Source organism: Cantharellus anzutake, assembly GCF_015039405.1.
Source record: "Cantharellus anzutake strain C23 chromosome Unknown EI90scaffold_27, whole genome shotgun sequence".
In the NCBI taxonomy this organism is placed as follows: domain Eukaryota; kingdom Fungi; phylum Basidiomycota; class Agaricomycetes; order Cantharellales; family Hydnaceae; genus Cantharellus; species Cantharellus anzutake.
Genome location: NW_024066977.1, coordinates 384,735 through 456,823, shown reverse-complemented (window position 1 = coordinate 456,823; position 72,089 = coordinate 384,735). Strand labels below are relative to the sequence as shown.

Genomic DNA, 72,089 nt, shown 5'->3' with positions numbered 1-72,089 from the left:
TTGAACATGCGCGCGCGTGTGCGACACTTTGTTCCACATCCAACTCCTGTTTCCATCCCCACTTCAACTCCAATCCACTTCGGCTCAGATCACTTCGACAATTATGCAGAAACACCGGACCAATCTATGGCCGATAGGGGGAGCTAACACCTCCTTTTGAGGATGAAGATCTATTACACCGGTGATATTCTCAAGCGGGAGATCATGCAAACTACCATTCATATCCCATTGTCCCATTTCATTTCCACTTTCACGAAACCACTCAATGATCTCTTGGGCTGATCCTTTGGATCTTTATTCTATATTCCACATGAATGAGGGAGGACTGATTTGGACACGCGCGCGCGATTCTTGCGGCTTTTATGCATGCAATATACTCTCTTAACATCGCCTCAAGCAATTTTACTGTCGACTCCACACCCCTTGGGCTGGGGGCATGATGCAAATTCGACAGGGCCAGATTCAGCTTGGCTCCGGACCATGCTTTATAGAAATGCGCAACATTTCCACTTCCACCTCCCGTTTCTGTCCCCGCTGTCACTAACAATTGGCTCCGGCCTAAGTCCACCTCAATAAATCATCAGGCCTTTTGATGGCCAGTATGGGGGAGGGGGGAACCAAGATTCCCTTTGGAGGATAAGGACCGGTTAGAGCGGCGACATATTCAAGCGAAAACTCATGAGAAACTACCATTCATCTCCCATTTGCCCATTTTATGATTATTTTGGCATGTGCAATCCAATTACTTTTCCAATAATCACACTGTGACCCACGCTTCGCCCCAATCGGAACCACCATCAAACATGCCCCTTCCTCCAACACCTGAGGGGGAGCTGCCTAACTAAGGGCATTGATAATAAGGAGTGGGTCGTATAATGCGACCAAGAAGGACGCTGAGGGGGAGGTCATTGATTCAAGGGCACAACAAATGGAGGAATCATAAGACCCTCATTTCTTTATTGGCATAGTCTTTATGACAGCCAACACCTTCATTGCTCATCATATTGAATGTGGTAATGATTTCTAAATTCATTTTCGTCCTATGGAGCTGAGGTTCTCTGGCCACTTGATGTGCTGGTCCAGTGCTGGGCCCGGGTCTGTGCTCATTGTCTTTGTGCTGAATATGTTAATCAGCGGGAGAGAGACTAGAGCGCGATGTCTAGAGCGCGATGTCAAATGTGGTTGAGCATCGCACTCAGGTAATCCTCGCCCTTTTATGTCTATCTAACTATATAACAAAGCAGATAACAATGGTGAAACTAGCGCCTCTGATGCTTTGTGCGACTAAGGGTTTGCCACTCAGCAACACAGCTCTGCCTCCCCTTTGTCCTCATGTGGCCTTGGGCTGCCACGACAACAGAATATTGGTGGGACCCACCTCCATCTTCTGACCCTTGAGACCCGGGATGAGGTCTGTGTAGCTCACATCCTTCTTGGGGTTGCAAATCATGTTGGACTCGGATTGGTGGTCAGTGGTTGGCACCGAGGGTTGCTGTTGTGGGCCGCTATAAGCTGTGATGCCATGAACAAGGCCCAAGGGTAGGGCATTTGGCCTCAGCGACTCTAAAGGAGCACTGTGCCCCTAGCTGTCTCCTAGCCCTCATTTCACACTCCCTGGGGTTGCCTTGTTGGGGTCAGAACTTAGGGAGTTGTGATCAAGTCGATATTAGAAATAAAGTATCATACAGGATATATATAGAGAGAAAATGAATGGAAGCGGACCCGGGCCGAAGGCCGAAGGGTCCGGAAGCAAATATGAATAGGGAATGGAGTTGGCCACATAGCGGCCAGCAATGACCATGGGTCAAAACAAACAATAAAGATGAACAAGAAAGGGTGTAGGGCCATGGTAGTGGCAATGGTATTGTAGCGGCACCGGACTTGGAGTTGGGCACAGGAATGATAGTGGCCTGGTGAGGGCCAGGCAGGTGGGGTAGAAGGAGTTGTGCTGGGCACGGTGCCGGAGGCAGACTCAGGGTGGGAAGGCTGGTGTGGCTGGAGGGGAGTCAGCCAAGTGCAGGGGAGCCTAGGGGCAAGCAGGGGGGCAAGCAGGGGGTCCTCAAGGAGAATAGGGATGAGGGTCAGGGCTCATGCTCATGCTCACACAGTGGGACGGGCTTGGGCGGCATTGGGATGGGTGGCTAACAGGCCGGAATGCATGGCCGTGACACTGTGGCTACATTGATACAAGGCCTAGGTGCAGGGAGTTCTATTGGCACTTGCTGATGTTGGTACCCTTGGCTTGCACTGGTGGTCTAATTCCCAGCCCAACATGGTGCGAGTCAACTCTCACATAGGGTGGATCTTGACAGACCAGGCCCTTTCCACTGATTCCCAATCCATAAAGGTCATGGGTGCTGTGCTTGCTGGTCTGTGTCAGAGAGTGTGATTCAAGGGGACATTGGGACTCAATGTTCAGAAGGCTTCGGCCTCAGCAACTCTACCCAGGGGTGGAGCTGACATCACAGGGTCAAGGGTTAGTCAACTGAATATTACCAGTGACTCAGGTTACAGGGTTAACAGACAACAACCCAAAAGGAGAATGGGGAGGGAGGTCCAAAGGTGGACTTGCAGGGCAGGCGACTAAATGGCCCTACAGAGGTGGGAGTGCTCTTGCAGACATCAGAGCTGTCCGGAGGCCTTCAGGATTCTGTACTTAGGGAGGTGTAAGTAATATATGGAAATGGGGGGGGGGGGGTGACCATTGGGGACTTGGAGGAGAAGATGGAATTTGGGGGCTCTGAGGTTGGTGTGAGCGGAGCAGAGATAGTCAGGGATGGCTGGAGGTGATGGAAGGTGGTGGCAGAGGATGGATATGACAGTTTGATACCACCCAACCTGTCATATCCATACAATCCCGACCTCTGCTCCGGGCTCCCGGAACTCCGAACCTGACTTCCGGAGCCCTACTTCCCTTCTGTCACCTTCTCCTTGCCGACTCCCAAGAGGTTATCCCACCTCTGGCTCCAACACCACCTACAGTCCGACTCCGGAACATTCCGGGTCCGACCCCAACCTCGACACCTTCCAGATGAGTATGCAACACCTATGCTCCCGACTCCAGACCTCTGCTCCGGAATCCTGTTTGCATCTCCATCTCCGGAACCTCCGGTCTTAGCTCCGACCTCGGACTTTGACCCCACCTCCGCTTATACCCATTGTATTGGTTAGCTCATTCCATTTAATTACGTTTGCCAATATTCCGGAGTTTAACCTCCGAGTTCGGACTTTCCGGACTTACTCCGGACCTTGCAACTATTGCATTGTCCATTTCAATTCCGCTATTCTCCCTCATTCCTATTTGGGCTGCTGCTTCCTTTCTATTCAGTCAGCTAGCCATTCCCGACTCCCATCCTCCTTCCTTCCTCCTTGGGCCTTGGCCCTTCATTCCTCCTTTGGGGAACACCATTGAGTCAAACACTTGACCCTCGGTGTTGTTCCTCTTTCCATCTCCCTTTGTCTCCTTTCGTCTTACCCTTGTTCCTTTTGATTCCAGACCCCTCCTTATATACAATGTACCTAGTAACTTGTAACCCCAGTCCGAAATCGACCTGAATTCCCCCCAAGAGACTTTCCCTCTGCTAGATCCGAAATTAGGGACCCCCAGGACAACCAGCAATGGCACAGCGCTCTGCCTGAGTCGCTGAGGCCGAGGTCCTTCCACGCTAAGTCTCCGATTCCATTCCGGAGTCGTCCGAATCCGCAAGTTCTGACACAACCATGACTCATTGAATTCTCGGACAGCTCTCTTTATGGAATCAAAATGTTTCTCAAAGGCATTAAGCTGTTGGTTGTTAGATACGGTGGAAGGACCTTGGCCTCAGCGACTTAGGCGGAGCACTGTGCCATTGCTGGTTGTCCTGGGGGTCCCTAATTTTGGATCTAGCAAGGGGAAGTCTCTGTCAGGGCACACCCACCCCACCTGGCTCCACCCAGTTTCACTCCACCCACTACCCCCTTCTCCCCTCTTCCTACTTCCTCTTCCCCCTCTTTCCATTCTCCCTCTGTATCATTCTTTATTCTTTCTATTTCTATTTACATGGACGATGTAGGCAGGATAACCTACTATACCCTACACCGCCAGTATTTTTGTGGTTTTACGTTCCTTAAGGATTTCCCATATGCGATGATCACCTACCAATGCCAATGGTGCATAAGAATATTTTATTTCATTTAATACGGGGTACAATTGCGCATAATGCGCTGGTACTGAATTGGTTCAGCCCAAAAACTACGCTTGGCACTACTGGCCGCCAGAAGACGATCAAGGGCTCGGAAAATAGAAAAAAATCATAACTATGGATTCCCCGAATTTCGTCCAGATCGACCCAGCCGTTGTGGAACAATGGTGGTGATGATTTCTCATCTTACTGCGAGGTTCCACACAATGTCAAAAGGCATGTGAGGGTGGCAGTGTCGAAAGTCCCATGTGGCGGAGCTGAGATCTGTACTTTGGGAGATCGCGAAACTGGTTTTCGGCCCAATATGGAAATCACAAGCCATACCGAAGCAAACAAACAGCCAAAATGCACTCCGGAGTGCTCATAAAAACTCAGAAAAATCACAAAGGATGCGTATGAAGATCCAGTGACATGGGGACTCTCGCAAACACTTTTTGGGACGTCTAACCCTGTGCACAGGCCAATTTTACGATTCTCATGCCCACCACTCAGTCAAATCTCAACCATTTGGGACAAATTTAGTATCGAGAGAAAGCTGCGAACCTGGGGAATCGAATGGAGAGGTCAGGAAAGGATGCTACGGGTAGGAAGAGATGGATGAGTGTAGTGTGATGGTGGAAATTGGTGGAGAATGGCAATTATTAGCAGATATGGCCCGCTTATCACTCCTGTTTCTTTTTATTGAACTTCCATGTCGGACTTATCGGCCATACTTAACGGTCCACATGGTGCCCGTAACAACAATCCTTTGTTTTATATTTTTTCTTTCATTTGTTTTTCCACATTATTGCCGTTCCATGTGTTTAAAAGCTTGTACACATAGGAATGGAAAAGAGACCTCCCTTTTTGACTACAAGAGACTGTAGCACTGAGAGATCCAAGAAAAAGAGAGAAATTCTAAGCTTGACTCTTTGAGTATTATAAGGAAATCCCTGACAATTGTCCAAGATGGACCAGGGGTACATAATTCTCAGTGAGTTTTGTGATTGTTTTTGTTTTGTTAGGACCCGGACCAAACCTAGGACGAGCTTAGGATAATCCCAGACTTCCTCCCCACGAATTTGCTTGCATTTAGGGGGTTAGATCTCTAGCCCACTTGCAACGACTTTCCTTTGATCAATGTACTACTGACCTGTCCACAATCCATGCACAACACACCCAGCCCTGGGTGCTCCGGACCACCCCCTGGTGCACCCAGTGTGCACGCCTGCAGCAGATCTCTTCGGGATCCCCCATGGGGATACCCGGATGGCTGGGGCTGTGCATGAGGACAACATGGCAACCCCCATGTGACCCAAGTGCCATGTATATAAACATACCTGGAGTGGGAACCAGAGAAGCAGTCTTCTTCTCACCATTCCCACTTCAGGTAAGTAGTTTAGTTTTCCTTCTAAAGATAATTCACACCATTCCCACTTCAGGGATGCCTGCCTGCACCGGGCCCATTGCCACATGTGCCCACTTCATACCCACCAGGCCCTCAGTGCCAGGCAATATACCCGGATGCTCTTGACCCCAGACCAGTCCCTGACAGTCTCTTAGGGGGGAATCAAGTCAATTTCGGACTGAGGTTACAAGTTACTAGGTACATTGTATATAAGGAGGAGTCCGGAATCAAAAGGAACAAGGGTAGTCTGAAAGGAGACAAAGGGAGCTGGAAGGAGGAACAACACCAAGGGTCAAGGGTTTGACTCCATGGTGTTTCCCAAAGGAGGAGTGAAGGGCCAAGGCCCAAGGAGGAAGGAAGGAGGATGGGAGTCGGGAATGGCTAGCTGACTGAATAGAAGGAAGCAGCAGCCCAAATAGGAATAAGGGAGAATAGCGGAATTGAAATGGACAATGCAATAGTTGCAAGGTCCAAAGTAAGTCTGGAAAGTCTGAACTTGGAAGTTAAACTCTGGAATATTGGCAAAGGTAAATAAATGGACTCGGCTAACCAATACAATGGGTATAAGCAGAGGTGGGGTCAAAGTCTGAGGTCAGAGCTAAGACCAGAGTTCCGAGATGGAGATGCGAACGGGATTCTGGAGCAGAGGTCCGGAGTCAGGAGCATAGTTGCATACTTGTCTGGAAGGTGTTGAGGTTGAGGTCAGACCTGGAATGGTCTGGAGTTGGACCGAAGGTGGTGTTGGAGCTGGAGGTGGGATAACCTCTTGGGAGTTGGCAAGGAGAAAGTTTCAGAGTTCCAGGAGCCCAGAGTGGAGGTCAGGATTGTATGGATATGACATTGGTTGAGAAAATGTCACACAATGTTGAATTCCTTTTGGGATGCCCAGCCCTTTTCAGCTAGCATGAGTGAGAAGTCACCTCAGGGGTCTACAATGAATTCACCTGTGGCATAACTGGTGGCAGCTGCCAATTGGGTGAACATTGTAACGGGTCTATCACCTAGACTCGAGACAGAGAGAAGGGGGAGGGTGGTAGTGTGCGCGGGTGTGGTTTGTGGGGCCGGGTTTTGGTCCGTGGGTGCTACTGAGTCTGCAAAAACCTCAAACAAACACTCACCTACATCTCTCTTGGACATCAAGGCTGAGAATTATGATGTGAGGGGTCTTAGACGTGAGCAACTAGCTCAGAGGGGGCGTTAGGGTCGTGGATGGCATCTTTGCCACTTGGATGCAACTTCTGCTTGTCCCTTTACGGGTCTATTCAATACTAACTTGTTATGTACAAGCTGTTATCTAGTTTATATATGTTTGAAATGGAATGAATGGCATGGGGGAATGTAAACGGGCCGTTAGGCAACCGTAAATGATGAATATCCAATTGGGAACAAAGAAACAATAAAAGAAAAATGAATGAATGGGGAATATGTGATAACGGGTCCGAAATGGAAATTGTGAAGGTTAACTCCGCAACACTTCGCCACAGCGCCCGCCTATCCTCCCGCCAGCAACCTCCTCGTCTCCAGCTTTCCAACGAGCCCCTATTCGTCCCATTTGGTTCAGTACTTCTTGAGATGTGGCCATTGACAGGTGCTGTCAAGGCCACATGAGAGTATACTCCATGCTGAACCATCCGGGTATGGGATTGCCATTCTGGGAAATGCTCCGGGGGTGAAGAAGGGTGGTAGAGCATCACTATCGGGTGGAAAAACGGCTGGGTTGTGAGTGTGGGTATGGAGGTCTGGAGAGGGGGTGAAATTGGCGGCATGGTTGGGCGTGGGAATTTTGCTTGGGGTTGTCGGGAATGATGGGGAAAATAAGGAAAAATATGGAGTGAGTGTATGGAGTGTTGGATAGTGATAGAATGAGTATCGGGAGCGTCAGCGGATATGTACTGTGTGTTGGTGACCAAATTCTGCAGAATCCGACTTTTTGCGGTACACGGAGTTGTCCCCACAACAATGTTGAGATCTTTGAGAACATATCAGTTAGCCTGAGACATTCTATGGGCCCAAGTCAGTATCAGAGCATCTGTTTCATATGATTGTCTGGGACAAGTTCCCTCTCAAGCCAGGCTGGCATGATACTGCACCAATCCTGGATTTTGGTCATGGGAGCGCCTGGATCATTGAACACTCCACCCTCAAATTCTCTGATTGCCTCCACTATGAGTGTGAGATTACGTTGTTTTTGAACAGCTTCAGGCAAAACCCCATCACCCCAGGGTGAGGACATCTCTGCCAAATTGGCCACTCTGTATGAGTGGGCATCTTGTAAGGACAACATCAGGGTACTGAGATTACATGAATGGGTGTCTTGTACAGAAGATGCAGCAGAGGTTGAGTGAAGGCAAGGTTGGTGTTCTTGGTGGCATGGTGTCAGGGACACATCCGGGGTCGAGGTGGTCTGGGCATAGCATCTGGTGCTGAGGACCTCACGGGGGGTGGATCAGGTGTGTGTACTGGTGGGCCTGATGTGGGGCAACTGTCCCTGGCCACTTAGACTGAAGTGGGAAGGATGAGTTGTTATTAAAAGGGGGAACTATACTACTTACCTGAAGTGGGAATGATGAGAAGAAGGTTACTTCTTTGGTTCCCACCCCAGGTGTGTTTATATACATGCGGCTTGGGTCACATTGTCATATCCATGCATACCCGACCCCGACCCGACTTCCGGACCTCCACCCTCTTCACCTCCGGAGTCATAACCTACCGCTGCCGTTCCGATACTCACCCTCGGTCCTGGCAACACACCTCCTCCTTACCTCTCCGACCCTATCTCCGTCCGCTCCGATACTCATCTCGGACCGAACACCGCCCCTCTCGCCACCCTCCTACTACTCCACTCCCCTTCACAACACCTCCACCCTCCCGTCATCCCCCTATGCTTCCCCCGTCCGTTCCGATACTCACCTTCGGACCTGACTACTCTCCTTTCCGCCACTCCTTCTCCCTTACCTTCTCCCTCTCTCCTCCCTCTGTTACTCCTCGCCACCCTTCCGCCAAGTTACGACCTTCCACCGCTGTTCCGTACTTCGCACTCGGACACCGCTCGTACCTTACTCCGAGCCTCCGTCTTAGTCCCTACCTCGGACTTTGACTCCACCTCGGTCTTAGTCCATTGCATTGGTGACCTCATACTACGTAAACACCATTGCCAATATTCCTCGGACTTTCAACCCCGCCTCCGTAACCTCCGTAAGCTCCGCAACCCCCGAGCTTCGCAGACTGCCTTCGGCACTCTCGCCGCTTGTAATGTATCTCTCGCGTTTTCCCTTCATCCCTATTTGGACTACTGCTTCTTTCTATTCTAGCCAGTTAGTCATCATCCCCACTTCCCCTCATCCTCCTGCCCCTCTGGGCCTCGCCCTCCCCACCTCCTTTCGGATGTATCACAGGTCTTGCCTTATGACCTTCGGTACCGCTCCGCTTCTTCTACCCTTTGTTCCCGTTCAGACGTCTTCGTTCCGATTCGGTTACCCTTTGTTCTCCTTGTGCTTTTGCCCCTTCCATTATATATATCGGCGCTTGTACATACTCGTTTTGGTTTAGTCCGAAATCGACCTGAAATGCCCCCTAGAGACTTCCTGCTCACCTACTGTGAAATTAAGGACCAAATGGACAAACAGCAATGGCACAGCGCTCCGCTTGAGTCGCTGAGGCCAAGGTCCCTCCACGCTAAGTCTCCGATTCCACTCCGGAGTCGTCTGTTCCTGCCTGGTTCTAACACACATGAGGTTTGCCACATCACCCTGCATACAGCCGCAGTCATCTGGGTGTCCCCATGGGGGATCCCGAGGGTGTATGCTGCATGCTGTAGGAGTGCATAACAGGAGTGCTCAATTTCATAGAACCTTACACAGCAAATCATCAAAATTGGGCTCCCACACTTGTACATTATTAGGAAAAAGGAATCGTAGGAGGGAGTAATAGAAGAGAAGAAAGAGCCTTTTCGCAAAGGAATTGGTTGAGATTTGGTGGAGAAATTCAACCTGAGATGTCCTCATGTGCGAAGTCCGTGCACTTGACCACAACCATGGGAACAAGGTCAAAAGTTGACGGAAGAGGACGATCTTGGGATCATTAAATTCAGAAAAATGCCCAAAAACTCAGTGTTAAATTTCACCCTAATCGGTTCAGTGGTTGTGGAGATATTCTGATTGTCAGGCATGACAGGAGTCATGGGATGATATGAACTGTTTGGATGCTCACATGCAAGCTAGTCTCAATGAAAATATGGGCTAGTCAAATGATATAAATGCTGAAGAAGTCATTGGAGGAGTCTTGGAATTATGGCATTTTATGTGGACCAAGTTTCCCTGTGCACAGATAATGAAGATATGTATACTGCATCTGAGAATTCCCGTTCTCAGTCAAATCTCCACCAAATTTCACAAAATCGGTATCGTTAGAAAGCTATGGATAAGGAGAGTCGGATGGAATAAAGGGACGGAGGTTTGACGCAGTGTTTGGAGTGCTATGAGGAAGTTTGTGTTTTTCCTTTTCAATTTCTTTTGTTGTTTGGAATTTTATTCTAAGCCAACAGCAGCTGAACCTTACCGCCATTGTTGGTGGAGGCTCAGCTCAGCCAAACCCATATATTTCGGACTCTTTTCACAAATTGTATGTTTGCTGTATGTGTATATGTACATAGCGAATGAAATGGAATAGGCAATTTCCCCCCCTCCCGCTACTTTTTGAAGTCCGTGTACTTGGGTGCTGTGAGTGGCCACACGATTGGTAAAGGGCTATTGTAACCTTTAGGGAAATCCACCATGGAAAGAAGATAAGCAAGAGTTTCCAGAGTTATATATATCCCTGAAATTCCCCCCCCCCTCCCCATTGGATATATGGACCTGTTCTTACCACAACACCCTCTCAGCCCCCTTTATCTTTCTCCCCTAGCTCTTGGGGAGTGAGCTGGAGTGCTACCCTCTGTTTTCTGGTCCTGTAGCCGATTTCCTGCTTGCAACCCACGTGTACTGGGTTGCACCCTGAGGCCGTCTGGGGCTGGGTCTGTCATGTGTGTGTCATGGGTGGGTCAATAGTACATGGATATAAAGGAAAGTCATCTGTGTAAGATAGAAATAGAAATAGGAACAGAGGAGGAGCAGGAAAGGAGAACATGAAATAAAGAAAGGGGGAAGAGGGGGCATTGGGTGGTACTGGGTGAGGCAGGTCTGGGTGGAGGCAGGTCAGGTGGGTGTGCCCTGACACATGGTGCAATCTAGTTGCACCAGGGTTGGGGCACCAATGTTACAGAGTTGGGTTTTGGAAGGCCCACTCTGACCAATTCTTATAGATGAGAGCTTGAGCTCATCAGCCTCAAGGGAGCAGGGCAGTGCAAGTGGGCTAGGGATCTAACCCCCAAATGTGAGCAAATTTGTGGGGAGGAAGTCTATGGGTGTTCTAAAGTTGTGCTGGGTTTGGTCCAGGTACTAACAAAAACAAAATAATCACAAAAACCCTTTAAGAATTATGTACCCCTGGTCCAAGCACATAGCATGTATTTACCCCTATTTACACTGAGAAAAGATCTATAGAGCCAACAGCCATCCTGACCGAGTTTCACCACTGAGCCCCCTTTCCAACAGGACAATTGTCAGGGATTCCATATAATACTCAAGGAGTTAAGCACAGGATATCTTTCTTAGTTGGATCTCTCAATGCTACAGTCACTTTGTAGTTGGGAGGTTGCTCTTTCCATTCCTATGTGTACAGGCTTATAGATGCATGGAACAGCAATAAAGTGGAAAAACAAATGAAAGGAAAATATAAAACAAAAGATTGTTGATAGAGAGACTGCATGGATAGTTATGTATGGCTGATAAGTTCAACAGCTGATGCAGAAGTTCAATAAAAAGAAAATAGGAGAGATAGGCGGGCCATATCTGCCAATAATTGCTATCTTCCACTAATTTCTATCCTCACACCCCCCTCCTACTCGTGGCATCCCTTCCCAACCTCTCCATTCGATTCCCCTGGTCCATAGGTTTCTGACAATATCAAATTTGTCCCAAATGGTTGAGATTTGACCAAGTGGTGGGCATGAGAATTGTGAAATCGGCCTGTGTGCAGGGTTAGATGTCCCAGAAAGTGACCATGAGAGTTCCTAGGTCAACTAAATCTGTGTATGTGGCTTTTGTGATTTTTCTGAAATTTTCAGAGCACTCCAGAGTTCATTTTGATAGTTTGTTTACTTCAGTTGTGAGGTCTCAGTGGGGTAACTCAGCACACAGAGCTGTAAGTGATACAATGGTGTGTATATTATGGTGTGTGTAAGCAGTTTACAGAAGTTACCGCTTACCCATGTGACTATATGTACCTCATAATTACATATGGCTTGGGGTTCGGAGGTACTATCAAAAAGTGTAATCCACTTCATGAACCTTCATGAACCTTTGTGCTTATATACAATATTTATATTGAAATCATTAATTTTCAACCCAAAAAGTCAATTTTTTTTGGCAAGTATGAAACTTCATGAAGGTTCATGACTGCTGACTTCATGAAGAGTCATGAAGCCATGCATCATGAATCTTCATGCAGAGCCATGAATGTCCATGCATGGTCATGCATGGTCATGACTCTTCACAGGAATTCATGAGCATGCCCAACAATTCCCATACCTGCACATGAATGCTCATGACCCTTCATGAATATTCCTGACTCTTCATGGAGAGTCATGACTGAGCAGCACATGGCTTGAGTGTGCAAGGTGCAACCAAATTTCCCCCCATTTGTCTCTCCTTCAATTCTCCATCAAATGTTATGTGGTAGGTACCATTTTTGTCACATGAATTAAGGCTTTTTTCTCTATCTCATTGTGATGCAATAGTCCCAGATTATATGAAGGAATTTGGATGAGCTGGTTCACTATATGTGCACTTATTCTGCTTACTGTGCTCTCAAAAAATATAGAAAATACTTTGGGTTACATGAAACACTTGATTTCTCTCAAATTATTGCCAGTTTTATTGCCAAAATCCATGAAGATTTGGTGTAGATATGGCCATGCACCCAGGGTGAGCACTTATTGTGACTGTGATTGTGGCTCTATTTGTTAGAAGGTGGCAGATTTGGATGGTTCCAGAAGTGGAATGGAGACTTAATACATGAGGACCTTGGCCTCAGCAACTCAGGTGGAGTGCTGTGCCACTACTGTTTTGTCATTAATTTTGGAGCTAACATATAAGGAGGGTCAGAGAAAACAAGGGGGGCTGAATTGGGACAAGGAGCCTGAATGGAGACAAAGGGGTCTAAGAAAAGGAACACCTTTCTCCCTTACTCCTATTTGGGCAACCACTTCTTTTCATTCAGCCAGTTAGAGCCATACACCCCACTCCCACCCCTCCTCCTGCTCCTCTGGGCCTGCACCCTCTTTACCCCCTCTCAGATGCACCATTGAGTCAAACCCTTGACCCTTGATGTGGGACTCTGGAGTTGGTGCAGGAGTTGGGTCAGGTCAGGTATGTATGGATATGACACTATTCTTCTTCATGGAAAGTCATGCACATTCATGAACATTCATAAGAAGGCATGGGGGTGCATAATGTGTCCTGTCAATTTCCAACTTGAACTGGTTATATTTGGTCATGAAGGTTCATGGAGGTTCATGAAAGTTCATGAAAACTTTCATGAGACCACATGACTGTGTATGCTCCTGCATGAACCCTCATGAATCCTCATGAATTTCTGTGCAGCTTCACGAAACTGCATGAATTCATGACCCTTCATGACTTGGGATTACACTTTTTTGGAGTAACATCTGAAAAGTGTAATATCTCCCATGGGCTCCATGGATATCCATGGGTTTCCATGGGTTTCCATGGGCTTCCATGGGCTTCCATGGGGGGCCATGAACACCCATGGGCACCCATGTACAACATTATCTTCCAATTTCCATGAAATTCCATGGGTACCATGAATGCCCATGGTGTCAGGGACAGCTCCGAAAGCAGCAAAGTCCCGGCACAAGGGACCTGATGGGACAGATGTTGACTGTGCGTAGTGGCGATCCCGTCATGGGGGAGCGTCCCCAACCACTTAGCCTGAAGTGGGAAGTTGAGAAGAAGGCTGCTTCTTCTGTTCCCACCCCAGGTGCTATTATATACATGTGGTCAGGGTCACGTGGGGGGAGCCATGTCATCTCCGCACACAGCTGGACCTCTCTGGGTGTCTCTGCAGGAGATCCCAAAGGTGTGCTGCTCTGTAGGCGGGGATGCATGTGGTGGGTGCGGCAATCGGGGGAGCGGTATTAAGTGTGTGATGATACATAGAGAAAAGGGAAATCAACCATGGAATAGAAATAGAGACAGAGAAGGAACGAGGTGTGGTAGCGGGGGGAGCGGAATAGGGCGGCGTGGCGCTGGGTCAGGTGGGGTGTGCCCTGACACATGGATACCCATGAATATCCATGGGAGCATTATTAGAAGGGTCCATGAATGTCCATGGATGTTCATGGATGTTTATGGAGGTCCACAGAAGTCCATGACAGTGCATGAACAACATAGTTGTCAGGACTCAGCCCTCATTCAGGGGCAGCCTGACCTCGGAGTTGGGTGTGTGCAGTGTTCTGGGCAGTGGAGCACTAGATCCTGCCTGTAGTTCCTCAAACTCACTGAGGGGGCTAAGTGGGGAGTGAGTTGAGAAGAAGGGTGAGTTTCCCTATCCCTGCTAAGCTACTATAAAAGGAAGTGGACTGTGCCAGTTTAGTGTGACTGCAGGCAGAAGCCAGGTGCATTCCTGAGGAAATTTGTATCCGGTGCGACTACTGGACTTATCCGGAGCTCCAAATTCTTATGATGTAAACCAGCGTGACTGGACAAATGACATAAAATGGACAAGCCTGGTATCGAACCCAGGACTTCTAGCATGCATCCATACACTACTCGCCCGTTATGCCAGGGGGGGGGTACCCCTTCCCTGATGGTTTGGGAGATCACTTGATCCCTTCCTCCAACAATTCCCACAGCTTGGAAAGGGTGTCACATGGGTCTGTATGTGGGCTCCTGGTTGTAAATACACATGGAAAAATAGGGAAAAATGGGGAGAGACTGGGGGGAGGGGTTTCAGGGTTGTATGTTCAGGTGAGGTGTCCTGACAATACTATAGCAAGTGAAAATATCAGTTGAAATTGCAAGACTCCATAAAATATAGAGACCCATGGGGACCCAACCAAAAGCCTTTATACATATGTCTTCACAGGTGTCATATCCATCCTCTGCCACCACCTTCTGTCACCTCCAGCCATCCCTGATTACCTCTGCTCCACCCATACCAACCTTGGAGACCCCAAATCCCATCTTCCCCTCAGAGCCCCCCATGGTCACCACCCCCCCATTTCCATATATTACTTACACCTCCCTAAGTACAGAACCCCAAAGGCCTCCAGACAGCTCCAATGTCTGCAAGCGCACCCCTGACTCCATTGGGCCATTTAGTTGCCTGCCCTGCAAGTCTGCCTTTGGACTGCCCTCTCCATTCTCCTTTTGGGTTGTTGTCTGTTAAACCTGTAACCCAAGTTGCCAGTAATATTCAGTTGACTAACCCTTGACCCTGTTATGTCAGCTCCACCTGGTTCCTGCCATTTATGGGCCCTCTGCCTAGACTTCCCATGTATCTGCGAATTAGGGCCCTGACATGCTACTGGGCACAGCCCTCCTGGCTTGAGTCGCTGAGGCCAAAGCCCTCTGAACACTGAGTCATACCTCCCTTTTGAATCCAGTCTTTGACAACAGGAGTCTGTATAAATGTTAGAACTGTGGGGCTGAATTGGTCCATTTCCATAGGTTTTGGGTGCAGCATAGGGGGGTCAGCATAGGGATGATTCTACAGATAATGTGGCAGAGGTTGTGAGAGCTGGGTTTACAATAACATGGTTGGGTCAGGTTTTGTGTGATGATAGTTGTTGGATACTAACTATTTACATGGCATGGGATACTGTACTCCACAGAGCCTGTAAGAGGCTAAAAATGGGAAAATCCCATTTCTATAATAATAAATATGAACTTTGATTTTTGTGCCACAACTGCGAGTGTCCACTGAATATGTTGGTGTGCTTGTTTAAGCACTGGTGTAGCCTCACACTCCCAGTCCATCAGTACATGCCATAATGAGGCTACATATATTATTAATGAGGGGATTAAGGTTAAGGGTGGGGAATACAATCCTTACAACCAATCACAGGTGCATCATACATGTGAGGAGCCCAGGGAAAAACATGCATACATCTCCATCAGTTTTGATCACAGCAAAATTTATGTAAATAGTATTGGTGAATATAGACATGTCAGTGCTGCCTGTCTTCAGTAACTTTCATCATCAATCATGGCAATATTTGCTTCACACTTGATTGAACAATGGAAACCCCCCCCCCCTCTGCTCTGACCATCTGCACATCACTGTGGCAGCATTGAGTGTCAAATCCTTGTAACAGAGCAAAATAACAAGCACATAGAAGCTGTTACATAAATGGCCTTTGGGAGTTCATGAGCATCCATGGGTGTCCATGAGCACCCATGGGCACCCATGAGAGTCCATGAATATCCATGGGATTCCATGAACACCCATGGGAGGCTGTAAAAGTCATGTAATTTGTCAGAAAATCCATGGAACTCCATGAAAATCCATGAAATTTCATGGAGCATCTATCACTTTTCACAAGTTACTGCTTTTTTGCAGTTACTGGGGGTTTGGGGCTATTGCCCTGACATTCTCCCCCCTTGTGTTGCATTTGCGATGCATACATGGTTAATGATGGAGAATAAAATTAAAAAAGGAAGTTACATTGAGCTTGGAAGTATCAATGATTGTTTTATTATCGCCACTTTAAAGTGGATGATTTGTACATGTCAGTGAGAGAAATTGAGGGAATGAATGGGTGTGGGGCTGTCACTTTGAAGTGAACAGCAATACATGGGTATCGCAAAGGAAAAAAATGATGAAGAGAAGAAGTTTTTCGAAAATAAATTTCGACCCAAAGATTATATATCTTTGGTATTCCTCCTCACTTGTTCCATGAGGATTTGTGTGTAAATGGTGTTTACACACAAGCGGTGGTGGATTTGGGTTGGACAAAGTAGAAATTTCCGCAATTGTTATTTGTGGTTCCTTGCATACAATATTGTGTGTGGGGCCTTGAGTTGGGGGAAGGTGTTTTCATGGGCGCCTCAATGGCATATTACCATGTCACTTTCCCTTTCCTCAAGGGTAGAGTTATTGCCCTGGAGGAGGGTTTTCCTCCAGGTTGTTCATCTGGACATCCAATTGCTGCATCGGATGTGATGATGTAGCCTGAGCTATGGTGTTGAGCTGTGGACTCAACAAGGTGGGTGCTTCCTGGGTGGAAGCGGGTTGTTGTGTTCCCGAGCCACTTGGCTTGGGTGTGAAATACAGTAAGTTTACCATTCTTCCTGTGGGGAAGGGTGGTTGCTGGCTCATTTGTCCAGCGCAGAGACTCACATCTCTTTCTCAGTACTTGGAAGCTTTTGCGGTGCGTTCCTCAGGAGTCCTGAGTGGTTTGAACTGGGACTTTACATAGGCAGCTTTGCCTAGGCTCTCCCAGGATATTCTTCCCCTGTTCTCTGGGGAATTGTACTCCTCCATGAGTTTTGTGATACTTGGGAGTCCCAAGAAATATTTCTTGGTTTCCTTCGCTTTTTCGCAAAGGATTTTGTGTACCTTGCCGCTTTTAAAGGCAGCTTTGGCCTGTTCATACCAGTATACAAATTCTTTTCCACTCAGGCTTGTCCACCAAGTGTATGCAGTGTCGTGCGCCACCTCTGACCCTGCTATTCTCCTCATGGGGAAGTTGGGGTCGATTGTTACGTCAATGGGGGCTTCAACTTTGCCAAACTTGTTGAGTTCGGCAGTCTTGTATAGCATGTGGACACTTCCCTGTGGGGTAGCTTGCCCATAGGGTGCTGAGGTACTCAGCAGCCTGCCACCTCTGGCAGTGGTCCCCACTTTGGGGTCTGCCGTCAGTTGCCCACCACTCTCCCTCTTCCCCTTGACCTGGATTTGCCCTTATGCAACCTGGACAGGGTCACCTCCCCACAGGGTGGCAGGATAGTCGATGCCCTGGCACCGTATCCCCTCCCCCTGACCTGGGAGGCCCCCATCATAATGGGTTTGGCAGCGAGGTCTGCCAGTGCATGTGCCTCTTTGAGCTTGCGTTTCAGTAACTCAATCTCCCTCTTTTGGAGATCGACTTCTCTCTTTGTGAGGTAAAGTTGCCCTTGGCATCTCTTCATGCTCTATTGTACTTGTGCCTCCAATGGGCACAATTGTTGCAGGCATCATCTGACACCCTTGAGTTGTCAGACCGTACCCATTTGGACGGCCTGGATGAGCTCCTGCTGTTGCTCCCTCATCTCTTTCAACTCCTGACAGAGTTGACCTGTCTGAGCAGCTACCACTGATGCTATGGCTGATTCCCAGCCTACATTTGGCTGGGGTGTTGTTGGACCTGGGCCAAATTGGCCAATCCAGGGTGTGATTTGGCCAGGGAAGTTCCCTGGGGAGTATGCCTGGGGCTGCAGCAGCAAATGCTGCCCCTGGAATGGCGCTTGTTGCACCATCGGTGCAGCCTGCACCACATATGGTTGGAAGCCCCTTTGTGGAGGCTGGGGGTATGTGGTGCCTGTTGGCATTGTGGATGGTTATTGGTTCGCAGCACTCATTTGTGCTGCATGCATTGTATAGTCCATGGCGCTTATCTGTGCCTGGTGTTGTTGTATCTCGATGTCCAGTGGCTTGTTTGGATTGAATCGAGGGTTGCCTCCCCCAGAGAACGACATTTCGTCATTTTGTTTCTTGTGGTGGTGGGAGGGGTTTAGGTTCTTGCATGCATGGGATTTGCCATGAGTGTGTGTGGTTTTACATGTGAGCCTGTGGTTCACGTGATCTAGGCAAGTTACTCCTAGCCCATGTGATGTCTAGCACATGGTGTGAGTTGCTTGCCCAGAATCTTCCCATGCTCTTGGCTGTGGGCAATTGCCCTTCAGCTTCACTTTTTCCACCTCCATTTTTGGGGGCATAGTGATGCCGAGAGTTCCTGTCATATCCATACAATCCCAACCTCTGCTCCGGGCTCCTGGAACTCCAAAACAAACTCCGGAGCCCTACTTCCCTTCCGTCACCTTCTCCTTGCCGACTCCCAAGAGGTTATCCCACCTCCAGCTCCAACACCACCTTCGGTCCGACTCTGGAACATTCCAGGTCCGACCCCAACCTCGACACCTTCCAGACAAGTACACAACACCTATGCTCCCGACTCCGGACCTCCGCTCCGGAATCCCGTTTGCGTCTCTGTCTCTGGAACCTCCGGTCTTAGCTCCGACCTTGGACTTTGACCCCACCTCCGCTTATACCCATTGTATTGGTTAGCTCATTCCATTTAATTACATTTGCCAATATTCTGGAGTTTAACTTCCGAGTTCGGACTTTCCGGACTTACCTCGGACCTTGCAACTATTGCATTGTCCCATTCAGTTCCACTATACTCCCTCATTCCTATTTGGGCTGCTGCTTCCTTTCTATTCAGTCAGCTGGCCATTCCCCACTCCCATCCTCCTTCCTTCCTCCTTGGGCCTTGGCCCTTCATTCCTCCTTTGGGAAACACCATTGAGTCAAACCCTTGACCCTCGGTGTTGTCCCTCCTTTCAGCTCCCTTTGTCTCCTTTCAGAGTACCCTCGCTCCTTTTGATTCCGGACCCCTCCTTATATACAATGTACATAGTAACTTGTAACCTCAGTCCGAAATCGACCTGAATTCCCCCCAAGAGACTTTCCCTCTGCTAGATCCGAAATTAGGGACCCCCAGGACAACCAGCAATGGCACAGCACTCTGCCTGAGTCGCTGAGGCCGAGGTCCTTCCACGCTAAGTCTCCGATTCCACTCCGGAGTCGTCTGAATCTGCCCAGTTCCAACAGTTCCCTATCTTCTTTGATAGGGAGATTTTCCGGTTCCCTCACATTTTGTAATGTGAGGTACTCATCCAGGTGGACGAGGTCATTGCAATTTCCTAGGGGTTCCCATGTGGTGTCCCCTAGCTCCCATTTGACCTTAAACCAGAGTTCATCATGAACCCATGCATGGTTTAAGATTTTGCAAACTACTGCTTTGCGATCAGGGTCTTCCCTGAAGTCGTAAAATATGTTTACTTCCTGTCAGGGCACGCCCGCCTGACCCCGCGCCGCACCCCATGCTGGACCGCACTACCCCGCTATCACTCCCCATCTCTCCTCCTCCACTTTCCCCTTCCTCTCTATCTCTATTTCTATTTCTATTCTACGGTCGATTTCCCTTTCTCTATGTACCACTACATACCTAACCCTGCCCCCCCGATCGCCGCACGTGCCGTGCACACTCCTGCCTACTGAGCGGCCACCTTCGGGATCTTCCACAGAGACACCCAGGGAGGTGCGGCTGTGTGTGGAGATGACGTGGCTTCCTCCACGTGACCCTAGCCGCATGTATATAATAGTGCCTGGGGTGGGAACAGAAGAAGCAGCCTTCTTCTCAACTTCCCACTTCAGACTAAGTGGTTGGGGACGCTCACCCTGCGACGGGATCACCGCTATGCACAGCCGCTTCTCATCCCACTGAGTCCCGTGTGCAGGGACCTTGCCGCTTTCGGAGCTGTCCCTGACACTTCCCTATTTGGGAAGATTTCTTGGTCATTTGGCTCGTGAGGTGCAAGCCAAGATACATGGAATCTTGGGTGGACTCCATGTTGTTCAAGTTGAGGACATAGTTTGACTTCTCTGGAAATATTTCCAGAATTTCATAAGGCCCTATATACAGGGGCTTTAGTTTGCCTGCCCTTCCTTTGGGTAGGTTCAACTTATCCATGGATAAGTATACGAGCTCACCTTTTCTCAAAGGCGGGTCCAGGTGTCTTTTCTTATTTGCCTGGATTGTTTGGGCAGCATGATTGTGTATTATTGTGTTGTGTGCTGCCATGAGGTTTTCCTTCGCCTTTTGGGCAAAGTCGTTCACTCCCGGGTAGTCTGAGGGTCATGCTGTTAGGCACATCTTTGGCATGTGGCCATAGATTAATTCGAATGGGGCAAATCCTGTCGATGTGTTTGAGCTCACATTAATTGCGAATTCTGCCATTGACAGCTTCGCTGCCCAGTTGTGTTGATCTGGTCTGACCATCATGCATAGTATCTGTACTACTTTTTGTATCATTCTTTCCACTTGGCCATCACCTTGCAGATGGAATGCAGTTGTGAATTTCAACTGCTGTAAGTGTAGTTAAGATTGTTGAGTTCGCGAGTGATCTCGCGATAGTCAGTTGGTTGTTGCCTCACACTCCCAGTCCGTTAAAGTATGCTGTATGAAGCTGTAATTATCAACAGGGGGGGGTAAAAGGCTGGGGAAGCCTTTACCCCCTCGCATGTAGGTTAAATACATTATGGTGTGTACATGTGATATTTGCAGCTTGGGACTGCATGGTAGAATGAAGGGTTCAGGAATAGAAGTGTCGCGTTGGGTACAAACCTGACATGATAGATAAAGAATGAATAGGGTAGGCCACGAGTATGTGGCCTATCTCCCTTACACTCTCCTCCCTTGCAATATTAATATTGCACAGGCAGGTATAACAAGAAAGTTGTCAAGAATTTAATATAGGGTGGTGTCAGAGACCAGATCGAGACGAAGGAATGTCTCCGTGGCGGAGGGCTTCAGCCTCAGTGACTTATGCCAGGAGCACTGTGCCAAGTTACATGTCCGTGCCCTAATTTTACTTACTGGCAACGAGAACTAAAGGGGGGGTCAACTCTAGTCGATTTTATTACTGAGGTGTAACCTATGTACAAGTTGAGTATATATAGTTACAACGAGGGCAGGCCCGTAAATGGTGGGGCCGAGTGGAGCAGAGCTAACAGTGTTAAACATTAGCCGATTGAATATTACTGACAAGTTGGGTTACAGGGTTAGTGGGATGGTAGACGATAACCCAGAAACGGAAAGGAGGGATAGGCCTGAAGGTGGGCTTGCAGGGCAAGCGAGTGAATTGCCCAGTAGAGGCAGGAGTGTGCTAGCGGACATCGGAGCTGTCCGGAAGTCTTCAGGGCTCCATACTTAGGGTGGCGTAGGTAATATATTGAAAGAGGGGGTGGTGACCATTGAGGGAAGCGGAGGTGATTGTGGAACATGGGAGCTCCAAGGTTAGTGAAGAAGGAGCGGAGGTAGTCTGGAGAGTTTGGAGGTAGTGGAAGTCGATGGCCGTGTATGGATATGACAGGTGGGGAATGGCGATTACGCCTTTCCCCTCAAAATTTTACAAGAAATAATCAAAAAAATTTTTCAGAGAAACAATAGCTGTTAGGCCATCCAGTAATTGCAAGGCTGTTAGCCTTGATGAAACCGTTATTATGACGGTTTCAGGATTAAGTGAAAGTAGAGGCTGTTAGGCCTCCAGATCTGTTGTTTCGACGGATCCAGAAATTAATACAAGGTAGAGGCTGTTAGGCCTCCACAGGTCTGTTGTTTTGACAGACCAAAGAAAAGATGTATAAAGTAGAGGCCGTTAGGCCTCCACTGACATGCTGTTTCAGCGGATCAGAGGAAATAAGGAAGTGAAGGCCGTTGCAAGAGGGCTAGTGGCTCTCTATGCCGACTAAGCTCGTGGGGCCAAACTCTCCTAAAACTTCACTTTCTCTCTAGACTTTGCTCGACTCTCGATCCTTAACTCCGTGGTGAGTTCTCCAGGATTTCCGCAAGGTCTGGGCTCAACAAATCCACTACCCACTCGTTGCAGGCCAGATTGTTGCCCTTATTCCTACTGTTGGAATTCCACACACTCACACCCACTCTAGCGTGTCCTAGCACCTTAGAGAAAATTGGGGGAGGGGAGGACTTCTTTTCCAAAATCCAGTATGTACAGGATATAAGGAACAATTATTTTTAGAATAATTGATGGGAAATATTGGTACCATATGGCACCTGCATACCTTATTAGGCGAAATAATAAAAAAGGGTAATAGTATTAATAAAAGAATTTTGATCAATAACTGAAATGATGCAAAAATATGAAAATATAAGAAAATAAGCGATATCTCAACGGATTTACGGAATTAAAGGCCAAAATTAGAAATGAAGCCGGAGATAACTCTCACGCAGCCAATGAGCATTTTTACCAATTTATTAGACGCCGTGGGAACGAGTGAGGCAGGAATTCTGGGTTGCCACTTGAGATTCCCATGCCCACACATGCCTGTGCCTAACTTGCCCAACATAGAACTCCGTCAATTCTCCACCGTTTGGGGTGTTCTTGGTACCGTCGGAATCGTAAGAATTAGGACTATTTTTAGATGTCGAATTTGTATCGGGTTGTTGTGTGAATGGAAGTGGTTTTATAGTCGTGAAATCGGGTATCCGAGCCGGCTCTGCGTGTGGGCGATTATCCTGCCTACACCATCAAGCCTTCACACAACCATTGTTATGACAGTCCAGAGAATAGGGTGGAGAACATAGTAAAGCAAAGGCTGTTAGGCCTTTGCAGAACCGTTGTTACGACGGTTCCAGAGCAGAAAACGAAAGAACAATGAATGAGGTGGTTAGGCCTCAGTAGTACAAATGACACACCTGTCATATCCATACAATCCCGACCTCCGCTCCGGGCTCCCGGAACTCCGAACCGACCTCCAGAGTCCTACCCTACTGCTGTCTGTTCCGATATTCACCTTCGGACCCGACACCACACCACCCCTCACCCCTCATGCCACCTCCACCCTCCCGTCCTTCTCCTACCCTATCTCCGTCCACTCCGATACTCATCTCGGACTGAACATCACCCCTTCCATCACCTCCTCCTTGCTGACTTCCAAGAGGTTATCCCACCTCCGGCTCCAACACCACCTTCGGTCCGACTCCGGAACATTCCGGGTCCGACCTCATCCTCGACACCTTCCAGACGAGCATGCAACACCTATGCTCCCAACTCCAGACCTCCGCTCCGGAATCCTGTTTGCATCTCCGTCTCCGGAACCTCCGGTCTTAGCTCCGACCTCGGACTTTGACCCCACCTCCGCTTATACCCATTGTATTGGTTAGCTCATTCCATTTAATTATGTTTGCCAATATTCCGGAGTTTAACTTCCGAGTTCAGACTTTCCAGACTTACTCCGGACCTTGCAACTATTGCATTGTCCATTTCAATTCCGCTATTCTCCCTCATTCCTATTTGGGCTGCTGCTTCCTTCTATTCAGTCAGCTAGCCATTCCTGACTCCCATCCTCCTTCCTTCCTCCTTGGGCCTTGGCCCTTCACTCCTCCTTTGAGAAACACCATTGAGTCAAACCCTTGACCCTCGGTGTTGTTCCTCTTTCCATCTCCCTTTGTCTCCTTTCGTCCTACCCTTGTTCCTTTTGATTCCGGACCCCTCCTTATATACAATGTACCTAGTAACTTGTAACCTCAGTCCGAAATCGACTTGAATTCCCCCAAGAGACTTCCCCTCTGCTAGATCCGAAATTAGGGACCCCTAGGACAACCAGCAATGGCACAGCGCTCCACCTGAGTCACTGAGGCCAAGGTCCTTCCATGCTAAGTCTCTGATTCCACTCCAGAGTCGTCCAAATCCGCCCGTTCTAACAGCACCAGAGCGGATGATAGAATGGGGGGTGATTAACCCCTCCATGTTAAATGAGGCACATATACCTCGATGAAGAGAAGGTGGTTAGACCTTCTTTGCCTTACCCTTCTTGGAGGAAGGGCCAGCAGCAGCCAATGCGGCAGCACTAGAAAGGTCCAAAGGACCAGCAACAGCGGCCTCAGTTTCAGACTGGATCATGGCAGGGAAACGACATTCAGGAAGAGGAGCAGCCTCATCAACTGACCCTGTAGTCGCCTCGCCATCACTCTTCATATCCTCGTCCTCATCGGGGATAGGCAGTGGGGTGGGAGGTCGCACGGTGGCAGGGAGATGGCCATAGTTACCATCCATTAGTTGAGAGAGAGAAACCCACATCTTTTGCGGAGGCACAGGTGGAGCTAGTTCAGGCACGAAGTGCCCTGACCATGATGGAGGGGGAGGAGGCATGGGGTAGTTGCCCACATGCAGTTTCGAGAATTTGAAGGCAGTCATATTGGCCACCCTACGGGCCCTTGCCTCGTTGGAGGGATGATGCCTCCACAACAACAGCAGGATGTACTTCATCCCTGCCTCGTTGAGAATTTCGGGAGTCCTTTGGACATACCCATACCTCTTGTCGAATTCATCTGCAGAAGGATTCCTTCCGCCCTTGAATTTCAGCTCGAAGTAATGAGTGTGAAGGTCGCAAACATTGCCTGGGGCATCATTGATAACCCCAGCCGCCCCAACCTGCTGGTCGATCCACTTGAGGTCGACCAAGAATTTAAACCCGTTCACTGTATTCAGGAATGGGAGTACGAAGTTGTCCCATCGCATTGACAATGACCTATTTCAGTGGTGATGAGCCACCTCTGGCCACTAATGGTAACTCCATGTACAAAGTCATTGGTGCGGAAGGAACCCGGGATGGGTATGTTTCTCCACATCCCAGGAGAAGGAGAGCGATTCTGGCTAGGTAGCCAGAACCACAAATATTTGAGTGGTAGGAGGGGGTGACACGGTGCCCACTCTTTTCCCGACTCAGGATTGGATGTATTGGGTTGGGCCCTACAGCCCACCATTGGGTCAGCAATGGATACTTGAGGACAGGCCAGTTTGACTGGTCCAGGGTGTGGACAAGGGTTGTCGTCTGCACGATGCACCCTCTCAACAGGGGCATTCTGGGTATGCATTTCTGTGTGAGGGATTTTTCGAGGGCATGATGCCTCGTCTTCCTTGCAACCTTTTTCATATGACTTGAGGTCCCTTTCCAGTGAGTCACACTTTCGTCAGAGGAAATCCCAGTGTAACGAGACTTCCCGCAACTCGCTGGTGAGAAGCTGGTTCTCGAGCTTGATGTTAAAGAGTTCCTCACGGAGCCCTATGTTTTCTTCTTGGATACATCGAGTCCCTTCTCGAGACTGTGACAGTTCGTCATCAAGATGTCAAACACAGGCATTTGCATCTGTAAGGAGTTCAGTCAGGAAAGACCCTGACATTGTAGCATGTGGCTGGTGAGCCGCTTCAGGAGTGGGTGCTCCACAAGGGAGGGAAGGGTGGTAACCCCAGAGATTGGGGTTAAAGTATGACAACAGCAGTGCTTGTCCTGGCGCCATCGAGTCTGCAAAGAATTGCAGGCCCATTGTCTGATGGTCGGACACAGTGTAAGCTGCAGTAGCTTGCACATCCATCACAGGGGAAGGACACCCTGATACTGTTAGGTATTGGGGTAGGATTAGGGATATTGGAGATGCTGGGGGCCTCAGCACCCGGCATTGAAGTATGTTGAACATTGTCTAAAGTGGGACCTGTTGTCATATCCATCCCTGGCCATCGACTTTGACTCCCTCCGATCCCTCCAGTCTACCTCCACTCCTTCTTCACTAACCTTGGAGCTCCCGTATTCCGTAATCATGTCATATCCGTGCATACCCGACCCCGACCCGACTTCCGGACCTCCACCCTCTTCACCTCCGGAGTCATAACCTACCGCTGCCGTTCCGATACTCACCTTCGGTTCTGGAAACACACCTCCTCCTTACCTCTCTGACCCTATCTCCGTCCGCTCCGATACTCATCTCGAACCATACACCACCCCTCTCGCCACCCTCCTACTACTCCGCTCCCCCTTCACAACACCTCCACCCTCCCATCATCCTCCTATGCTTCCCCCGTCCGCTCCGATACTCACCTTCGGACCTGACTACTCTCCTTTCCGCCACTCCTTCTCCCTTACCTTTCCCCTCTCTCCTCCCTCTGTTACTCCTCCGCCACCCTTCCGCCAAGTTACGACCTTCCACCGCTGTCCCGTACTTCGCACTCGGACACCGCTCGTACCTTGCTCCGAGCCTCCGTCATAGTCCCTACCTCGGACTTTGACTCCACCTCGGTCTTAGTCCATTGCATTGGTGACCTCATACTACGTAAACACCATTGCCAATATCCCTCAGACTTTCAACCCCGCCTCCATAACCTCCGTAACCTCCGCAACCCCCGAGCTTCGCGGATCGCCTTCGGCACTCTCGCCGCTTGTAATGTATCTCTCGCGTTTTCCCCTCATCCCTATTTGGACTACTGCTTCTTCCTATTCTAGCCAGTTAGTCATCATCCCCAATTCCCCTCATCCTCCTGCCCTTCTGGGCCTCGCCCTCCCTACCTCCTTTCGGATGTATCACAGGTCCTGCCTTATGACCTTCGGTACCGCTCCACTCCTTCTACCCTTTGTTCCCGTTCGGACATCTTCATTCCGATTCGGTTACCCTTTGTTCTCCTTGTGCTTTTGCCCCTTCCATTATATATATTGGCGCTTGTACATACTCGTTTTGGTTTAGTCCGAAATCGACCTGAAATGCCCCCTAGAGACTTCCTGCTCACCTACTGTGAAATTAAGGACCAAATGGACAAACAGCAATGGCACAGTGCTCCGCTTGAGTCGCTGAGGCCAAGGTCCCTCCACACTAAGTCTCCGATTCCACTCTGGAGTCATCTGTTTCCGCCCGGTTCTAACAAATCACCTCGGTACCTCTTGATGGTCACCACCCCCTCATTTCAATTTATTACCTACACCTCCCTAAGTACGGAGCCCCAAAGGCTTCCAGACAGCTCCGACGTCCGCTAGCACACTCCCGCCTCCGCTGGGCAATACACTCGCTTGCCCTGCAAGCCTACTTTCGGGCCTATCCCTCCTTTCTATTTCTGGGTTATCACCTACCATTCTGCTAACCCCGTAACCCGACTTGTCGGTAATATTCAATCAGCTAATTGTCTAACCCCATTAGCTCCGCTCCACTCGGCTCCGCCATTTGTGGGCCTGCTCTCGTTGTAACCATATATATACTCCACTTGTACATAGGTTACACCTCAGTAATAAAATCGACTAGAGTTTACCCCTTTCAGTTCTGGTTGCCAGTTTAGTAAGTTAGGGCACGGATGTGTTACTTGGCACAGTGCTCCTGGTACAAGTCGCTGAGGCCGAAGCCCTCCATCACAGAGACACTCCCTCGTCTCAACCTGGCCTCTGACACCTGTGGTCTCAGTGTCCATGGGGGTGGTGTTCGATCATGGGTTTTGCCCACAGTCATCGTCAGGCGGCATTTCTCTCCTGAAGTTATCTTGCACTTGCTCAGACATGATGGGGGAAAAGAAGAAGGATGAAGTTTTGTCCATGGGAACAATGTTCATACCCCGGAGGCAAAACCCAAATATGGCAACTAGTGCCATAATTGTCTTTCGTTAGGTTGTAGGACTATTCCCAAGTGGGTAGTCCGTCAGGAGCATGTAGGACAAGGCACTTTATTAGCCCCTCGTGTGGGAATAGAAGGAAATTTGCTTTCCTCATTCAAATTTTCTACTGCATCGACTCCATGTAACAATAGGTAGTCATCTAATGCACCAATTCATCGCAATGAGTGAGAGGCTCCCATGTGAGATCCCCAGGCCCCATTTGACACGGAACCACAGGCTACCGCCAGTGGAATGATCCAGGATTTCCTGGACCTGATATTCCTGTTCGGGATCTTCACCAAAGTTGTAGAAGACTTGGGTAGCCTGATCCGGGAATAGCAGTGAGTTGTTTGGCTCATGTGGGGCCAAGTGAGAAACATGAAACTTGGGGTGAATACCCCTATTGAGAAGCTCTGGAGGGAGCTTGAGTGTATAATTAGATGAATCCTCAAATGCTTCGAGGATCTCATAGAGAGGAAAGAGGAGAGGAGTGGAGGAGAGGAAAGGTGTCAGGTCCGAAGGTGAGTATCGGAGCGGACGGGAGAAGGGTAGGAGAGTGAGGGAAGGGTGGAGGTGTCGTGAGGAGGCAGAGGAGGAGTGGGAGGAGGGTGGCGAGAGGAGTGGTGTTCGGTCCGAGGTGAGTATCGGAGCAGATGGAGATAGGGCAGGAGAAGGACAGAAGAGTGGAGGTGGCATGAGGGGTGAGAGGTGTGGTGTCAGGTGTAGTGTCAGGACCAAAGGTGAATATCGGAACGGACGGCAGTAGGGTAGAACTCCGGAGGTGGTGAAGATGGAGGTCCAGGAGTCGGTTTGGGATCGGGTATGTACAGATATGACATGTTTGGCCAACACACAGAGCGGGCCCGCTTTGCTGTGGCAAACCTGGGGCAGCAATCCCTCATCATCGGGCATTCGTGGTTGCTGCACCACAACCCGGAGGTCGACTGGGCACAGCAGAAGGTCGTCATGTCCTGCTGCCCCTCCTCCTGCCAGTCACCACGAGTGGATGTCAGGCAAACCCTCGAAATAGAACCCGGAGATGGGATCTATGTTAGAACGGGGCGGAAACGGACGACTCCGGAGTGGAATCGGAGACTTAGCGTGGAGGGACCTTGGCCTCAGCGACTCAAGCGGAGCGCTGTGCCATTGCTGTTTGTCCATTTGGTCCTTAATTTCACAGTAGGTGAGCAGGAAGTCTCTTGGGGGCATTTCAGGTCGATTTCGGACTAAACCAAAACGAGTATGTACAAGCGCCGATATATATAATGGAAGGGGCAAAAGCACAAAGAGAACAAAGGGTGACCGAATCGGAACGAAGACGTCCGAACGGGAACAAAGGGTAGAGGGAGCGGAGCGGTACCGAAGGTCATAGGGCAAGACCTGTGATACGTCCGAAAGGAGGTAGAGAGGGCGAGGCCCAGAGGGGCAGGAGGATGAGGGGAAGTGGGGATGATGACTAACTGGCTAGAATAGAAAGAAGCAGTAGTCCAAATAGGGATGAAGGGAAAATGCGAGAAATACATTACAGGCGGCGAGAGCGCCAAAGGCGGTCCGCGAAGCTCGGGGGTTGCGGAGCTTACGGAGGTTACGGAGGCGGGGTTGGAAGTCCGAGGAATATTGGCAATGGTGTTTACGTAGTATGAGGTCACCAATGCAATGGACTAAGGCCGAGGTGGAGTCAAGGTCCGAGGTAGGGACTATGACGGAGGCTCGGAGTAAGGTACGAGCGGTGTCCGAGTGCGAAGTACGGAACAGCGGTGGAAGGTCGTAACTTGGCGGAAGGGTGGCGGAGGAGTAACGGAGGGAGGAGAGAGGGGACACGTAAGGGGAGAAGGAGTGGCGGAAAGGAGAGTAGTCAGGTCCGAAGGTGAGTATTGGAGCGGACGGAGATAGGGTCGGAGAGGTAAGGGGGAGGTGTGTTTGCCAGGACCGAAGGTGAGTATCGGAATGGCAACGGTAGGTTATGACTCCGGAGGTGAAGAGGGTGGAGGTCCGGAAGTCGGGTCGGGGTCGGGTATGCACGGATATGACAATCTACGCCACCGTAATCCTTCCGGGGTGGGGACATGACCTGAGAGTGACAATGACGCCGTCTCAATGCCTAGCAGAGGAAGCCCAAGACATGGAGGCGAAACCGCGGACCTGGAGGAGCTGGTACCCGAGTACTACTGGGACTTCCAGGACTTGTTCTCAAAGGAAGCCTTTGACATCCTACCCCCTCGGAAGCCCTGGGACCATGCCATCGACCTGACCCCTGATGCCAAGCTCCCTAGAGGCAAAACGTTCCCCCTATCCCGACCAGAGCAGAAGGAACTAGATGAGTTCCTACGTGAGAACCTGCGGAACGGACACATATGCCTGTCAAAGTCCCCGATGGGTGCCCCCGTATTCTTTGTCAAGAAGAAAGATGGATCCCTGCGCCTAGTCCAAGACTACCAAAAGCTTAACGAAATAACGGTTGAGAACTTGTACCCCCTCCCACTCTGTTATAAAAATGGGGCCTAATTGGCCCATTTCTATAGCGTTCGGGTGCAGGAGGGGGCCGTGACATTGAGAAGATGTTACAATTAATGTAACAGATGTTGTAACAGTGGTGTTTACAATAACATGGACATCGGGTGTTTTGGGTGATAATAGTTGGTTCTGTTGTTATTATATACATGTCACGTGATAATATACTGTACAGAGGCCATAAGAGGCTAAAAATGGGAATTTCCCATTTCCATAACACACTCATTTCGGACATCCTTGCATGCGTTTGAAACGCAAAGTACTTCTCAGCACTGGATCTGCGCTGGGGGTTTAACAATGTGTGGATTAAAGACAGCGATGAGTGGAAAGCGGCGTTCATGACTAATTGAGGCCTGTTTGAACCCATGGTGATGTTCTTTGGGCTGTGCAACTCCCCCGCAACTTTCCAGACCATGATGAACGATATCCTCCAGGACTTCATTGACCGGGAAGTCGTTATCTGTTACATGGATGACATCTTGATTTTCACGTCTACCCTGGAGGAACACCAAAAGGTCATGCAGGAGGTGCTGGAAACGTTGCGGAAGAGGAAGCTCTTCCTCAAGCTGGAAAAGTGTAAGTTCGAGCGGCGCTGCATCGAGTACCTCGGACTCATCTCCGAAGGCAGCGTTGCCATGGACCCGGTGAAGGTTCAAGGAGTTCTTGACTGGCCGATGCCAACAAAGGTAAAAGAAGTACAATCTTTCCTGGGCTTCGTGAACTTCTATCACCGCTTCATCAAGGACTTCTCCGAGACAGCACGCCCACTCCATGCACTAACCTGCAAAACGAAGGCCTGGGCATGGGGGGAGAGTGAAGAACAGGCTTTCAATGCCCTCAAGAAAGCCATCACCTCCGCCCCCATCCTTGCCTTTCCCACTGACTCCGGCTGCTACAGGCTCGAGTGTGACGCCTCCAACTTCACCACCAGCACCATCCTATCCCAGCTCCAAGCCAATGGTGAGTTCCACCCCATAGCCTTCATGTACAAAAGCTTCACTGAGGTGGAACGCAACTACAAAATTTACAATAAAGAGATGCTCACGATAGTCTGAGCGCTGGAAGAATGGCATCATTTCATAGAAGGAGCAGAAGAAAAGGTTGACATCTACACTGACCACCGCAACTTAGGCTACTTCCGCACCACGCAGCAGCTTAACCGCTGCCAAGCATGGTGGTCGCTCTTCCTGTCCTGCTTCCACTTCACCCTCATCCACCAGCCAGGAAAGCTCATGGGGAAGCCGGACGCCCTCTCCCACCATGCCAACCACCCAAAGGGGAAGGACAACAACAAAAGCCTGACCCTCCTACAGCCAGAGTGGTTCGAAGCCCGCACGACAGAAGCCATCACAGTAGAGGGGGAAGAGATGACCATCCTGGAAAGAATATGCACAGCAAGGACCGCGACAAGAGGGTGGTGAAAGTGCTGAAAGAACTAGGGGACGGGATGCTCAGGTCAGATGAATGGAGCAGAGATGGGGAACTGGTCCTCTACAGGGGGAAGGTGTACATCCTGAAAGACCCACAACTCTGCCATGATCTGGTGCAGCTACACCACGACGTGTGGGCAATGGGGCACCCAGGGCGATGGAAAACCCTAGAGCTCGTCTCCCACGACTACTGGTGGCCCTGGATGGCAGAGTATGTAGGCTGCTATGTAGCGGGATGCAACGCCTGTAACAGGGTCAAATCATTTCCCTCACGGAAGGTGGGGAAGCTCATGCCAAACAAGATCCCTACATGCCGCTGGCAGGTAATCTCCATAGAAATGATCGGAGAGCTCCCTGAGTCGAGAGGCTACAATGCCATCCTGGTCGTGGTGGATCGCCTTTCCAAGCGCATCCATGCAATCCCCACAGTCACGACAGTAGACTCGGCAGGAATCGCCTGACTCTTCCTCGAGCATGTCTGGAAGCACCATGGCCTCCCTGAGGAGATTCTCAGCGACAGAGGGAGCGCCTTCGTCTCTCAGTTCTCCAAAGAACTAGCAGCCTGTCTGGGACTTGTCCGGGGTCGAGGGAGCCCGGGTGTAGCATCCGGGGCTGAGAGCCTGGCGGGGGGCGGATCAGGCATGCGTACTGACAGGCCCGATGCGGGACAATGGTCCCTGGCCACTTAGACTGAAGTGGAAAGATGAGAAGAAGGCTACTTCTTCAGTTCCCACTTCAGGTATGTTTATATACATGTGGCTTAGGTCACCTGATGGATGCCATGTCACCCTTGCACACAGCCATAATCACCTGGGTGTCTCTGTGGGAGATCCCAAGGGCATCCGGTGTGAGCATGCGTGCTGGGCACAGTGGGGAGTCGCCCAAAGTGTCCAGGCTGGGTGTGTCGTGGGCACGCTGTAGGTGGGTCAATGGTACATTGATACAAGGAAAGGTCATCCATGTAAAATAAAGAGAAGATAAAGAAGAAGTAAAATAGAGGGAAGATAAGGAAGTAGAAATGGAGAGGGAGGAAGGAAGGGGGAGGAAGTTGAGGGAGGGGCTGGCCAGCGGGGTACCGGGTCAGGTGGGGCCAGGTGGAGCCGGGTCAGGCTGGCATGCCCTGACATCACCCCCTCCTTAAGCTGCTTCACCTCGAAGCGGCCAGGTGGTTCTCCCTTTCTCTCCCTGGGGCTTGGGGGTGCGTCCTGTGGAATTCCTCGATCTGGTCAGGGGCATGGGCTAAGTGGTCCTGCTGGAGCCATTGGTTCTCGGAGTTTGGCCAGCCAGTGAACTTTACCAGATACCAGAGTTTCCAGTGTAACCACTTAGAGTTCAATATCCTCTCGACCTCATACTCTTCTTCTCCTTCTATGAGTTCCGGGCCTGGGCATGGGTCAGCGGGTCGCTCTGTGATACCATCCAGGAGGTGTGGCCTGACGTTCGTCATGGACACAACTGGGTGGATCCCCTTTTGTCGAGCAGTGAGCTGGAGCTTGACAGCGGCTGGGGAGATGACTTTGGTGATTCTGAAGGGGTGTCAGGGCACACCTGCCTGACCCGGCCCCACCCGGCCCCACTTCACCCGGTACCCCACCACCCAGCCTTCCCCTGCCTCCTCCCCCTCTTCTTCCTTTCCTTCTTTCTCCATTCCACTCCCTCTTTACTTATTTCACCTTCTCTTTATTTTCTCTTTATTCTACATGGACGACCTTTCCTTGTATCAATGTACCATTGACCCACCCGCAGCGCACTCACGACATGCCCAGCCCAGGCACCTCAGGCGACCCCCGCTATCTCCAGCTCGCGCATTCACAGCGGATGCCCTCGGGATCCCCCACAGGGACACCCGGGTGACTACAGCTGTAGGCAAGGATGACGTGGCACCTGTCATGTGACCTAAGCCGCATGTATATAAACATACCTGAAGTGGGAACCGAAGAAGTAGCCTTCTTCTCACCCTTTCCCACTTCAGTCTAAGTGGCCAGGGACTGCCTCCTGAGCCGGGCCTGCCAGTACGCATGCCCGCTCTACACCCCGCGAGACTTCCAGTGTCGGGCGTCTCACCCAGGCCCCCTCTACCCCGGACGCGTCCCTGACAAGGGGCCAAGCCACTTGTGGTCCAGTTTTTTGGTCGGATGGTCGGTCGTGTAGTTTTGGGCATTGAGCCAGACTTGGTTGCCCTCTTGATCCTTAGGGGCTGGGTTGTGGTCTCGGTCGTAGTAATGCACCATCTCATCTGCTGCATGCTCTAACGCTGCCTTTGCCTCCTCCTGCATTTTCATCATCCTTGACAAGAATGCATTGGCGGCTTCCACCTCGGATGTGCGCATGGGTTCTGTCCCCATCCTGGGATGTTGGCCAGTGTCGAGTTTGAAGGGGGTTCGGTGGGTGGAGGAGTGGACACGGTTGTTGTAGGAAAATTCTGCTAGCAGGAGCCAGTCTGCCCAGTCATCCTGATGGTGGTTGACAAACACCCGGAGGTAGGCCTCGATCTCCTGGTTGACCCGCTCCATCTGTCCATCTGTCTGGGGGTGGTAGGGCATTGAGGGGGTCAACTTGATGCTCAGGAGGTCTGCGAGCTCTTTCAAGAAGCAGGAGATGAAGGCACTCCCCCTGTCGCTGAGTGTTATGGAAATGGGAATTTCCCATTTTAGACTCTTATGGGTTCTGTATCACATGATTTGTATAGTAATTAAGTTTAACCAATCAACAATTACCAAAAAACCCACTGTGCTAACATCTGTTAAACCTCATGTTACAACATCTGTGAAACTACCTGTAAAGCCTAATGAACCACCCACCTCCACTTTCCACTTTCCTGCGCCAAGAACGGACGAAAATGGGCGCCTCCGGCCCCATTTTTGTAACACTGAGGATTTCCTCAGGGAGCCCATGGTGTCTCCAGACATGCTCCAGGAAGAGTCACACGATACCCTCTGAATCCACGGTCATCATGGCGGGGACCACATGGATGCGTTTGGACAGCCGGTCCACAACAACCAGGATAGCGTTGTATCCTCTTGACTCTGGGAGCTTGTCAGGGCACACCTGCCTGACCCAGCTCCACCCGGCCCAACCTGACCCGGTACCCCGCCGGTCCACCCTCCCTTACCTCCTCCCCCTTTCCCTTCTTCCCCCCTCATCCTCCCCTCCTCAGTTTCTCCTTATCTTACTTCTTCTTTATTCTCCCTTTATTCTACATGGACGACTTTCTCTGTATCAATGTACAATTGACCCATCTGCAGCGCGCCCACCATGTACCCGGCCCGGGCACCTCGGGCGACCTCCCGCTGTGCCCAGCACACGCGCCTGCACCGGATACCCTCGGGATCTCCCATGGAGACACCCGGGTGGTTATGGCTGTGTGCGAGAGTGACGTGGCACCCGTCATGTGATCCAAGCCGCATGTATATAAACGAACCTGAAGTGGGAACCGAAGAAGTAGCCTTCTTCTCAACTTTCCACTTCAGGTAAGCAGTACAATATCTCTCCTTTAATGATAATAACAACTTTCCACTTCAGTCTAAGTGGCCAGGGACCACTGTCCCGCATCGGGCCTGTCAGTACGCACGCCCGATCCGCCCCCCACCAGGCTCTCGGTCCCGGACGCTACACCCGGACCCCCTCGACCCTGGACGAGTCCCTGACAGAGCTCCCCTATCATATGTATCTACCAAGATGACTTGCCAACGATGGGTGGGGACCTTGTTTGGGGTGAGCTTCCCGACTTTTTGTGAGGGGAAAGACTTGACGTGATTGCAGGTGTCACACCCACGTACGTATCGCCCAATGTACTCTGCCATCTGGGGCCACCAGTAGTCACGGGAGACGAGTTCCAGGGTTTTCCATTGCCCTGGGTGCCCCATCACCCGTGAGTCATGGTGTAGCTGTACCAGATCGTGGCGGAGTTGAGGGTCTTTCAGGACATACACTATTCCCCGGTATAGGATCAACTCACCTTGCTTCTCCTATTCATCCGACCTTAATGTCCCTTCTCCCAACTCTCTCATGGCCTTTACTACCCTCTCGTCATGGTCCTTCGCTTCATGTATTCTCCCTAGAATACCTGCCTCCTCACCTTCCACTGAGACTGCCTCTGTCGCGCAAGCTTCGAACCAGGCAGGTTGGAGAAGGGTCAGCCCTTTGTTGTTGTCCCTCCCCTTCAGGTGGTTAGCACGACAAGAGAGTGCATCCGGCTTCCCCATGAGCTTTCCAGGATGGTGGACGAGGGTGAAATGGAAGCGGGAGAGGAAGAGGGTCCATCAGGCTTGGCGTTGATTCAGCCTCTGGGCCGTCCAGAAATAGCTCAGGTTGCAGTGGTCGGTATAGATCTCAACCTTCTCCCCGGCCCCTTCTAAGAAGTGCTGCCACTCTTCGAGGGCTCAGATGATCGCGAACCTCGTAGTTGCGTTCTATGTCCATGAAACTCTTGGACATGAACGCTACCAGGTGGAACTCCCCATCCAATTGGAGCTGGGAGAGGACTGCACTGGTTGCGAAGTTCGAGGCTGTTAGAACCGGGCAGATTCAGACGACTCCGGAGTGGAATCGGAGACTTAGCATGGAAGGACCTCGGCCTCAGCAACTCAGGCAGAGCGCTGTTGTCCTGGGGGTCCCTAATTTCGGATCTTAGCAGAGGGAAAGTCTCTTGGGGGAATTCAGGTCGATTTTGGACTGAGGTTACAAGTTACTATGTACATTGTATATAAGGAGGGGTCCGGAATCAAAAGGAGCAAGGGTACTCTGAAAGGAGACAAAGGGAGCTGAAAGGAGGGACAACACCGAGGGTCAAGGGTTTGACTCAATGGTGTTTCCCAATGGAGGAATGAAGGGCCAAGGCCCAAGGAGGAAGGAAGGAGGATGGGAGTGGGGAATGGCCAGCTGACTGAATAGAAAGGAAGCAGCAGCCCAAATAGGAATGAGGGAGTATAGCAGAATTGAATGGAGCAATGCAATAGTTGCAAGGTCCGATGTAAGTCCGGAAAGTCCGAACTCGGAAGTTAAACTCCGGAATATTGGCAAACGTAATTAAATGGAATGAGCTAACCAATACAATGGGTATAAGCGGAGGTGGGGTCAAAGTCCGAGGTCGGAGCTAAGACCGGAGGTTCCGGAGACAGAGATGCGAAACAGGATTCCGGAGCGGAGGTCCGGAGTCAGGGGCATAGGTGTTGCGTGCTCGTCTGGGAGGTGTCGAAGTTGAGGTCGGACCCGGAATGTTCCGGAGTCGGACCGAAGGAGGTGTTGGAGCCGGAGGTGGGATAACCTCTTGGAAGTCGGCAAGGAGGAGGTGGCAGAAGGGAAGTAGGACTCTGGAAGTCAGGTTCGGAGTTCCGGGAGCCCGGAGCGGAGGTCGGGATTGTACGGATATGACAGAGGCATCGCATTCGACCCTGAAGCGGCCAGAGTCTGAAGGGAAGGAGAGGATGGGTGCAGTGGTGACAGCTTCTTTTAGGGCCTGGAAGGCACCATCCTCATCCAGGCCCCAATTCCAGGCCTGGGTCTTCCGGGTCAACTTATGGAGAGGGCATGCTTTCTCTGAGAAATCCTTGATGAACCGGCGATAGAAGTTCACGAACCCTATGAAGGACTGCACCTCCTTCACCTTGGTTGGGACCGGCCAGTCAAGGACTCCACGGACCTTTACAGGGTCCATCGCCACGCTACCCTCAGAGATGATGAGCCCCAAGTACTCGATCCGTGTCTGCTCGAACTTGCATTTCTCAGGCTTTAAGAAGAGTTTCCTCCTCCGTAGCGTCTCCAGGACCTCTTGTACTACCCTCCGGTGTTCCTCCAGGGTCACGGTAAAGATGAGGATGTCGTCCATGTAGCAGATGATGACCTCCTGGTCGATGAAATCCTGGAGGATGTCATTCATCATGGTCTGGAAGGTCATGGGGGAGTTGCACAGACCGAAAAACATCACCATAGGTTCGAACAACCCCTGGTTGGTTGCGAACGCTGCCTTCCACTCATCCCCATCCTTGATCCGGACGTTGTTGAACCCCCAATGTAGGTCCAGGGCCAAAAAGTACTTGGCATTGCGGAGGCGGGCGAGGACGTCTGAGATGAGGGGGAGTGGATACGAGTTCTTGACCATGATCTCGTTCAGTTTGCGATAGTCTTGGACTAGACGTAACAACCCATCCTTCTTCTTGACAAAGAAGACTGGCGCTCCCATTGGTGATTTGGACGGGTGTATACACCCGTTCTGCAGGTTCTCCCACAAGAACTCGTCCAGTTCTTTCTGTTCAGGTCGAGAGAGAGGGAAGGTTTTCCCCCTGGGTAGCTTCGCGTCCGGCACCAGGTCTGTGGCATGGTTCCAGGGCTTTTGGGGGGTAGTTGATCAAAGGCTTCCTTAGAGAACATGTCCCGGAAGTCCTGGTAGTGCTCTGCCCCCGGGTCATGGGCCTCCTGGGCCATCCGCTGAGAGGGTGTTGTGGTCGCTCTCAGGTTGTGCCCCCACCCTGGGGGGATGATGGCAGCGTAGATCCCGTCCCCAGGCTCTACTGTGAGGTCTTGGTCGTCTCCCACTCGTGCCTCCCTGCAGGAGGACAGGCAGTGGGACATGACGACCTTCTGTCGTGCCCAGTCCACCTCCGGGTTGTGATGCAACAACCACGAATGCCCTATGATGAGGGATTGGTGTCCCAGGTTTGCGACTGCAAAACAGGCCCGTTCTGTGTGTCATCTGAATGTCAGGAGGGCTTCCAGTTCCTCTGTTATGGCCCCATTCTTGTTCGGGGTCCCATTGACGTTGTGGACAGGTGTGGGCTGTGGGAGCAGGGTGGTCTCGAGTCTGTGTTTCCAGATGAACTCAGGGCTCACGAAGTTCCCAGTGGCCCCTGAGTCCAGGAGGGCTGACACTGATATGGGGGCAAGGGAGGTCAGGGCGGTTAGCGTCACCGTGAGGTTGAGTGATCTGGGGGACTGTTTGGAGAGCATGTAGATGGCGGGTGGGGACACTGCTACTTTGGGTGTCAACTCCGGGCATCTCTGACTTCTGTGGGTGGAGGATGCACTTTTCCTCTTTTTCTTTGCGATAACTCGATGGAATTTCTGCAATGGCACTGACTCATGCACATTGCGGTATTTACATGAGTTATCTTCTGCAGGCAGCCAGGACGCATCCCTCACCGGTTGCCTTCCTGAAAATCCTCCTCTTGGGGGTCTGGCCCCGTCTCTCCCTCTTCCGCTTCTGATCCCTCACCCAACTGCTTCTTCAGCCCTCCCATCAAAGCTCGTAGGTCCTCCGGGTGCAGGCATCGGACTTGGTGGACCTTGGGGTGCGGGCATTCTTGTGTGACATGGCCCGGGGTGTTGCAGTTGTAACACAACCCCTTCCACCTCTGGTCAGTCCTCAATCGGTCAAGGTCCATTGGTTGTGGACCCACTCCAGATGTGGGATGGGTTGTGGGGGTTGGAGGTGCAGGCGCAGGCACAGGTTGTGAGTGGTAGGTGTGGGCCGTGCGTAGGGGGAGGTCATGGCTGGTGGGGGCTGGGTTGGTAGGAGTGGGGGTCTAGGTGGGGGTGCTCATGGCTGGGTGGCTTGGAAACGTCGCCATTGGTTGTCGAGGAGGGTGGCCTCGTGTTTCCATTCAGCCCAGGTGGTGGGCATAGGTCGGAGACGGTAAATGCTCTCGCAGAGCCAGGCATTGATTGCTTGCTTGAAGCAGTCGACCAGCCCTATGTCACCCAGTCTCGAAGCAGGCCCTAATATCTCGAACTCCTGGATAACCTTGTCCACGGAGTCACTCCCCTGATGGATAGCCACCAGCTTCTGCTGGGCGGTGGCCTCCTGGTTCGGATCTTGGAACATGTTGTCGAGTTCCGTATTAAACTTGTCCATGGTAAGTGCTGGGGACCCTGCTGTCAGCAGTGAGATTGTGCGCTGCATTGCCCATGCTCCTGCAGGTCCTCCCTTCATGTAGGATAACACGAAGAGAATCTGGGAGAGGGCGGTGGGGAACTCGGATGCGCGGACATTGCAAGTGGGAATCTGCTACACTCTCCAGGAAATGGAAGGTAGCACTCCAACTCACTCCCCAAAGGCTAGGGAAGAAAGAGAAAGGGGGCTGAAAGGGGTGTTTCGGTTAGAACGTCCGTATATCAACGGAGGGAGGGGGGGGAGGGGATTTCGGGAATAACATAACTCTGGTAACTCCTGTTTATCTTCTTTCCATGGTGGATTTCCCTAAAGGTCACAATAGGCCTTTACCAATCGTGTGGCCTCTCACAGCACTCAAGTACACAGACTTCAAAAGTAGTGGGAGGGGGGAAATCTCTAGTCCGTTTCAATCGCTATGTACATATACCCATTCAGCAAACATACAATCTGTGAAAAGAGTCCGAAATATATGGGTTTGGCTGAGCTAAGCCTCCACCAGTCAATGGCGGTAAGGTTCGGGTGCCGTTGGCTTAGAATAAAATTCCAAACAACAATGAAAATTGAAAAGAAAAACACAAACTTCCTCATACCACTCCAAACACTGCGTCAAACCTCCGTCCTTTTATCCCACTCGACTCTCCTCATCCATAGCTTTCTAACGATACCGATTTTGTGAAATTTAGTGGGGATTTGACTGAGAACGGGAATTCTCAGAAACGGAATATATATCTTATACATATAGTCACGTGGGCAAGCGGGAACCTCCGGGTAACTGCTTACACACCACCGTAAAATACACTATCTTGTATCACTTACGGCCTTGTGTGCTGAGCCACCCTAAGACCTCACACTTTTTTAAGTGCAAGAGGTGTGTTTTACAACACAACCCACAACTCTACAATCTTAACATCTGACTCGGAAGCGCCTATGGCGCCTAAACATGCCCGCAAGGGCAAGGTCGCATCTGCAGCGACACTAAAAAGAAATGAGCGGTTTATAAAGAAACCGCAATCTCCCATCATGGGAGATTCAAACCAAAAGCCGTCGTCAGACAACGATGAGGATCAACATGATCCGGCATTAGCAACCACCTCAGGGCTGGTCCCTGAAGGTTTTAGAAACTTATGTGGAGTAAGTGCAGGGCAAAATACCCCCAGAACTCCACAACATACTGATCTAACCCAAGCTGGGGAAGATCCCTCACCTCCTCACGAGGTGATCGACTTGCGCAAAAAACGTGTAAGCGCCGAACGATCAGCCCAAAAAGCTGATCGGATAGAGTCGCAGGAAACTCCAGGGCCCCACTATCCCCTGGAGCCCCCCCTCACGTCCCCAAGTCAAGCCCCAAAGGCAGACAAAGGGAAACAAAGGGAAGAGCCCCTGCGTCGGCTATCCGAAAAACTACTGGACTTGTTCCAGGTTCCGTCTGAATGGAGGATGGAAAGTGAAGATCAACTTCTTCCCAGGCTGAAAGCCCGAGAAGGCGTGAAAATACACCCTGAGAGCAGGATCTCCCAGAGCGCGGAAGCTCCAAAAGAACTTCCGCTGTGTACACTCCCACACACCATGCCAGACAAGGCAAGGTCGCCAACCTCGGAGGAGGTCTCCAAGATAATGAAGAGGAGGCGAACTGAAATGAGGGAGTTCGCTGAGGAAGCCTTACGTAAAAGTAAGGAAAAACTAGCGAACAAACCCCTCTATGAAAGGGAAGCACCCTCCACAACGGCCTCACCTAAACAAAGCGAGTGTGGAGTGTTCACTCCAAGAACCCATTCTGGAACCCCCAGAAGCGGAAATGTCAACTGGGGAGAGTCTCTGCTCGCCCAACCAAACTTCCTCCTGGAAAACCAGGAATTGCGCATAATAAACACGATAAACTCGATCCAAAAAAAGATCGAGGAAATGAACCATAATAGCACGGCTTGTCTAGAGATAACTCTAGAAAGAATGGCCAACGCAATCGACGTGTTGACTGAAAAAATCAGTGAACAAACAGATTTGCTGAAGGAAATAAATTTCTCACAAAAAAGTGAGGAAACAAATAAACACCCCTGGACCATGGTCCAGGACATAAATAGAACTCGTGAAAAATTCACGAAAAGAACCACCAGTGAAAGCACACTGGAATATCATCAGCGACTCGACAGAGACGCTAAGGAGATCCTTCTCCCAAGGATAGGAGAAGACGATGCCGAAAGAAGGCATCGTTCAGAGATTAGGAGGAGAATTGGCACGTACCAAAGGTTCGGCCAAACGTCCACTTATGACGGACCTCTCAAACAGAGAGGTAACTCATTCACACTCTCTCAAAACAATGAGAGAATACAAATACAACTTCAGGCGAATTCGCCTGAAACCAAAGAAACGCTGCGAGGAAGATTTCCCCCAGCAAAAACCCCCCCAGAGGAGAGATCTCCATTGGATAGCGACCCCGCGAAGGCAGGGGAGCAAGAAGAGTACCTGGAGAAATGGTACGAAAAGGCCATAAGAATGGCCGAAGTGAGAATACTCACTCCCTACCCAGAAGGAGTGAAACCAGAAGCCCTAAAGAATGGGCCGGCATTCCCTGACAAGAAATGGTCAGGGGAGAACGACATGGAATCGTTCTGGCAGTGGTTCACAGAACTACTGGGATTCCTCGCCTCGCGAGGATGCAAAGGTCCCCAATTTGACGAAGTCCACCTGGACTGCTTGATTCATGGATTAGGGGGGCCCGCGTTTGACCTCGGAATTAGACTCCGAGACGAAACTCTCCTCAGAGGAGACGAGGGCATGTTCCTCGAAGTTCTCAACATATTGATGAGAACCTTCATCAAAGCCTCCGCCGCGTTGAACGCGACAAAGAAATACTGCAACGTCAAATACGAAGCGGAAAAAGGCCTAAAACAGTTCTACTTAGAACTGTCAAAAGCAGCATCCCAGATGGTGACGCCGCCAGACCAGGCGTCCTTCAACGCCAGGTTCCTAAACTACATTCCCCTCGAATGGAAGAGGGAAATGATTGCTCATGATAGAATCAGAGCAGACTTCTCCTCAAACGAGGAGATGTTAAAAGCAATATTTCGTGTAGACGAGATAATTGACGGGCTGAAGATGTCTTCAGCCTACAAATCAGGTTATTATACCAGAACAACTACCACAGCAACCACGAGCTGCGGCAGAGCCCTCCCATCAGGAAAGAAGGCGGAAGAGCTGAAACCCAGATGGAAAGAGGATACATCCTCGAAAAACTCGAGGAAAACTGACCAAAAGTCAGTTCCAATTTGCGGCAAATGCGGCAAAATAGGGCAAACGAAAGATTGCCCAAGACACAATATAACAAGCGATGAAAAACCAAGGTGCATAGCTGCCATGGAGATCGCGAACTCAACGGATGAAGAGTCGAAAGGCTCATCAGATGAGAAACCAGAGAACAACTCTGGTAACTCCGAAGCATCAAGCTTCGAAGTAGAGGACCCATACGAAGGACCTCAATACTCACCCAACTCAGAGGGTGAGGAAGTCAACGTCGGGACCATAAGAATGGGCCCAATGTCAGTCATCAACCACGATGACATAAATTATAAAATCAAACTGGCTGTAGCACACCAGTTAGAAAACACGGCAGACGAAAAAGTCGCCGAAGCCTTGGTGGAAGCACCAAGAAAAGATGCCTTGGGGAAATACACCAAAGGACCCAAGGAAAACAAGGACAAAGGGAAGAAGGACCAAAAGTCCATCGAAACCCAGTCCCCCTTGTTTGATGCGAAATTCCGCATCTCAAAAGACGCAGGAAAATACCCCGCAAACAGACCGCTCTCAACGAAGAGAACGCTAACGGCTCACATAAAAATAGCAGGCATAAAAGCCTATGTGCTATTCGATAGTGGAGCCGAAACGGACGCGTCCGGACTTTGTCCGCGTGGTCCACATCCCAATTCTCCAATTGGAGAACCCAGTCATCCTTCAAATGGGGACGAAAGGAACAAGATCACAGATCCTGTTCGGAACCAACGTGGACGTTGAGATCAACGGCCACGTAGAAAAACACTACTTCGATGTAATTAACATCAACAGATACGATGCCATCTTCGGTGCCCCCTGGTTAAACAAAAACCAGGTAAGCTTAGACTTCCGGTCCCACAACAAGGGCAACATAGACACCCTTGGAATAAGCGAAGACCATGTGACGAGATCACACGGATGGAAAACTCGAGCAAGAGCCCGAGAACAACCAAAAAAGAAGCCCCCCTGACAGGGAGGCGGGATTGAAACACACCTCAGGGTAATCACAAGAAAATACCCTGAAGGTTGGCCCAATCCTAGTCCGGAAGGACTAGAACTTCCAGATGTATCATACCTGGAAGGTCTCTCCATGAACAACCCCGAGTTCGAAATACTCAGGGAGTGGTGGAGAGAAAAATTTGAAACTGTAATGGTGCCAGCACCATTAGAAATGCCTCCCTTGAGGGAGGTGAACCATCAAATCCTGTTGAAGGATCCGAACAAGAAATTTCGGGAAAACACCCCGAGATGTCCCGCAGCACTGCAGGAAGCACTAGCGACCAAAATAGATCGCTATGTAAAAGCAGGATGGTGGTATCCTGCGAACAGCGAGCGAGCATGCCCGCTACTGTGCATCCGCAAAGCAGATGGATCTTTGCGCATGGTAATAGACACGAGGAACCATAACTCAAACACGATCCTCGACGTCACACCAATGCCAGACATGCAACTGATCCAAGAATCAGTCGCCAGAGCAACATACCGATCCAAGATCGATATGTCGGATGCATACGAACAAATACGCATGGATCCAGAAGACGTCCATAGGACGACATTCTCCATGCCCCATGGGACGTACAACTCGAACACAATGCAGCAAGGAGACTGCAACGCTCCCTGCACCTTCCAGCGCGCACTGACCTGGCAACTACGAGGAGAAGTAGGCAGACCCCTACACGTCTGGTTCGACAATATATTCACCAGCACAAGCTCGGTGGAAAACCACAATAAAGCACTATTGTGGTTAGTCACTCGCCTAAAAGGGGCGAAATTCTACATAAGCCGGAAAAAATTCCAGCCATTTGCCCCAATCCTAGACGTTCTAGGAAGCCGAGTGGACGAACAGGGCATCCACGCTCAAGTGGATAAAATGGAAAAAATCCGCAACTGGCGAGAGCCAGTAGACCACACAGGAGTCCTAAGATTCCTGGGAATGGTAGAATATCTATCGATATTCATGCCAAACGTCAGCGGTTACACAGGACCACTGCAAACAATCTGCTCAAACAAGCAGACATTCAGGTGGACACCACTCCACCAGAAATGCTTCAACGAAATCAAACGTCTAGCATGCAGGGCTCCGATCCTGAAGCCCATCCAGTGGAACCCACCGGAAAGCCTCTCAGAAGAAGAGAGGACCAAACTCCATGTCTGGGTCATAACAGACACATGCCCAGCAGGCATGGGTGCATTAATTGGACAAGGCGAAAGGTGGCAGACTTGCCGCCCGGCCGCATTCATGTCCAAAAAGTTCACCAACACACAATGTAGGTACTTCGCCTATGAGCTCGAGGCACTGGGTGTCCTCGAAGCACTCATGAGATGGCAAGATGACCTCATGGGAGGCCGTGAATTCACAGTAATCACAGACCACAAAGCTTTGGAATATTTCAAAGCGAAAAACCACAACTCAGGGAGACACCTGAGATGGCAAGCCTTTTTTGCAAGCTTCAATTGCGAAATAAAATACGTGGAAGGCCACAAATGGCAGATGCACTCTCACGATACTACGACTCGTCAACGGATGAGGATCTGCATTTCGACGATTATGTGTCGGCGGACATCCACCTGGACAAAAATGCAGAAGACATTATCCCCAACAGAATCGAGGAATACGAAGAACTGCTACTAAGCAGTACCCTGAGTAAAAACTCAGAGAGAAAGAGACTCGCAGCAATACGTGCGAAAAACACCCTAGAGGAAGCTCTAGGGGGGAGTGCCCAAAATCTGGAAGAAATCATAACTCCAGAAGAGAACCTTCGAAAACAATTCGAAGAAAAAGACCTCATTGAGGCAATAAAATCTGGATACTTGAAAAGCCAGATCCACCGGGAAATCCTAGAGAACCCGGGGAATTTCAAAAACTTCTCCGTAAAAGACGGGCTGATAACCCGACTTGGAGAAGGAGGAACGACCCAAATAGTAGTCCCGAAAGGAAACTATGAAAGGAAGTCCATTTGGGGAATAATCCTCGAGAACATCCACGAAACACTTGGACACCTAGGATCCAAGAAAACAGTGGAAACCCTCTGTCGACACTTCTGGTGGAAGTCGATGAGAAAGGATACCCACAAGTTCTGCAGGTCTTGCGGAACTTGTCAAATGACAAAGAAAAGCACCAGGAGAAATCCCGGAATGCTTCACCCACTCCCGACCCCGGAGACACCATGGTCGTCAATAGCCATGGACTTCACAGGTCCATTCCCAACAAGCTTGGGATATGATTACCTCTGGGTAATCATCTGTAGGTTGATGTCCAACGTCCACCTAATTCCAATAAAGACAACAACGAACGCACTAGAACTAGCATTCGTATTTCTTCGTGAAGTTGTAAGACTCCACGGTCTACCACACTCGATCATATCAGATCGAGACTCAAAATTCACGTCAAAATTTTGGCACGAACTACATCGAATACTCGGTGTACAGTTGAAATTCACAACTGCATTCCACCCGCAAGGCGACGGCCAAGCGGAAAGAATGATACAAAAAGTAGTACAAATACTACGCGTGATGGTTAGACCAGACCAATGTGACTGGGCAGCGAAACTGTTGATGGCGGAATTCACGATCAATGCGAGCTCGAACACATCGACAGGATTTGCCCCGTTTGAATTAATCTATGGCCATATGCCAAAGATGTGCCTAACAGCACCACTCTCGGACTACCCGGGAGTAAATGACTTCGCTCAAAAAGCGAAGGAGAACCTCATGGCAGCACACAACGCGATAATACATAATCGCGCTGCTCAAACAATCCAGGCGAATAAGAAAAGACGCCCGGACCCGCCTTTGAGAAAAGGCGAGCTCGCATACTTATCCACGGATAAGCTGAACCTACCCAAAGGCAGGGCAGGAAAACTAAAGCCCTTATACATAGGGCCTTACGAAATTCTGGAAACATTTCCAGAAATGTCAAACTACGTCCTCAAGTTGCCACCACAACTTGAACAACGCGGAATCCAGCCAAGATTCCATGTATCCCGGCTCGCACCTCACGAGCCGAATGACCAGGAAATCTTCCCAAATAGGGAAGTAAACATATTCTACGATTTTGGGGAAGACCCCGATTGCGAAGCAGTAGTTCGCGAAATCCTAAACCACACATGGGTTCACAACGAACTCTGGTTTAAGGTTAAATGGGAACTAGGGGACACCACATGGGAACCCCTAGGAAATTGCAATGACCTCGTCCACCTGGACGAGTACCTCACCTTACAAAATGTAAGGGAACCAGAAAAACTCCCTATCAAAGAAGACAGGGAACTCTCGGCATCACTACGCCCCCAAAAATGGAGGCGGAGGAAGTAAAGCCGAGGGACGATGGCCCACAGCCAAGAGCGTGGGAAAGTTCTGGGCGAGTAACTCGCCCGGACAGCCACACCATGTACTAGAAATCACATGGGCTAGGCGAGTAACCCGCCTAGACCACGTGAACCACAGGCTCACATGCAAAAGAACACACATCTGCAGCGAATCCCACACACGCAAGAACGAAAACCCCTCCCACCACCACGAGTAACATAACGATGAAATGTCGTTCTCTGGGGGAGGCAACCCTCGGTTTGATCCAAACAAACCACCGGATATCGAAATACGACAACCCGGGGAGCAAGGCTCCCTGGAACAACAACAACACCAGGCACAGATAAGCGCCATGGATTACACGATGCACGCAGCACAAATGAGTGCTGCGAACCAACAACCATCCGCGTTGCTAACAGGCACCGCATACCCCCAGCCTCCCCAAAGAGGCTTCCAACCATACGCGGTGCAAACCGCACCGATGGCGCAACAAGCGCCATTCCAGGGGCAGCATTTGCTGCTGCAGCCCCAGGCATACTCCCCAGGGAACTTCCCTGGCCAGATCAACCCCTGGATTAGCCAATTCGGCCCAGGTCCAACAACACCCCAGCCAAACGCAGGCTGGGAATCAGCTATCGTGTCAGCGGTAGCTGCTCAGACAGGTCAGCTCTGTGAGGAGCTGAAAGAGATGAAGTCCCTCATAGGAGGGAGACGAGGGAGCGACAGCGGCTCCTCGTCCAGACCGTCCAAATGAGCACGGTCTGATAACTCGAGGGCGTCAGAAGACGCCTGCGACCATTGTGCCCACTGGAGGCGCGAATACAACAGAGCACGAAGAGATGCTGAGGGCATCTTTGACTCTCTGAAAGACACAGAGAGAGAAGTCGATCTCCAAAAAAGGGAGATCGAATTACTGAAACGCGAGCTCAGAGAGGCACGCGCACTGGCAGACCTCGCTGCCAAACCCATCATGATGGGGGCCTCCCAGGTCAGGGGGAGGGGATACGGTGCAGGGGCACTGACTATCCCGCCACCCCGTGGGCAGGCGACCCTGTCCGGGTTGCATAAGGGCCCGCCCTCAGAGGGGCAAACCCATGTCGAGGGGAAGAGGGAGAGCGGTAGGCAACCCATGGCAGACCCTAAAACGGGGACCACTGCCAGAGGCGGCGGGCCAGTGAGTACCTCAGCACCCTATGGGCAAGCTACCCTGCAGGGAAGTGTCCACATGCTATACGAGACCGCCGAACTCAACGAGTTCGGCAAAGTCAAAGCTCCAGTCGACATAACAATCGACCCCAACTTCCCCATGAGGAGAATAATGGGGTCAGAAGTGGCGCATGACGCCGCATATGCTTGGTGGACAAGTGTGAGTGGGAAAGAATTCGTACACTGGTACGAACAGGCCGAAGCCGCCTTCAAAAGCGGCAAGGTACACAGAACCCTTCACGAAAAAGCGAAGGAAACCGAGAAATACTTCTTGGGACTCCCAAGTATCGCAAGACTCATGGAGGAATATAATTCCCCAGAGAATAAGGGAAAAATCTCCTGGGAAAGTCTAGGCAAAGCTGCCTACTTAAAGTCCCAGTTCAAACCACTCAGGACTCCTGAGGAACGTGCTGCAAGAACTGCGGAACGGGAAGCGAAAGCTTCCAAATACCGGGAAAGAGATGCAAGTCTCCATGCTGGACAACCAGCCCAACGACCACCCTTCCCCACGGGAAGAACGGTAGACCTACCATACTCTACACCTGAGCCAAGCAGCTCAGGAACACAACAACCCGCTCCCACCCAGGGAGCACCCACTTCGTCGAGCCCACAGCCTGACAATGTAGCCCAGGCTACATCATCGCATCCGATGCAGCAATCGGATGTCCAGATGAACAACCCGGAGGAAAACCCTCCTCCGGGGCAATGAATCCACCCTTGAGAGAAGGGAAAGTGACATGGTAATACGCCATCAAGGCGCCCGTGAAAACACCTTCCCCAACTCGAGGCCCCGCACACAATACTGTATGCGAGGAACCGCAAGTAACAATTGCGGAAATCTCCACTCCGTCAAAAGACCCACATCCACCACCGCTCGTGTGTAAACACCACTTACACATGAACCCTCACAGAACAAGTGAGGAACACCAAAGACAGACAACCTTTGGGTCGAAATTCATTTTCGACAAACTCCACCATTTTTTCTCTTCTCTCCCTGCGATACCAATGTATCACCATTCACTTCAAAGTAACGGCCCACACTCATTCATTCCGTAAACCCCCTCTCTTTTCTTCACCGACATGTACAAAATCGCCCACTTTAAAGTGGCGACAACAAAACACTCATTGATAATTCCAAACTCAATGTAAATCAACTATTAAAACTCTGTTTTATTCACTATCAACTTTGTATGCGTCGCAAATGCAACGCAAGGGGGAGAATGTCAGGGCAATAGCCCCGAACCCCGAGTCACATGTAAATTAGATACATATAGTCACGTGGGCAAGTGGGAACCTCCGGGTAACTGCTTACACACCACCGTAAGATACACTATCTTGTATCACTTACGGCCTTGTGTCAGAGTACAGCCCGGTTAAGTCCGGACTGCTTACACACAACTGATGACACACCTGCCCCATACCTGCACAGCCTGATCATCATCCCCGGACTGGCACAGACATTTGTTATATTTCCTTCTGCAGAGCGGCCCCGCTTCGCCGGGTATACTGGCTTTATCATTCCCTGGGTAGCGAGTGAGGAAGATAACTTTCTTCTCTCACTTCCCCTCGCTGCTCAGCTGGAATCCCTATCGCAATCCGCTTTGCCGGGTTCCCCCATTGAGACTGACCCTGTCCCCCTCGGCCTCAGCTCCAGCGAAGGCTCGGGATCCCTCGACTTAGAGTCCGAGCAGCTCGGTACCTTGACACCTTGTGTGCTGAGCCACCCTAAGACCTCACACTTGATTATCTGTGCACAGGGAAACTTGGGCCAAATAATATGCCGTGATTCCAAGACTCCTCCAATGCCTTCTTTAGCATTTGTATCATTTAATTGGCCCATATTCTTCTGGAATTTCACTGAGCACGTGAGCATCTACATAGTCCATATTGTCCCATGACTCCCATCATGCCTGATAATTAGAATATCTCCACAACCACTGAACCGATTAGGGTGAAATTCAACGCTGGGTATTTGGGCATTTTTATCGATTTAATGACCCCAAGATCGTCCTCTTCCATCAGCCTTTGACCTTGTTCTCATGGTCGCGGTCAAGTGCACGGACTTTGTTCATGAGGACATCTCAGGTTGAATTTCTCCACCAAATCTCAACCAATTCCTTCGCAGAAAGGCTCTTTCGGTTCGTACGAAAACCCTCTTTCTTCTTTTTTATTACTCCCCTCTATCATTCTTTCTTTTTCCTAATAATGTACAAGGGTGGGAGCCCAATTTTGATGTATTTGCTGCATAAGGTTCCATGAATTTGAGCACACCCATTATGCACTCCTACAACGTGGAAGTAGATTCCACATTCAGCTTTGAAGCGATCGAGATCCTCGCTGGCTCCCGAGAAAGGCATGGGGGGGGTGACCTTAGGTGGCTTGGGTCCGGGCGTGGGTGTGGGGATGGTGCAGGTGCAGGCACAGAAGCGGGTGGGGGGTGGTTCAGGACTTGGCTCTCCACAATAGCCTGTAGTTCCTGAAACCGGGCTAGGAGGTTGTCATACTGCTCTTCCGTTACCATGGCAGGGGAGGCAGGGGAGGTGGGGGAAACAAGGTTGAAGCCTTTTTCTGCTGTCAGGGACTCGTCTGGGGTCGAGGGAGCCCGGGTGTAGCGTCCAGGGCTGAGAACCTGGTGGGGGGCAGATCAGGCATGTGTACTGACAGGCCCGATGCGGGACAATGGTCCCTGGCCACTTAGACTGAAGTGGAAAGATGAGAAGAAGGCTACTTCTTCGGTTCCCACTTCAGGTATGTTTATATACATGTGGCTTAGGTCACCTGATGGATGCCATGTCACCCTCACACACAGCCGTAATCACCCGGGTGTCTCTGTGGGAGATCCCGAGGGCATCCGGTGTGAGCATGCGCACAGTGGGGAGTCACCCGAAGTGTCTGGGCCGGGTGTGTTGTGGGCGTGCTGTAGGTGGGTCAATGGTACATTGATACAAGGAAAGGTCATCCATGTAAAATAAAGAGAAGATAAAGACAAAGTAAAATAGAGGGAAGATAAGGAAGTAGAAATGGAGAGGGAGGAAGGAAGGGGGAGGAGGTTGAGGGAGGGGCTGGCCAGTGGGGTACCGGGTCAGGTGGGGCCAGGTGGAGCTGGGTCAGGCTGGCATGCCCTGACACAGCCCTGCTAGTGGTCAAGCTGACCCCTCCGCTCCTTACCACCTGCAGACAGATGGACAGACAGAGTGGGTGAACCAGGAGATAGAAGCCTACCTCCAAGTGTTTGTCAACCACCGCCAGGACGACTGGGCGGACTGGCTCCTGCTAGCGGAGTTCTCCCACAACAACTGCATCAACACATCCACCCACCACACCCCCTTTGAGCTCGACACCGGTCAGCACCCCAGGAGGCAGTCCCTGGCCACTTAGACTGAAGTGGGAAAGGGTGAGAAGAAGGCTACTTCTTCGGTTCCCACTTCAGGTATGTTTATATACATGCGGCTTAGGTCACATGACGGGTGCCACGTCATCCTCGCATACAGCCATAGTCTCCCGGGTGTCCCCGTGGGGGACCCCGAGGGCGTCCGCTGTGAACGCGCGAGCTGGAGATAGTGGGGGTCGCCCGAGGCACCCGGGCTGGGCGTGTCGTGAGCGCGCTGCGGGTGGGTCAATGGTACATTGATACAAGGAAAGGTCGTCCGTGTAGAATAAAGAGAAAATAAAGAGAAGGTGAAATAAGTAAAGAGGGAGTGGAATGGAGAAAGGAGGAAAGAAAGAAGAGGGGGGAGGAGGTAGGGGAAGGCTGGGTGGCGGGGTACCGGGTGAAGTGGGGCCGGGTGGGGCCGGGTCAGGCAGGTGTGCCCTGACAGAAAGTCCGAACTCGGAAGTTAAACTCCGGAATATTGGCAAACGTAATTAAATGGAATGAGCTAACCAATACAATGGGTATAAGCGGAGGTGGGGTCAAAGTCCGAGGTCGGAGCTAAGACCGGAGGTTCCGGAGACAGAGACGCAAACGGGTTCCGGAGTCGGGAGCATAGGTGTTGCGTGCTCGTCTGGAAGGTGTCGAGGATGAGGTCAGGCCCGGAATGTTCCGGAGTCGGACCGAAGGTGGTGTTGGAGCCGGAGGTGGGATAACCTCTTGGAAGTTGGCAAGGAGGAGGTGGCAGAAGGGGTGATGTTCGGTCCGAGATGAGTATCGGAGTGGATGGAGATAGGGTAGGAGAAGGACGGGAGGGTGGAGGTGGCATGAGGGGTGAGGGGTGGTGTGGTGTCGGGTCCGAAGGTGATTATCGGAACGGACAGCGGTAGGGTAGGACTCTGGAAATCAGGTTCGGAGTTCCGGGAGCCCGGAGCGGAGGTCGGGATTGCATGGATATGACACGGAGTTGCCACATCGTCCCCATGCACAGCCCCAGCCACCCGGGTATCCCCATGGGGGATCCCAAAGGGATCCGCTGCAGGCGCGCATGCTGGGTGCACCCGGGGGTCATCCAGAGCATCCGGGGCTAGGTGCATCGTGCGTAGGTCACAGGCGGGTCAGTAGTACATCGATCAAAGGAAAGTCATCTGTGTAAATAGAAATAGAAAGAATAGAGAATGATACAGAGGGGGAATAGAAAGAGGGGAAAGTGGAGGGAGGAGGAAATAGGAAGGGGGAGAAGGGGGTAGCGGGTGTCAGGGTTCAGCACCCTGCCTTAGGGTGCCCCGGACTCCCCACCTACTTTACCCCCTTTTTATTCTTTGACTGTTGCCTTGTTGTTGCCTTTGTGTGTTGTGTACACGCACGCACACGGGATAGCGTGGGAACTTTCTGAGCGAGCAGCTTGCCCAGAATGTTCCCACGGGTCACAGCCACAGTTCTGGGCACCCAGAACGTTCCCACGCTTACTGGGCACTGCCACCTGGATGTTCCCTCCGGGTCACACTACACAACTCTAGGAGCTGTATAGTTGTGGGCATGTGACCCATTCCTTTATATAGCAACCATGTGGGGAGATGAGACCTTTACCCTTCTTCTCATCTCATACCCCGCATAGGCAAGTGTATATATTATCTTTCCTTTTACTATACATCTCATGCCCCGCATAGTGTGAGGACAGGCCAGATGGGGGTTGTCAGAGACCAGATTTAAGACGAAGGAATGTCTCCGTAACGGAGGGCTTTGGCCTCAGCGACTTCTGCCAGGAGCGCTGTGCCTAGTGACACGTCCATGCCCTAACTTACTGACTGGCACCTAGAACCTAGTGGGGGTAACTCTAGTTGATTTTTCTGCTGGGGCGTAACCTATGTACAAGTAGTGTATATATATGGTTACAGCGGAGACGGTTCCACAATTGGCGGAGCCGGACGGAGCGGAGCTAACGGGGTTAAGACATTAGCCGACTGAATATTACCGACGAGTCGGTTCGCGGGGTTAGCGGAAAGGCAGGCGTTAACCCAGAAACGGAAAGGAGGGATAGGCCCGAAGGTGGACTCTGCAGGGCAGGCGAGTGTATTGCCCAGCGGAGGCGGGAGTGCGCTAGCGGACGTCGGAGCTGTCCGGAAGTCTTCGGGACTCCGTACTTAGGGAGGCGTGGGTAATAAATTGAAATGAGGGGGTGGTGACCATCGAGGGGTACCGAGAGGTTTGCGGAATACGGGGGCTCCGAGGTTGGTGAGGGGGGAGCGGAGTTAGAACGGAGGGGTCGGAGAGCCCGGAAGTCGATGGCCGGGAATGGATATGACAGGGGTTGAGGTCAGGGAGCCTCCGAGTCTGAGGCCGGGCCCTGACAGCGGGTGGAGTGGAGCCGGGTGGAGCTGGGTGAAGGCAGGTGTGCCCTGACACAAACTCTGAGAATGAATGGCTCCCCCTCGACAACCTGGCCAATGTGTGCAACCAAATCGAGGAGTTTCACGGAGCACACCCAGATGCCCCCGGAAGGGAATGAGAGAACCCCCTAGCCACTTCAAGGCGAAGCAGCTTAAGGGGGGGTGATGTCAGGGCATGCCGCGCTGCACTGCTCTCTGCCCTCTCTTTCTCCCTTCCTCCTTTTCTTCTTTCTCTTCTCTCTCTCTCTCCTTTCTATCCTTAGATGGATGACCTCTCTCCCTTTTCCATATTTGTAGCACAGACGTGTCCAACGTCGAGCACCCTGCATGGGCACTGCAACACCGAATGCGCTGCGCACCCTTACTTGTATTTCTCTTCTCTTACACCCGGGATAGACTGCGGAGTTGCCCACAACGACCCAGCTTCATCCAAGGTCGACATGGCACCTCCACGTGACCCGCTTTCACATGTATATAAACCTAGTGTCATATCCATCCCCGGCCATCGACTTCTGGTTCCTCCGATCCCTCTGGTCTAACTCCGCTCCTCCCTCACTAACCTCGGAGCTCCCGTATTCCGCAATCCCCTCGGTACCCCTCGATGGTCACCACCCCCTCATTTCAATTTATTACCTACGCCTCCCTAAATACGGAGCCCCGAAGACTTCCGGACAGCTCCAACGTCTGCTAGCGCACTCCCGCCTCCGCTGGGCAATACACTCACCTGCCCTGCAGAGCCCACCTTCAGGCCTATCCCTCCTTTCCATTTCTGGGTTATCGCCTGCCTTTCCACTAACCCTGCGACCCGACTCGTCGGTAATATTCAGTCGGCTAATGTTTAAACCCCGTTAGCTCCGCTCCATTTGGCTCCGCCAATTGCGGACCCGTCTTCGCTGTAACCATATATATATCCCACTTGTACATAGGTTACACCCCAGTAATAAAATCAACTAGAGTTACCCCCCCTTCGGTTCTGATTGCCAGTCAGTAAGTTAGGGCACGGACGTGTCACTAGGCACAGCGCTCTTGGCATAAGTCGCTGAGGCCAAAGTGTCAGGGCACGCCCTGCCCGACCCTCGCTCCGCTCCCCCGCTCCGCACCGCTTCCCCCTCTTCCTTTCTCCTTCCCCCTTTTCCTTCTTTCTTTCTTTCTTTCTTCCTTTCTCACATGGACCACCTTTCCCGCTGCTCAATGTACCACCAGTGCGCATGCCCATTTCCCCTCTTGTATCTCACTGTTCCTATATCGCCGCCATCGCCACCGCACTTACCCCGCACCCACAGCGGGCCCTCTCAGGATCTCCCGCGGAGGCACCCAGAGAGCCGTGGCTGTGTGAGAGGGTGACGTGGCGCGCCCCACGTGACCGATCCTGCATGTATATAATAACGGCTGGAGTGGGAACCGAAGAAGTAGCCTTCTTCTCACATTCCCACTTCAGGCAAGTAGTGTAGCCTTCCCTTTTAATAATAGCTCACATTCCCACTTCAGACTAAGTGGTTGGGGATGCTCACCCCGCGACGAGATCACCGCTATGCACAGCCACTACTCGTCCCACCGAGTCCCGCACGCCGGGACCTCGCCGCTTTCGGAGCTGTCCCTGACACAAAGCCCTCCGTCACAGAGACTCTCCCTCATCTCGAATCCGGTCTCTGACACCTAGCTGAAGCAGGACCGAAGAAGCAGCCTTCTTCTCATTCCCGCTTCAGGCAAGTGTTTCAACCTAGTTTAGCTTTTCACCTTAATGACAATACATTCCTGCTTCAGCCTAAGAAGCCGCACAGGGACATCAGCCTGAGAGAGGGTTACCCGCCATACCGTCTCTCCACCCTGCCACCGCCCAGGCTGTCAATGCCAAGTGTCGTGCCGCTACCCCCACCTCTTCAGAGCCGTCCCTGACACTCTGTGACAACAGCAGTGGCAGTGGGGATCCCTTCAGGTACTGGGACCCCAATGATTGGTTGACCCGTTTGATTGACAGGGACTACAGGGACCTCTTGGGGCGCTTGCACCTCAACAGTGGGTTCTTTTGTCTGCTCAGAGACAACGATGGGATCCCCATTGGTTGATGGGTTTGGAGGTGGGTTTTCCACTGTTACTGCAGGTGGCTTTGGCTCATCACGTCGAGAGAGCGTGAGGAGAATTTCATTTAGTTTCTCGTTTAGTCTTTCTTCCACCTTAATGATGTTGCGGTCTAAACAAGCAATGTTATTGCTATTCCCAGAGATCTGGGTATTCATGTTACGGACATTGCCTGTCATATCCCGGAATCCCGACCTAACAACTTCATCATCCCCTACACCATAACTCCCCACTTCCCAAGTCACCTTCCCTCCTAACTGTCTCAGCTCCGGCCTGGTTGCGGCACACCTTACCTTGGCCACTCCCATCCCGGAAGCTCGGTCCTGGGTCGGAACATTCAGAGACTCCGGATTTGCTCCGACCTCCCAACGGTTCTCCAACATCCCGTGACTTACCTCTAAACCATTCCCCCTCCCATTTCATTTATTGGAGTCACCCAACATCCCTCAGATACATAACTCCACCTTCGGAGCTACCCACATCTTCCGGTGATCCCACTCACGTCATCACTAATTAGTCACCTTCTATTTATAGTACGACTGTTGTCTTCTTTTCATTCAGTCGGCTAACCTCCTCTTACCCATTTCTCGTTCCCATTCATCCTCCAGCCTCTTACTCCGCCCTTCTCGACCCGACACCTCGGTTTCCCGTTAAGGATATCGTTCGGGACCTTTCAGTATCATTCGGCACCTTTTGGTGTTTTCCATTATCACTCGGACTTTGACTCAAGTCCTTCCCATTCCTCCATATATAAATACTTGTAGATTAGAACCTGTAGTTCCCCAGTTCTAATCTCGACTAAAATGTTACCCCAAGTCCCTCTGAGTGAATCCCGACCCCTTCCTACAAGATACCTCAGACACATGAAATACAAGGACTAACTGAGACATAATGGAGGCACAGCGCTCCCTCCGAGTTGCTGAGGCCACGTCCTTCTTAGAGCCTCTTGTACCACCCAGCAGACCCAGGCTTCCTGGAGAAGCTTCGGTCCACTACTGTCAGGGCACATACCCTGACTTAGCCCGGACCCGGACCCGCGTCCGGACCCGCTCCACTTCCCGCGCACTTCCTGCACCGCACGCTCCGCGCGCCGCATGATCCGACCCCGGATCCCACCTCATGTGACTTCCGGGTATCCCCGGAAGTTTTCGCCATATTGGGGCCACTGTGGGAAAGTGAGAAGTTAACCTTCTTCTCACTTTCTTACCCACAGTAGGCAAGTGTAGCCTACTCTTCATTTATCTATACACTTTCTTACCCACAGTAGCCATGCCCTGAGATGGGCTGTGTTTACAGGCCAGACTGTGGACTGTAGAGAGGGGTCATGGGGACCCGGGGTCCGTCCCCTGACAACTACCGGAGCTCTCGGACCCCCTCTAGTTGAGCCCTGCCTGCATTCGGACTCATGCATTTTCCCCTACATTCGGGGTTTTTGACATCACCCCTCAAGTCAGCGATGTCTTCGTCAACTTGGTCGATGCGATTTCTTAATACTCGCACCATTTCAGACATGAGGGAGTGGGTTGGGGATGGAGGATGCGATGCATGCCTTGGGACATATGCTGTGAGAGTCTCAGCTACGAGGGCTTCAGATGTTGTAACTTGGTCAACGTCTCTCAGATAGATTCAATGCATCTGAGATGCATTGCTGGGCCCTTGCAGGCCCAGATCACCACTATCACTTGAGGTGGTGTCATCTTCCACCCTATGGCCAGTGGAGGGGCCAGCCATGTTGGCAGGAGCGTTAGATGTGCTCCTGGTGTTGTATCTCAATGACATCAAGAGGATGTGTCGAGTCGTTCAACAAGTTCATGTGAGAACTTGATCAAAGTCACGCATTGTCAGGGGCTGACGATGCGCCATTGCCAAATGGAGTTTCGGCACCAGTAACACGGTGCCGAGAATGGAAAGGAAATAAAGCGTAAAAAAGTGAAGGGTTTCTTACTTGTTTTGGGGATGGTACATTCTGTTCCCCTGTTCGCCTCAGGCCTCAGATGGTCTGTCTAAGTATATGCTTTTAGTTGCTGTATATTGACAAAGGCTGATCCACCTCTTACAGCTACCCCGAGGGTTTATATACATTCTAATGCATTCTCGGCACAAATAAATAGAGAAGCTTCCGTGACACTAAATTAGCATCGCAACATAATTATCAGACAACACAACATCAATTGATGTTGTGGGCAGAATATAGACATGGGCCAGGGCCTCACAGCTGGGTACCAGGTCAGGTGGGGCCAGGTGGAGCTGGGTCAGGCAGGTGTGCCCTGACACCCTTGGTTGCCTTCGGATCCTTTTATCTCTGCTATATGTATGCACATACCACTCTAGTAAATAGTTCCCCCCAGTTATAATATTAAGTCCTTGAATCCAAACCCTCTCCCAGGATGTCTATCGCTTTCTACCCATCTGCTGCTCCACCCTGAACCAAGAGCTGAGTGACAGATGCACCTAAAGGTGCCTTGGTATAAACCCCTGTCAGGAACGTGTCAGACGTGTATCCAGGTGACCCGCAAGGCATGCGAAGTCGTCCGGGCTCGTAAGGTCGGAGGGGCGGGACTTTAGCTTCAGTGACTCGGGTGGAGCGCTGCGCTTCGTTCTTACGTTGGTGTCCCAATTTCAGACAGAAGCCTTACGATGAGGAGAGGAGTCTAGAGGGGAAATCCAAGTCGATATACGAACTGAGGTACATCCGGTGTAACCTACACGCGTTATAAACACAAGTAACTAAATGAGACCGGCCCGGAAGGAGTGGCGGATCAAGCACGATATTAATGAATGAAGAAAGGAACAAATAGTTAATATCGGCAAACTTGGTCAACAAAAGGCAAGCAAGGAACAAAAGGAAGAACAATAGTCCACAAGCAGACAAAAGAGAAAAGGCCATCCAGCTGTCTAGCAAGCCATCCGGCTGGCGAGCGGACAACAATGAAGCGGGCAACCTAGGTTGGAAGGTACGCATGCGAGGGAGGAAGTGCGGATGAGGGTGATGGGTGGACGGGTGGGTGGGCGGATGATGATGATAGCGGGAGGGACGGGCCAAGTGGCACTAGGATGCGTTGACGGAAGTGACAGATATGTCGGGTTGTGACAACCCCAATGAATTGTGTGATGAACGATTGACCCTCGCTAATGCCTCCATTGTTAAGTAGTGAGGGGGGGCCTCTGGCCCCCTTCCACTGGTGGCCTCAGTTCCTCTGTCGCCAGCTCCCCTGACAAATTGGGGACAATGAGGACGTAACGGGTGCAGTGCTCCATTCTGAGTCGCTGAAGCCAAGTCCCTTCAACACCCCATCACCCTCGGAGCTCCGCCCCACCTCCAGCCTGTCTCCAACCCACCATCGGATGACCCAGAATATCGAGCTCCATCAGACACACCCGCCTGGGTAGCGATCAGATCTTCCCCAGGTGGGTTTGTGACAGAGAAAGGTCATCCGTGTAGATAGAAATAGAATAAAGAACAAAAGGAAAGAAGAACAAGAAATGGAGAACAGTGATGGAGGGTGGGGAATAAAGATAAGTGGGGTACCAGGTGAGGGCAGGTGGAGCCGGGTTGGGCAGGTGTGCCCTGACAGACAGCCACACAAAGACTTGCATCCAAAAAAGTATTTTGCATGTTTCTTGATGATGTATTGGTCAATAAATATATATTGTGGAAGCTATTCAAAGGGGCTATCCATCTGCATAAAAGCACATTGAGACCGTGGGCCACAGTGCTGACACCCCTATGGACAGTGGCCAGCATTGTGCACAGACAGTTGAGCTTGTCATGGGGAATCAGATTCAATTACGGCATTTGAATGTCTACCCTGAATAATACAAATTTGATTGAATTATAGAATCATCTCAGGACATCCACTAGTAAATACCACCCCATTCAGAGGCCAAATGCCCCCCCCCCTCTCTAGGCTGTCATTAGATGGCTGACTAGGCTGCACATGCTTGTATATACAAGCCGGATTTGGCCTATTAGGGGCCAACATAATATACAAGAGACCCACCTAATGAGGGTCCATAGGTTGTCCAAGGTGGCCCAGAACCAAAGTCCTATTCTAGATGGCACACCAGCCAAATACTAATAGTGTGACCAATGGCATGAAAGTCAGAACCCTTGTTCTGCTGCAATGAATGAACCTATGAAATAATTCACCATTTCATCCGTGGTATTGAACATGTGAGGTATGGATGGACGTCTAACTCATCGAGATCAGCTGCATGCAGTGAGCACATGTCGCGGTCATATGAGTCGGATATGACTGGTCCAAGATGTTAGGGCTAATGCAGGAGCTCAGTCTCCGTAAATGAAGAACTGAATTACTATGGTTAATACTAACCTAATGCGGGAGCTATAGTACAGAAGAGTACAGAGTAAGTAATGTAACAACTAACTAAAAACAATGATACTAACCTCAGTCTCCGTAAATGAAGAACTGAGGAGAAAAGGAAAGTAGAGCAAAACAGTATATACAATTATATACATTGTGTCACAAGGCGAATATGGATGTAAGAGAGATCATGTGGTGTTGGTTGGTAAGTCACGGGTCGTTGTTACTCCAACACGCCCACTCAACACTTGTTGACTTTACCTTAGACCCAACTCCGATCTAAACTTCGCATATTTTACCTGTGGCAGCACTTTGGTGAATATGTCCGCAACCTGATCAGCTGTAGGAATATATTCAAGCTCCAAGATACCATTCTCGATTTTCTCATGGATCCAATGATGTTGCACATCAATATGCTTTGTTTGAGCATGGAACACGGGATTTTTGGCAATAGCGAGTGCTGATTGGTTGTCGACAAAGATTTTGACTGGGATTTGTGGGAAAACATCCCGGAATCGTTGAATAAGTTGTCAAGGTATGTAGCTTCTTTTCCAGCATGTGTTGTGGCCATGTACTCGGCCTCCGTGCTTGATAAAGCGATTGTTGGTTGCTTCTTCGAAGACCACGCTATTGCGGCACCACCGAAAATAAAGCAATAACCTGACACTGATCTCCTTGTGCTAGGATCTCCAGCCCAATCGGCATCAGAATATCCCCATACCCCCTCTTTCAACCTCTTTCCATTGAATGTCAAAACTAAGTCATGTGTCCCATTCAGATATCGGTACACCTGCTTAATAGTGGATAGGTGTTGTTGTCCAGGAGCCACAGCATGTTGAGATAATAGTCTGACGGCGAAAGAAATATCCAGGTGGGTACTGATCGCTGCATACATTAGTGACCCAAGCATCGATTGGTAAAGCATTTGATCGATTTCTGGTGAGTTCAACTTTTCAAGTTTTAAGTTTGCAGCCATTGGGGTACTCATTGGTCATGCTTTTTCCAGCCTGAATCGTGTGAGGATGTCAGTGACATATTGTCGCTGGCTTATCGTAATAGTACGTGCAGCTCTATTGCGCATGATTTCCATCGCTAAAAACCAATGGACTTCTCCTAGGTCCCGCATCTCGAATTTTCTGGTAACCTCGGCCTTCATGTTGGCCAACTCGGACTTCAGAGCAACAAGTAACAAATCATCAACATAGACAAGAAGCGTGAGTGATCCGCATAGTATAAACAAGGATTGTATCCAGATTGCTGATATCCAAGTGACTTTAGGTGCTTTCGGAGCATGCGGTACCATTCCAGCCTGGCTTGTTTCAAGCCATACAGAGCTTTCTTTAGTAACCAGACCTTGCCTGGTGTTGTCGGGACTCTGGCAGGAGGTTTGATGTAGATCTCCTCCTGGAGGTCACTATTCAGGTAAGCAGTGATGGCATCTAACTGGTGGATTTCAAGGTCGTGTCCAGCAGCATAGGTGAGTGTCAGGGACAGCTCCGAAAGCGGCGAGGTCCCAGCGTGAGGGACCCGATGGGACAGATGTCGGCTGTGCGTAGCGGCGATCCCGTCACAGGGGAGCATCCCCAACCACTTAGTCTGAAGTGGGAAGTTGAGAAGAAGGCTGCTTCTTCTGTTCCCACCCCAGGTGCTATTATATACATGCGGTCAGGGTCATGTGGGGGGAGCCACATCATCTCTGCACACAGCCGGACCTCTCTGGGTGTCTCTGCAGGAGATCCCGAAGGCATGTGCATTTTGGACAGCAATCCCAGTCGCCTTCTCCCCTTTATGAATGACATCTGGGAGAACCAAACATGGTTCTTCCAAGTCATTCAACTTTGAAATAAGGCCATTCTCGACCTTAAATCTTGGGAATTGTCCGGGATTCTCTAGAATCCCTCGCCAAGCTGCATGCTTGGCATACCCCTCTTTCACAGAGGAGGAAGTTGTCTTCCTCAACAACACTCCTGAGGGAATCCTCAGGCAGTATGATGTCAGCGAGCGTCAGCTTGCTCCTCCCTGAACGATTGTTGGGGGGGGTCTAGGATTGTGGCTTCCAAGTCGTGTTCTTCCATCACACTACTCGCCAAAGCGAGTCATAACAACAGTCGGTGCAGAAGAAGCATTTCTTCTGCCTCTTCAATATGACTTAGAGGGAGGTCTTCTCCTAATTTGTCTATGTGGACATACAAAGTCGTCATAATGAAGGTCTTCATCTGACAAAGACTCATTTTTGTGGCCCTTGACATACAAGATGTTGCACTTGAAGCCATAAAAGAAGTTTTGTCACCTTATGTGGCGTCCAGAAGTGTGTTGCTTCTGTTTGAAATAGGTGAGGGCTTTATGGTCTGTAATGACCGTAAATTCATGCCCTCCAGTCAATTCATCCATCCACTTGGACAGGGCTTCCAGTTCATATGTGAAGTATGAACGTTGTGTTGAAGTAAACTTCTTCGACATGAAGGCAGCTGGGCGGGATAGTTCCCAGCTGGCGCCTTGAGCCAAGATAGCCCCGATGCCTGCAGGGCAAGCATCGGTAATAACCCAGACTCGAAATCTGTTCCTCTCTTGTTCAGAGAGGCCATCTGGTACTTGCCAGATGATTGGGTTTAGAATCGGTGTCTCGCACACGAGATTCTTTATGTTATCGAAACACTTCTGGTGCAGTGGCGACCAGAAGAACGGCAGATTGTTAGTGCAAGTGGTCTGCAAAGGACCAGTGTATGCGCTAACATTAGGCATGAATCGAGCAAGGTACTCTATTAGGCCTAGGAAGTGTAGCACTTCCCAATGGTCTGAAGGTTCGTGCCAAGCACAAAGCTTCGCCATTTTATTAGAGTCCACATGGACCCTGTGGCTGTCAACCTTGCACCCCAGAATGTCAAGAACCGGGGCAAACGGTTCGAATTTCTTATGGCTAATGTATAGCCGTTCAGACTTCAGTTGGTTGTGCACCCACTGAAGTTCATCGTTGTGTTCGGAAACCATATCGGTTCCTGTAAATATGTCGTCAAACCATGCATGAACAGCCCACCCAATATTATCTCGGAGGACCCACGACACAGTCCACTGGAACATGGAGGGACCATTACAGTCCCCCTGTTGGAGTACGTTTGAAACGTATGTGCCCCAAGGAGTGGCAAATGCAGTGTGCGGAATGCACTCAGGTTCCATGCGAATTTGCTCGTAAGCATCTGTCATATCAATCTTTGATCGATATGAATTCCTGGCCAAGCTATCCATAATGGATCGCATGTCAGGCATCGGTGTGACATCGAGAATCATATTTGCATTACAATTCCTCACATCAATAACAGTTCTTATTGAACCGTTCTTCTTTGCAAGACATAGTAACAGGCATGCCATAATGGCTGGTCAGCAAACCCACCAGCCTGTGCGCTCGTATCAGAGTTTTCTCTCGTAGCTGTTGCTTGAGAGATTGGGGGCACGTTGTGCACCTCTCATGATACCTTTTATTTGGATCAATAAAGTTGATCCTGTGATTAACCTCCCAGAAGGGAGGTAAGATCTCAGGCACAGGTGCCATGACATCCTCAAATCGTGACCTCCACCAGTTGCGGAGGGTGCTAAAACCATCATCCATCATTGGGCAATTTTCAAGATGAGAACAATCTGGTAACTTCCCAGACTGGGGATCAGGCCAGTGAGCCGGGTAATTTAATGTGTCTGTTGTGGATGCATTGGATGTGGCCTTCATGGCAGATATGCTATGAAGACCCTGCTCCTCCCTAGAGGAGTGATTGGATGGTGAAGTCTCCTTCGCCTTATTGAGTCACACCTTGGGTGTGTTGGTTGAAGTGGACACATGGCTGCTTATAGGTGGAGGCCTCTTAGAGAGGCTAGTGAAATTTCGATGGGCCTGGCAGCCAGTCGACATGAAGGAACGTTCCATAGGAACATCGAAAGTGGGGATAAGACCACCCTTCACATGGATGGTGTGCTTGCCAAAGTCCAGCAAAGCTTTGTAGGTGTTCAACCATGGAGCACCTAAAATGGCATCATAACGTTCAATGTTCATGACATCGAAGTAGTGTTTGTTTTTCTGACCAAGTATGGCCAGATCAGCATTGGTCCCATAGTAAATACAGGACCTACTCCCCTTGGTGCCCATTTGGAGCACGAGGGGATTGGGAAGTTCAAGGAGTGGGATATGACACGCTCTGACAAAGTCAGGGGATAACATGTCAGTTTCTACCCCACTATCAAACAATGTGAATGCTTTGGTCCCGTTGATCTCAACGAGGCCAGTCAGGGTGTGATGTAAGTCAGCACTCCTATCGGTAGGGTATTTACCTGCCTCACATGAAAGTCTAAACTTTGCATCGAACATAGGTGGGTTTTTCTTTGTGATTTTTGCCAGGACTATATCAGTCTCCGGCTTTGGGAGAGGCAACTGCCCCTCAGTCTTAAACTGATGAACTGGTTCGTCTACCAGCTCAGTGACGATTTGCTCCTCAGAGAGGAGCGAGTCGGCTCTTTGAGCCAATGCTAACTTAAGGGCATAGTTGTCCTCAGATGGGTCAACAATACCCATCCCTTGTAACTTAAGTGCCCGAAGACGACCTCATCTTCGGGTTCACTGACCGTCTCATCAGGAGGGCCAGCCAGTTCATATGGGTCCTCAATGAATCAGTCATTGGGGTCACCATCTTCAGCAGTAACTTCTTCTGGGGTCTCCCCAGACGGATCATCTTCATCCCCTTGACCCTCAGGTTCGTGGGGAGGGTCTTGGTCCTCCTCTTCTACACCCAGCGTGTATAACTTGGCTCTGGGTGGATGGTTCGGACACTTGAAGGAGTATCCAATCTTGCCACATTTGTAGCAGAGGGGGTTGCCCTTTGAATCCTTCGAAGGGCATCATTGGGTGTTATAAGAATTACCGGTATTCTTCGAATACCGGTTGTTTGATGAAGAAGGGGCCTGGGGAGTTCCTTTGGCATGTGAAGGAGACGAGCCTGTAACAGGCTTTGCCATAGATGCAGCGGGCTTCTTACTATTAGAGTAAGAAGAGAAATTCGAGTAGCCCCTTGTTGGGGCTACCCTAGGAGCAACTCCTGATGATCCCCTTGTGGACAGGGTTGAGTTGTTGGATACACTCGACTTGCTGGTCAGGTGTGTATTGGTTGATCTGGAGGGGGCAAGTCCTCCTTTATACACGTTTATTGTGCACATTGAGTCCATCGCATTGTCAACATGGAGAACAGCCATCCACAGTTCATCTTTGGACGTGAAGTCGGCTGAAATTCGGTCGCATAGCACAAGCTCTTCCTTTATGTGATAGGGGAGAGCATTTACAAAACATTCATTGAAACTTGCCTGGTCAGGGCGAGTGATCATCTTCTCCAATGCTCAGAGAAGCTGAGTATAAAAATGCTTAATCCCCTTTGCAGGGTCATAAGCAAGCGTTTTGAAGAGTTTGGTGGCAGGTACTGCTGCCCACCTCTTCACATATGTGAGCATCAGCTTCGTTAAAAGCTGAGTGAATGTGGGGATAGTCCCACTCTCGAATCCTAGCTTCATTTCGTGAAGCACAATCTGTTTAGGATTGCCATCTAGGGCGCGAGCAAGAGTGTCTATGTGGAGCTCATTGTAGCTCTCGCCCTTCCACCCATTTCCTGAAACCCAGGAAGTGAGTTTTATGAGCCAACTCTCGAATTTTTCGAGATTGTTCTCCCCAGACCATAGGGTCATGGGGAATGGAACAGAGTTTTTCTTTAATAACTCTGTTTTTACATCAGCAGGAAGAGGGGTCAGGATCCTTATCCTGATCAGGTTTGCGACACGGCGAACCAGCTCCCCCATGAATCCCTCAGGGTTGCCAGGGGACAAACTACTCAGGTCCCTAGAATAGGACCTGAGAGTGGATTTAACAAATCTGTTGCAGGGGATAGTCGAGCTCACCACCCGAGGGTGGATAGAGCTCGCAACACATGGAACTCGGGAGCTAGGCTCCCTTTCCCTCTTTACTGGGGAAACTATGATGGGATGTGAAGCCCCTCCAAGAGGATCTTGGAGAGTACGGATGGTTGGCTGTGGGGTCGAGACTTCTTGTCTCGACACCCTGAGAGGAATTTGTTGGGCATCTGCCCAATTGGGCCAATCTTGGCCCAATCTTCCAAAGGCCCTACTTTGTGGGTCCTGCATGGTAAATCGACCCTAGGAACCTAGCCTACATCTGATCTCCCAGGCATGATTGTCCAGACCTTCAGGTCTGTGCATGTAGACAGCATCGCCGTCCATCCGTGTCCCATACTCCATGGACATCTCACTAAGTGCATGGGGAGCAAAGATAGTTCTTTGCTTTTTCTTTATTTCGCCCCATGCATTCATGACAAGGGCAGGCCCGGAGCCATGACATAGGTTCCGGGTCAATCGCAAATCGTGATCAGTCTTCCCTTCATCTGTCGAATTTTCCAAAATGACGGGCGCTGAAGGAGAGAACGAAGGAAGGTCAGTTGGGAGGTTCAAACGAGACCACCACCAAGCTGTTCCCTGGTTCTTTAGTTAGGATGGGGAAGTGTACTAGTGTTGTTTATTGTAAATATAGTACCAATCCGAGTGTTTTGGCTAATTCTATTTTTATGGGTTAGTTTTAAAGTTCCTGGGAATTGACTTACAGATAAACCGAGCCCTGCGGAGCTGTTTCTTTATTGAAATTTATTAATTTGTCTAGGTGTAATTTTGTGTAGCGTTGTTTAATTTGGATTTAAACTTGAATTTAATCTTCTACTTGGTGAAGTTTCAAAGATTCTATTCAGTTAATGAATTTGGATGGTGTCTGGAGTGTCCCTTGAGTTCGTTCTATTTTTGTCTTATTTTATTGCTTGTTTTAACAGTAGCAAAATAACTGTTTTGTGTTTACACTTTGAAATCTGGAGTGTTAACCAGCTCTCCTGTTGAAATATCTACTTAATATTTCTCTCCTTAATTGCTGCCTTTTACTACAGTGGCAATCTTAACTGTATATCACTTTTTCGCACTGGAGTGACAACCAGAAATGCTTGAGAAAAATAATACTCTATTTTCTTACTTCTCTAAGGGGGGCGAAAGGTCGCAGAAAGGGTCTCCCTTTTATACTCCTTGGGTCGCCTTCCTTTTTCACGCTCTACCTTCTATTTACAGGATTTATTTACAGTGTATTTTTCTCAAACTGAATAAAAAGTGAAATTTTCACGCTATAGTTCCGCTGCGCTTTGCTGCGCTGAACTGCGGTCTACTGCGGTCAGACTGCGCCTGGAATCCTTATTGTCCTTCCTCGCCTAAGCTATTTTAATGGTTAATTAGAATTTGTCTGCACCGCATTTGCCGCAGTTCCCTATTTCAAATTCCCCATATTTCCCATTAAGTTCGCTATGACTCGGTCATACTGAATTCAAACCTCGCATTACTATGCGTGCGACTGTGCTGAGACCTTCAGCTGATTTATTCCAATTTTATTTAGTGACATTTTAGTTAAAATGAGACTGAAATGATAAATGAGTGAATTATTCAGGTTTAAAACTGAAAGAAAAAGTTGCTAGTAATCAAGAATTACTCAAACGAATGTGTTATAGCTCTCTACTTCATTAGAACATCGTTCCCTAAAATTCCCGCCATGGTCCGTCGTAGTAGTTTTCGTGAATTTCGTTCATATTCCCTGATTCCCTTTTGTATTATCACATCCTAATCCTCCATATGTATTGTTCGTTGTTATAGTAGGTCGTCCTCGAAGATATCATATTTTTATGTATTTTATTTAGGGCTCTAGACCTCTTGAAGCTGTCTTCCCGCGTGTTTTCAGGTTTCTAACTTCATGTCCTTGTATCTCATTCATTTCTGGATGTTTTCTCACGTTCTTGGTATCATAAATTTCCATTTATTCCCACCTTTCCAATGGTACTAAGGTTGTGTCCTATTTCCCTGTATTCGTTGAGTTAGCAAAGTTTCGCGCGCACATTCGGTAATCACGTGCGTCGTTCCCATAGTTGTTCGTATGCGGGAGCCGTTTTCGTTTAGTTGTTCGGGATTTATGATATGCGCGGGTGTTTATTTCTTTCATATGGGCTTCTGTGATTTATTTCAGATTTTTCCCTCATGATCTAAGGTTGTTTTGCACCTTTCGTGCTTTGTTTTGACCGGGCTCTTCCTTATTTGGACGGAAATTGGTCTTCGCGATCTGCCGAAGTGCGGATCTCGGTTCCGACGGCCGGTTCCCTGCGCATCGCCACCCTCACGTGTCATTACACATGATGCGGATTCCTATATTCCCGTCATGGGTATAACTTCACAACGGCTGGACCGTTTGGGCTGAGAATTTGCATAACTATAGTTTCCTATTTTTCATAATTTCCGTGTAAATTTCGTTGTATGTTTTAATTATGGATCCTACGCAATCATCGTCTTGTCCCTGAGCTCGGACTTTTGATGTCGCTATTCCCGTTATTGGATTTCTCATTAACGCATGATCCTTTTATTATGGAAATTTGGGAGGATTAAGAGTAGATCCTTTCCTTTCTAATGGGCTATCAAGCTTGTCTCGGTCGTTACTAGTTAATCTTCGCGCTTGCTTTTTAGACATTGTCCTCGTTTTGCAGGAGTTTTAGTCATATCTCCGTCGTTTATGGGTAGTTTCCCCTATAATTACTCTCATTGGTTCCGTTTGGGTGACATCTACATTTCCTATTATAAACACGACTTTGACTTTTGCATTAGTTCCTGAGGAATCTTTGTTCCGTGGTACTTCCATCCTTGCTATGTGTGCGGACGTGGGAAAGTAGTTTCCGTGGAGGTTCTCTGATTATTTTTATAGTCAAATCTTGGTCGATTGTCCTAATTCTTGGTTTAATATTTGCTATAAATTCCCCCGAGAATTCCGTCTCGTTGATGGTAAGCTTGAAGTATTTTTGTTATTTTTCTTTCTTTCGATTTATCGTGTATAGTCGTAATAATTCGTAAAAATTCGTAAAATTCGTTAAAATTCAGGTCCTTCTATGTTCTCATATCTACTTGTCGTATGAGGTTTTGTGATTTATCTGGCATATTTTCATAATGGGTTTCCATAGTGTGGCCGTTATTTCTCCTACAGCGCTTCAGGCGCAGGAGGCGACTGAGGAAGTGGCTGTGTCCTTCTGAGGACAACAGGCGGGCCCTTAGGGCCCCAATCGACACTCTTTCCCTTCAGATAAGAAGGGATTCTCCTTGGTGATGAGGTTGAAGGACTCCCAGGCTCGGGTTCTTCAGCGTGAGGGACATATGTCATCATCCTCACACTGGGATGCCCAGGCACAGGGTAGGTGGTTGTCCTGACGTAGTCTTCATCAGCAGAGACTTCCTCCTCCAGCGAGTTTCATCGCTGGGTGGGTTCTCTGTCCCATCCCCTGACTGGTATGGGTGGAGGCACACTTGTTGCCTTGAACTGGGGTGAGTTTAGAGGAATTTGGCTTCCAGCCAATCCAGGGCTAGAGCGATAAACCCAAGCCCGCAAGTCCTCTATAGCTGAGTCAGGGCGAGTCAGCCATTGATCGATGCTTCTTAGCATCATCATCAATTCATCATGCTGATCATTCGACGATCCAGGAGTTTTCGCTCATGGTTTGGTACCACCCATGTTGACGACCTCAACTGGGTTGTCAGGGGAACCAGACGTGTCAACGAACGGATCAGGTCCAACTGGCGCGTTGGGTGGGTCTTCCTCAGGGGGAGGAGGTATGACCACAGCAGGTACAACCATGGTCGTGGATTGGGAAGGGCCTGGTGCATCCAGGTCTCCTGGTGGACCTGGAGATGTGTCGGGGTCGTCTGTCTCTCCTGGATCAGGAGGGATATCAGGTGTGTTAACGCTGGGAACCCCAGTGCTATCTGAAGTCTGCACGTTGTTATGCACAGCCACCCTCATCCTCTTTGCAGAGGGCGAACCCAAAGCTTTCTTTACCATGGTGGTAACGAAAAGTTGGGAACTTCAATTAGATCGGCATGCTTCACAACATTGATCAAAGAAGAAGTTGAAAGGTTAAATTTATTTGCTCACTGAGTGTAAAAAAGTGTAAGTGTAGTTAAGATTGTTGAGTTCGTGAGTGATCTCACGATAGTCAGTTGGTTGTTGCCTCACACTCCCAGTCCGTTAAAGTACGCTGTATGAAGCTGTAATTATCAACAGGGGGGTAAAGGCTGGGGAAGCCTTTACCCCCTCACATGTAGGTTAAATACATTATGGTATGTACATGTGATATTTGCGGCTTGGGACTGCATGGTAGAATGAAGGGTTCAGGAATAGAAGTGTCATGTCAGGTACAAACCTGATGTGATAGATAAAGAATGAATAGGGTAGGCCACGAGTATGCGGCCTATCTCCCTTACAACTGCACACCGAGTATTCGGTGTAGTTCACACCAAAACTTTGACGTGAATTTTGAGTCTCGATCTGATACGATCGAGTGTGGTAGACTGTGAAGTCTTACGACTTCGTGGAGGAATATGAACGCTAGTTCTAATGCATTTGTTGTTGTTTTTATGTCAGGGCAACCACACCTGACCATACAACCCCAGAACCACCTTCCCTGACCTCCCCCCACTTCCCTGATCCTCCCATCTTTACACACCCCTCACAACTACAGCCCGCATGCGAACCCGTGGGAAAAATCACGTGGGTCAAGGCGAGCAACTTGCCTTAACCCATGTGACACCTTTTCCACATTGTGGGAACATGCTCAGCTTCCACCCTTAGTCACGTTATGAACTGTACAGTACATTTCCCTTTTATAGCAGCCAAGCGGGGAATAGGGAAACTTACCCTTCATCTCAACTCAATCCCTGCTTAGTGAGTTTGAGGAGCTTGGGATAGGATCCGGCACCTGGCTGCCTGGGACACCCCAAGTGTCCAGCTCTGAGGTAGGGCCGCCCCCAGACAGAGGCCGGGCCCTGACATTTTATTGGAATCAGGTGGACGTTGGATGTCAACCTGCAGATGATTACCCAGAGGTAATCATATCCCAAGCTTGTTGGGAATGGACCTGTGAAGTCCATGGCTATTGACGACCATGGTGTTTCTGGGGTCAGGAGTGGGTGAAGCAGTCCGGGATTTCTCCTGGTGCTTTTATTTGTTGTCTGACAAGTTCCGCAAGACCTGCAGAACTTGTGGGTGTCCTTCCTCATCAACTTCCACCAGAAGTATCGACAGAGGGTTTCCACTGTTTTCCTGGATCCTAGGTGTCCAAGTGTTTCATGGATGTTTTTGAGGATTATTCCTTGGATGGACTTCCTTTTGTAGTTCCCTTTTGGGACTACTATTTGGGTCGTCCCTCCTTCTCCAAGTCGGGTTATCAGCCCATCTTTTATGGAGAAGTTTTTGAAATTCCTGGGGTTCTCTAGGATTTCCCAGTGGATCTGGCTTTGCATGTATCTGTCATATCCATACATGGCCATCGACTTCCACTACCTCTGCTCC

At 50.1% G+C, this 72,089-nt stretch overlaps 3 protein-coding genes across 3 annotated transcripts; all 3 read right to left on the bottom strand.

Moving 5' to 3' along the window:
- Positions 1 to 24,260: 24,260 nt before the first annotated feature.
- EI90DRAFT_3124442 (uncharacterized protein) lies at positions 24,261 to 24,992 on the bottom strand (the record flags this gene model as incomplete). Its single annotated transcript, XM_039063717.1, has 1 exon — positions 24,261 to 24,992. One exon carries the CDS (start codon positions 24,990 to 24,992, stop codon positions 24,261 to 24,263), a length of 732 nt encoding a protein of 243 aa, XP_038915473.1.
- Positions 24,993 to 56,122: 31,130 nt separating this feature from the next.
- Positions 56,123 to 56,704, bottom strand: EI90DRAFT_3124431 (uncharacterized protein; the record flags this gene model as incomplete). The annotated part of the gene is made up of 1 exon (XM_039063716.1): positions 56,123 to 56,704. The coding sequence occupies one exon, from the start codon at positions 56,702 to 56,704 to the stop codon at positions 56,123 to 56,125; it is 582 nt and encodes a 193-aa protein (XP_038915472.1).
- Positions 56,705 to 69,725: 13,021 nt separating this feature from the next.
- EI90DRAFT_3124427 (uncharacterized protein) lies at positions 69,726 to 70,580 on the bottom strand (the record flags this gene model as incomplete). The annotated part of the gene is made up of 3 exons (XM_039063715.1): positions 69,726 to 69,980; positions 70,029 to 70,141; positions 70,247 to 70,580. 3 exons carry the CDS (start codon positions 70,578 to 70,580, stop codon positions 69,726 to 69,728), a joined length of 702 nt encoding a protein of 233 aa, XP_038915471.1.
- Between the last annotated feature and the right edge of the window lie 1,509 nt (positions 70,581 to 72,089).